Source organism: Cetorhinus maximus, chromosome 20, assembly GCF_964194155.1.
Source record: "Cetorhinus maximus chromosome 20, sCetMax3.hap1.1, whole genome shotgun sequence".
Classification (NCBI taxonomy): domain Eukaryota; kingdom Metazoa; phylum Chordata; class Chondrichthyes; order Lamniformes; family Cetorhinidae; genus Cetorhinus; species Cetorhinus maximus.
The window spans coordinates 55,164,965-55,237,053 of record NC_135898.1 but is presented as its reverse complement, the minus strand read 5'-3'; the positions used below and the strand labels follow the sequence as shown (position 1 = coordinate 55,237,053).

The 72,089-nt window shown below is 45.1% G+C and overlaps 1 long non-coding RNA gene across 1 annotated transcript; it reads right to left on the bottom strand.

The window, feature by feature from the left end:
• Positions 1–24,651: 24,651 nt before the first annotated feature.
• On the bottom strand, positions 24,652–52,244 carry LOC144694673 (uncharacterized). Its single transcript, XR_013579804.1, has 3 exons — positions 52,216–52,244; positions 50,202–50,261; positions 24,652–24,814 (listed from the first exon to the last, which is right to left on the bottom strand). It is a non-coding gene; the product is annotated as an uncharacterized LOC144694673 (long non-coding RNA).
• Between the last annotated feature and the right edge of the window lie 19,845 nt (positions 52,245–72,089).

Sequence of the window (72,089 nt, the reverse complement as noted above, 5' to 3'; positions counted from 1 at the left end):
AAATCATTTCAGAATACAGCAACAGAACTTCTTTGTTTTAAAAATTACATTTTATCCTTGAAAAATCCAATTAAAATTCTGCATAATAACATTGAGACCAATGAGAGAAGACACATAGGAACATACAGGAATCAGAGAAGATCATGTGGTATTTTAGGCCCGTTCCAAAGTTCTTAAAATATTAAGCACCATTCAGCATAATCACTTTCCTTGTTCTTTATAGAATCATAAAATGATTGCAGCACAGGAGAAGGCTACTCAGCCCATCATGTCCATGCCAGCTCTCTGCATGGGCATCTCAGTTAGTCCCACCCCCCAGCCTTTTCCCCATAGCCCTTCAAATCTTTTCTCTTCAGCTAATTGTCCAATTCCATTTTGAAAGTCATGATTGAATCTGCCTCCACCACACTCTTAGGCAGTGCATTGAAGATCCTAACCATGCTTTGCATCCAAAAGTTTTTCCACATGTCACCTCTGGTTCTTTTGCCTATCACTTTAAACCAGTGTCCCCTGGTTCTGGGCCTTTAATTTTAATTTTAATTTAATTTTGTTCACCTCTCACAAGTAATGCAAACTGTATTTCTCTGTCATAGCTCCCATGGACAGAACCAGTGTAAAAACCATGGCAGAGCCCAGCGCTGCTCCAATGGTTTCTTCAGATCCAGGTGATGCCTGAGATATAAGCCCCGATTTTGATGCTGGGCAGCGGTCATGCAGACAGGAGCCAAGCCTGTTGTCAAACTGACCACCTTCAGCTGCGTGAAGCCAGAGAGATTTTAATGCCCAGGCTTAATCAGCATAGGATCAGTCAGTTCCCTGCCTGGAGCCAAAAACTTTATAGCATTAGCACTCATCCAGCAATCATAGCTTTTTAAAAACTAAACTACAACTTTCAGTTTTCACTAAAGTGTAATGCACATCAGAAAATGGATCTCTATATTTTGTCCTCTTGCCCTTGTCTCAAGTTTTCTGTGAAGTCCAAGTACTCTCAATAAGCATAGGTCAACCATTTCATTTCTGACCATGTAGAAAGTACCAGGGCACACTGGAAACCGATCATGTTGAGAAACCGTGGGTGACTTGAAGACAAAAGTACAATTTAAAGGTGAAGAAAAAGTCATGTAACCCGGATTTGCAATTGTTTTGGAAAAATAGACCAGGAGAGCAAACAAACAAACTATAGAAGAAAAAGATAATGGCAGTAAATTTTCCGGCCACATTGGTGTCAGGCATCATGGTGGGCCGTGGAAAGGGGCAATATGGCGAGAAAGTCAAAAATCGGTTTTACGCCAAAATGAAACCAATTTGCGATCATCTGCTCCACCTGTCAATGGTGGGATGCATTTCCCGCTGCTGGGGAACCTCAGGAACCTAATTTCAATGCTTTAACATCTCATTATAAGCCCTGCTTGCTGGAATCGCACCCCCCCCACCCTATGCTGGATCATCCGGTCACAAATCACACTGACGTGTCTCACAACTGGTACATAAGTGACATGCACCTGGAGAGCTGCACTTTGCTCAGGACTTTGAGGTTTGTTTGCCTACCTTGCTTTGTGCAACACTCGGGGTCATCAGCGCCAGGCTCTGCAGACAGCACCACTTCACCACATCACTTTTAGGGGCTCTCCCAGGCGGGTCTTTACCTACGCGACCAGCTGTAAGGCGGGTGTGGCTTTTCAACGGCTGCAGGGCTAGGGCTTGCTTGGGGAAGGGGAAGAGGCAACAGAAGAGATTGCAGAGCTGGGGAAGGGGGGTATCCCAGGGTGTGTGAGGGGGCACATGTTGACCTGTGAAAGTGGCCTCAAGATCAAGGTGAGGGCTGAGGAGGCAGTCTCTAGGGGAGATGAGGCCAGATGGAGATGTGAGGGTGTGTGTGAGAGAGTGAGTGGTGATGTCTGATGTCCCTTGAGCTGGCAGTGAGTGAGATGCCAGTAAATGTGTGATGGCCTTTTTAGTGTGTGAGTTTAGAGTGATAAGATGGTTGCCTTACCCTGGCAGCCCGAATGAGATCATTCATCCGTTTTCTGCACTGGATGGTCGACCTCTTGTGTGCAGCATTGGCACTGACCACCTCTGCCATCGCCTCCCAAGCTGGGGTGGTGAGATTGATGGCCTTCTTGCAGCCAGAGCAAGGCCAGCATTTGTTGCCTATCCCTGATTGTACTTGAACTGAGTGGCTTGCTAGGCCATTTCAGAGGGCAGTTAAGAGCCAACCACATTGTTGTGGGCCTGGAGTCACATATAGGCCAGACTGGGTAAGGATGACAGATTTCCTCCCCTAAAGTACATTAGTGAACCAGATGGGTTTTTACAACAATTGATGGTAGTTTAATGGTCACCATTACTAGCTTTCAATTCCAGCTTTTATTAATGAATTGAATTTAAACTCCAGCAGCTGCCGTGATGGAATATGAACTCCCAAAGCCTCTGGATTACTAGTCCAGGGACATTACCACGACGTCATCATATCGTCATCATACTTTGTGGTGGACCTCCACAGTGTCCAGAAGGTGTCCCAAGGATGCGTCACTGAATCGGTGGGGGTTGCACTCTTCTTGGCTTTTGGGGCCATATCTCCGCCGGAGTAGTTCTGGGCTGCAGGCATTGAGAAGTGTGCGCGCAGCTGCAGTTTAAATATGGTGCTCTGTGTGACGAAGCGGTGAGGTAACGGTGTGGCGGGGAAATTGGAGGCCGCCTGGCAGTGAGACAGCGTGTCTCCTGCGGCTGCATAATGAATGAGGCGGGGATGGAACAATACGGCGTGAAAAGTCGCCATTGCAGCCGGCAGCGGGTAAAATGACTTTTTCCCGTCCGCTACCACACTTTGTGAAAATCTGGGATGCTTCTGCCCAATGTCTCTTTAAAGATGTCTCAGTGTACTCAGCACTCAGCTCTTCACTAACACTCCCATAGGGAGATATAATAATGATGGTGACACATGAGCTTATTTGACAGCTGTCAACATAGTCTGTGTGCATACACAATTGTGGAAGATCTCACTGACATCCTATTGTGTTTTTATATTGTACGTCAGCACCACCTGCTGTTTTATGCTATTACTTCAGTGTGGTCAGAGTGTGGCTTTGACAACACTTAAATATTTTATCTTAAAAAATATTCAGTGGACTCTTAGAATTAATATTACTTAGGGTGGATTTGAATGGAATCGGGCAGGATTTTATTTTACAATGAATGAAATGGGTGGTTAAGTAACATAAAAATAAATGGAACTAAAATTTAAATGGAGTGTTTTGATATTCAATGTGCCATTTAGTGCTAACAAGTTTTCATCCTACTTAAATTACATTTATACATAATCCCCATTTTATAATCTCCATTTTACTAAAAAAAACACCAGCCCTGCATTAACTAGCAAAATAATTTTAAATGTTTCGTATTAAGAGACAAAAAAAAAATATTTCGGGCGAATTGGCAGCGACAGGGTGGGGTGGAGTTTCATCATCACTGTCTGGGTATTAAGCATTACTCAGTAACAAGGAAAGTCTAACAGGCAGGATTGAGCGCTTTTACAGAACCGGTTGAATTTTTAAAAAGATTATTCTTTCATGGAATGTTGGCATTGCTGGCAAGGCCAGCATTTGTTGCCTATCCCTGATTGTACTTGAACTGAGTGGCTTGCTAGGCCATTTCAAAGGGCAGTTAAGAGCCAACCACATTGTTGTGGGCCTGGAGTCACATGTAGGCCAGACTGGATAAGGATGGCAGATTTCCTTCCCTAAAGAACATTAGTGAACCAGATGGGTTTTTACAAAAATTGATGATAGTTTCATGGTCACCATTACTAGCTTCCAATTCCAGCTTTTATTAATTAATTGAATTTGACTCCAGCAGCTGCCGTGATGGAACATGAACTCCCAAAGTATTAGCCTGAGCCTCTGGATTACTAGTCCAGGGACATTACCACAACATCATCATATCTCCCTCCTTCCTTCTGTTAATTCCATGGAATTTAAATTAGGTGGGTTCTGTTGCTGGCAGGCACACTATACTTCTGCCAAACCTTTCAGTGCTCTGTCCCGACGATACTTCATGTCTGTCTGTTAATAACTACCTCAATTGGACCACTGTCTCGTTTGCTGGACTGAGTCCACTGTATGTATAACATGACATGCTCCCTCAGACTGAGCAGCAAATGAAATGCTAGCACTCCCTCCCATTCCTGATGTCTCACAGGATTTTTTTGTACATCGCTGTGTATATTATATAAGGCTATCAGCCAAATTTTTCTCTTAAATTCAAAATGTACTTTATTTATTGGAAAAACATTGGAAAAAAAATACATGACAGTGTGTAAAATCAGAAAGGGCTAAGTAAGGATCTACTAGTATCTTAGAAATTAATGACAAAAAAAAATATTTTGAGAAAATAGTAAAAGTTATGACAGAAATCAGTGAAAATTTAGTTTAGCAAAGTTAGATGAAAGCTTAGGAGAGGGGGCTAATTGAGTTGAAATATTCAAAAAATTGTAAGGTGTTCTTAAATGAAAGAAATTTAAAATTTGTGGAGAAGTTTCAGTGACGTATGGGTGAATGGAAAATTTGAATTCTCACTTTTCAAAGCTGTCAAATCATCTGCCTGCTCTTGACCTGCGCTGTCAGTTTTCCCCAAATCACTGTAATCTTCATCCCATAATATGGACCCCCTAGTAGGTCCCACAAAATAGTAGCACTCACCCAATAGACAAGCAGTGGTTAAAAAGACAAACTGCCTTTCTAGCAAAGATGAGAAGTACTTGGAAGGCTGTCAGAACACAACTGAAAGATTGTTACAAGTGATGATTCCCTGATCAGCATATTTCGAAGCAGCTTTAAAAAATGGAAGCACCGTGGTTTATCCATTAGTACATGTTTTCCCTTTAACTGCTAAAGATTAGTTTTCAGGTATCACGGACACTGCCAGGCAGTAACGGTGCATATTTCCCCGGCCCTTCATGTGGCAAATGTTCAAAGTTTTCCTGATTCTGCATTAGTTGGTGAGTGAGACTGTCAAAAACTCTGAGCTTCTTTAGAAATGTTGACTTCTTAATTTGTTTTAAGTTCTTTCATTGGAGTACAGTTCTTGTTTGAAAACATTAGCACGAATGACCAGAAGGAATTCTTACACTAGCTCACTTTAAACAGCCTGATATATTGCTGGCATTTAGTGTTGTACTTTTCATTTTAAAAGAGCTGATTTGTGATTCACTTCATTTTTCATGTATATTCTTGCAGAACGTTGATTGAAGAACATTCTTGTCTTGTATATGACAAGATACACGTTTGTATTTAAGCTAGATTATTTCAAATATATTTTTTGCTAATCTGGTCATGGACCTCAAAGTATATTTCTTTAATAGAAAGAATAGGGGAACCCAGGTTGAGCATGTTCCGTGTCATTTTGTTGCTGCTACTTGGTCATATGACATGAGGTGGACTGGGAGCAGAGCAAAGTCAGATTAGAAGGTTCTCCACTAGGCTCAAGAACTGCCTCATCAGGTGGTGCATTGAATCTTTTGGATTTTGACGCTCTCACTTTCATTGTGACAGTATTAAGTAACTAAGCACAAATATTTTACTCACTGAATTTGCACTGTAAGGTGTGTGTGGGGGGGCGGTGGTGGGGGGCGAGTATTGCAGAGGCTTTGAAGTACATATGTAACTCAGTATTGTTACAGTTGTAGGGTAATGTTTTTGTGTTTCAGTCCTCCTTCTTGGTAACACAAAGCAAATAATAACATCACATTCCGAATTTTTACTCTCATGTTGTACCGTGCCAATATACCATCACATTACAGTGGCAGGTTATGCTTTGTAAGTAAGCCTGAGATTAAACTCATTATATTAAACCCTCTAATGACAAGCAAATAATCTCAACCATGAATCCAAATTGTAAGTATGCATTTCGTCACTATGTCCTGAAGGTACAATAAATCAAATATAAATTCTGAATCAATAAAACAAATATAAATTCTGACTCTGCTTCCAATTTAACACTGACAGTGGGTTTAAATAATGCAGATAAGTAGAAAACTTCTAAACATTACAGTACACCATTCTTCTCCTTTAAACATTATTCTCACTTCATGTAGTTAGTGTATGTGGAAATAGTTCTTAACTTTCCATAATTCTAAGTCATAATAATTTAGTGATGCCACCTTATGGATTACAACAACGTTTTCACCTCCAGCTTTTAACAAGAAGCAAAAAACAAAACTGTACCTTTGAACCTGGGAAAGGTGATGTGCAGAATACTCGCACTTGCTGGGAAATGTCATTCTTATTTTCACTTGCGAGGCTGGATGTACCTCATAAAATAGTTGCATTTCAGAGTTTACTATGTATCACATGTCATTTCCTAGTCAAGAAGGTGTGTGGATGAAATGTTCACGGGTTTATACCAATCTCAGCCATCTGTTTAGAGACATACAAGTTTGGCAGGAGTTAATTTTTCCTCTGTTTTTTTTTTCCCCCTGCCTCCCTTGACAGCATAGCTGTGATGGGAATCCAATGTGATGGAAATCACACGCAAGATCCCATGTGGTACCATTGCCTGGCACAGCATGTCATAACACTAACCCACTGTGCCACCAGCCTGCCCACCCTAGAAAGTAAAGCACTTGATGACAATTAGAGATATCTGCCTGGAGTTTTTTGTTAAGTTGCCCGTGCATGATGGCAGTTCAAAGAGCTAAATGCTGCCAGAGAGAAATGAACCGAAAGCTCTGTGCTCTTGGGAGGACTATTACTACTTTCTTCACTACAGGATTAGATTTCTTTATTTAGTGCCTATGGTTTCGATCATTATGTTGAAATCATGTAGAGCTACAGTAAAATAGAGAGCTAGGTAAGAAGTGAGTTTAAAAGTATAGAAGCAATACTACTGTGTGTGACAAGAGATTACCAAATCCTGTTTGGAAAATTGACTCTGTTCTGACATCAGCACTTCAGGATTGTTATTAATGTTTCTACACTCAGCCATTGCATGGAAAATGATATCTATCTTGTATATTTTATGGTTGGCCAGATATGCATTTTTCACATTTCTGCAGCTCAGTATTTCTTTGGGTGATTGCTTGAATTAACTTTAAACCCATTTAGGTCACACATAAGTAGGAAGACGAAATGTGCTGTTCATTACTCTCTTTGTAAGTTATCTTTTTTCTAAATTGCCCCTAATTTTTTAGCCTGGCTGGCCAAGATTCTCTCCTTGCAGGTTTTTGTCTCTGCTGCTGGGAGATGCAGCAGTTTGGTACCTCAGATGAGGAACTGAGCAGAACAAGAGTTGAACTGATGTTCCTTCCCTATCCGGCTCTGAATGGTCATGCTGTAACACTTGATGCCACAAAACCACCCCTCAATTAAATTTATTTAATTGTTCCAGCATAATCTGGTTTTGGATTTTGGCTGATGTTGTATCCAAAGGAGGAGACATTCATTGAAATTGCTCTTTTCAAATCATTCTATTGAATCATAAAACAACATCTACATTAACTCCTTAATGTTAAAAAAAAAATCCCCTGCTACCTCACAGAGATGTAAGAGAAAGCAAAATGGACACAAAGATAAAGAAAAAGAGATTAGGGGGAAGACCAAAGATTTGATCAAAGAGGTGGATTCGAAGGATGGTCTTAAAAGTGGAGAGGGAGTGGGCGTTTAGGGAGGGAATTCCCAAGTGTGTGACCTAGATGGATGAAGGCACCGATGCTAATGATTGAGCCAATGGACAGGGCAAACACAATAAGCTGGAATGAAGAGAACAGGGAGCATGGGACACAGAGATTGTGATGCTGGCGGAGGAGGGAGAAGGGTGGCTATGCAAACATCTCAATGCAAGGGAAAAAAATTTAAATTTGAAGTATTTGGAGACTGGGAGCCGATGCAGATGAATGAGGACAGATGTGATGGATTAAAAAGAATTAGTGTGTGATAGCAGCTGGGTTTTGGTGGGATGAAGTTTAAGCTTTGGAGATCATCCCGAAGACCATTGGAGCAATTGAACCTGGAGGTGATGAAGGCATAAATAAAGGATTCAGAAGCAAATTGATTAAGGTAGGGCTGGAAGAGGGCAATATTAAAAAGTGGAAGTAAGCAATCTCTGTACTGGTGGGGATGAGGTCAGTAGCTCAGATCACCAAGGTTACAAAAAGAAATTAGTTCAGCGTGAGGCAGTGGGCAGAAAGGAGGATAGAGTTGATGAAAGAATACAGAGTGTGAGTGAGGACAATGACCATGGTTTTCATCTCACCAATGTAAGAAAGTTATGGCTCATTCAAGACTGGGTGACAAGCAAGCATTCTGATAGCATTCTGGTAAGGGAGGGAGTTGGTTAAAAGGTAGAGCAGGGTGTCATCAGAATACATGCGGAAGCTGATTGCATGGTTTTGGATTATCTTAGCAAGAGTTAGCAGGTAGATGAGGGAGCGGAAGAATGCATTCTTGGTGACAGTGCCAGGTGGAAAGAGAAGCCAACAGCAGAGATGTTCTTGGGTATGATTGGGAAGCTAAGAGTGAATCCAAATGGTGGCAGTCCCATGGAATTAGATAACAGGCACATTGTGCAATCAACTTTGTCAAAGTCTGCAGCAAGGCTGAGAAAGCTAAGGAGGAATAATGCATGATGGTCACAGAGGATGTCATTCATGGCTAGGGTCCAATCAGGGCTGAGGGAGTGTGAAAACCAGGGTTGGAAGGGTTCAAACAGGGAATTACAGGAGAGATTGGAACAGATCAGGGACCCAAAACATATTCAAGAACCTTGGAGAGAAAGAAAAGTTTGGAGAGCAGACGGCAGTTAATGAGGACAGAGTTTGAGAATGTCATGTTTTAAGGAGGTGGTGTTGACAGAAGTTTTAAAAGAGACATGGTTGCATAAGGAAAGAGAGCCACACCTGACTCCAATGTGAATTTGTCAGTGAACAGCGTGGGAACCTCCAATGGGCTGTGAGAGAGAATAATAGCCAGATTTTCACTATTGAGGTGGGTAAGTCAAGTCGGGAAATTTCCTGACTTGGCAGACCCGCTTTGGTTTAAAAGGCCCTGTTAGACCCAATCTTCACTCTGTGAAGGAGGGGGTGGGATTGAGTCAGGCCAGCCGACTCCGGGAACAGATCCTTGGCAGCCGGTGAGTGTGGGGGCGGGTCAATTAGAAGCCTACATTGGTTATCTGGGATTTCTACCCAAATGTTTTAGAAGCTGTTAAGCTCTCTAGCACTCACCCCTCACACCACCCACCCTCCCATGCTCCCTCATACCCCCCATGGCCCCTCATACCCCCCATGCCACCTCCATAGCCACTCACCCAATTTACACCATGGGAAGACCTCAGAAGCCATGTGGAGATGAAAAAAATGAACTTCTAACTATCTAATACAGCTCTCACTCAAACATGCTTGATAGTGAAAAAGAACTCCCATTCATGAAACCCATTCAAAGCTTTTTATCTTCTCAAGTATTCAATCTCTTATAAAGACAAACATTTAAATCAGAGACTTCGGATGGTTCCGACTACCTTAGCAGAATAGTTTCCCAAGAAAAATTAGTTGAATTAAAACCATTTCTAACACTTGGATAACTATGGTACTGACCACCCGAACACCACTGGACCCTTGACTACACCTCCGATCCACCCATGCCCCCACCAACCAATCCCACTCCCAACTACCACCTCCACCTCCTGACTACCCTCCCAACATCCCCCAAATAATCTATCACCCCTCCAACACTCACCCACCAATTACTCCCATCCCAACCTCCCTACACCCAACTACACCCCACCCCTGACCCCCTCCCACACCCAACTACCCCCACATCCTAACACCCACCCTACTACTCTCCTGACCCTCCCACTCTGACTACCCTCCCCGCCCCACCCCCGACTACCCTCTCAACCCTACTACCCCCTGACTAACCCCACTCCCCAACTTCGACCACCAGACCCACCCCTGACCACCCCAACCCCCTGACCACCTGACCTCCCCTCTCGCTAGCCCCTGACCACCTGACATACCTTCCCCTGAACATCTAGCCTCCCCGGCCACCCAACCCCTACCTGACCCCTTCCTGACCACCTGAACTCCCCCCCGGACTACCTGGACATTTCCCCCGACCGACCAACCCCCATCTCCCTGACAACCTGACCCCCCCCTCCACCTCACCGCTCGATGCCCCTTTCCCTGATTAGCTGAACCCCATTCCGCTCATCACCCGACCTCCCCACTCCCTTACCACCCAACACTCCCTTCCCCTGACCACCCGATACCCCTTCCCCTGACCAACTGACCCCCCAACCACCCAACCCCACCCCTGATTATCCAACCACCCCAACCCCTCATCCACTTACCTTACTTTCTTACCTCTCCTTGGTTTCTCAAAGTATCTGGGACCTTTAAACTTAACCTGGTTTACAGCAGCTAGTGCTGTAAAAAAAGGGTGGGGGCATGGCTTCACTCCCCCTGATGCTGCTGCCATGAACACAAAGGACTCCAGAGCTGCTGCACTGCACATTTCTCAAAAGGCCTGAAGTGGAAGTTTGGGCATGGAACATGCAGCTCCAGACTCAGGTTAATTAAAAGGAGAAGAGTGGCAATCTAACTGTGATGGCCACTCAATGGAAGTTCTGGCCCATCTAAGCCTTCAAAATTGATTTTAAACTGTCCATCAACCTGTGAGCTCAGAATCCAATGCAGAGTTAATTGTAGCCTTTGTAACTCTGCCAAGCATTCAAAGTGACACCCACTTATGCACCCACCCAGCACACCCATTTATCTACCTCACCCACCTACCCACCTCATCCACCTACCTAGTCACCCATCCACCCAATCACACACCTCCCCACCTCACCAACACCAACACCTCATCTACCTACCCATCTACCCACCTCATCTACCACCTACCTACTCACCCACCTACCCACTTAGCCATCCACCCACTCACCTATCCACTGACTTACCCATCTAATCACTCACCACCTACCTACCTCCCCTTCCTACCTACCCTCTCACACACCAATTCACCTCACCCACCTACCCTTTCGCCCATCTCACCCACCTAACCATTCACCCACTCACTAACATTCAAGACTGGACCTTTAAGCTTACCATATAGCAGCTAGTGCCATAAAAAAGGAGTTTGTCCTATTTTCCCCAAATCTCTGCTCCAATGGAATTTGCCCGGGAACCCTGCGATGCGCGTTTCTGTGACAGTTCAGATTGGAAGGCCCTGAAAGAAATGCCCTGCAGCGCCAAGTCAGGAGAACTTTTGCACACAGTGGTAATGCACCCAGCATTGCCACTGCTCGGAAGATTCAGTTCTTTATATCTTCAGAGTTTTAATCATTATTGTTTTTGAAAGACCCGGAGAGCATTCCAAGCCTATTGTTTCAGCTGTGAGGGATGGTTTAGCAACTGTGAACACTTACCAGTGTGACTCACAACTGTAATGTTGAAATACCATATGCCACATGACGCCCTGGAATAATTATAGTTATAAAGTTGGTCAGATAAGGTGACCATTTTATGGCTGATTATCTTCTAGTAGACTACTATAACACATTCATTTTAATACAGTAGGTGTAAAGGATACTCAGCATGGAACTAAGGAGTACAGAACTTTCTATGAATTAAGTCAAGAGTAGTTTTAATGACCTTCCTCACAAGTAAAATCTCTATCCCACATTTCTTTATTGTCTACCCTGTTTTTACAACATATATAGGTAAACTAGATTATGCTGAAGTAATAGCAGTATCCAAAGGGGACACAACATTATCAATGTGCAAATCAAGCAACAGCTTGTAGTGAGATCCACCATGAATGTAAATTGCCACAGGTTTCTAGCCCATTTGCCCCACTTGTGAATAGCCTTTAAAAAACAGCATCTTTCACTTTACTTTACTGTGAGTTTCATGAAGTTGCTGCCTTTGCACAATAGTTGTCCATTAAACTCATTTCAGAAAGTTAAATCCAGTAGTTATCAATTACTTGATAACCTTTCAACTCAGTGATAATTGTTTGTGATTGCCAGTTGTGATTGCCTGGAAAGCGAACAATCATAAATGTGGAGTCACAGGGCAGAATCTTCCTCTCTCACCAGCAGCGGGAATCATGGCGGGCAGGGCCGGAGGATTTGGTGAGAGTCAAAAATCAGTTTCCCAATGTTGGGAAATTAGGTTGGAATCTTGTTCTCCTGATGTTAATGACGGGTTCATGACAGGTCAACTTTCCAGCTGATGAACATCAGGAGCCCATTAGCAGCCAACAGATTGGAATCTAGTTCCCCTGTCAAAATGTCTGCCCTACCATTGGGAATTGAGGCCATTATGTTTCACTACTCAACACAAGTGGCGTGTATCTGGCGAGGGGTACTGCTAGGACTTACTGGGCATGCAACGCTGTCTCCGCCAATAAGGACACTTTCATGTACTGGGAGACACCAACGCAGGAGATGAAATGCCCGGGAAGGGGGTGTGGAAGGCAAGGCACAAAGTGGGGGTGGAATTCTGCAAGGGGGTGGTGGAAGGCTGCAAGGGACAGACTAGGCTTGTATCCACTGGAGTTTAGAGAGGATGAGATGATTTGATTGAAACATATAAGATCCCGAGGGATCTTAACAGGATGGATGTGGAGAGGATGTTTCCCCTTGTGGGAGAATCTAGAACTAGGGTTCACTATTAAAATAAGGGGTTGGCCACTTAAGACAGAGGTGAGGAGAATTTTTTTTCTATCGGTGGTGCCCGGACATGACAGTGGGATGGGCAATATCCTGCTCGCCATGCCACACAATGTGATGTGATTCTCGCGGCTGCATAATTAACCAGGTAATTCAGCATGCTCCCCCATCCCGTTCTCCAGCGGAAGTCACTCCGACTTCCCAATCCCATCCCCGGACTTAGTCCCGGAACAGAAAATTCCAGCCTCAGGTTGCAAATCGCTTTAGAAGATCTTAAAAATGTCAGATTCTATTTCTTTTTCTGACTTTTCCTTTTGGTTTATTTTATTCTCTTTCTTAATCCAACCTTTCTTTCCCTTTATTTATTTCTTTACCTGATTTGACGTTGAATTAATTCTTTTTTTTTTTAGTCCTTCCTCTGTTTATTTCTCAATTGTTTAACCTCGTTGGTTAAGGAGAATTGGGTTGAATTTTACGGGAGGGGTAGGGGAGTGGAGGCTCTCACTGCCCCCCACCCAGCCCCCCAGAAGCACAGTTCGCATGGAGCTGACCGACTCCATGTCAGTCTGCCTCACAGCTGCAGCTGCTGGGAGGCTAAACAAAGGCCAAGTGGGACTTCCATCCCTCACAGGGGAGGAATCGGGTTGCCTGGCAGCTCCATCAGCCCAGGCAGGGTCAAGAACGCGTTAGTGGGCACTGCTGGGACTGCAAGAGGAGGAGGAAGAAGAAGGCCCATTTTATGTTATTGGTTATCCAGTTTGCTTTGCCTGGCAAACACTAGCTGCCCCCTTGATATTAACACATTAGTTGCCGCTTGAAACAATATAGGCAGAGAGACCGATTAACTGAACAAACACTGGTGGTTTATTGGGACTAAGCACAGAGCACTAACACTATGTGTGCTTCTTCAATCACCTCCAGCTCTAGACTTACCTTTACCCAAGAAGCCCGCGCTGTTAGCTATTGGTCAATGCAGTTACATGGTCAATTAACTACATTCTCTTAAAGGTACATAGCGCTCCACTTTACCATATCCCTCCCCCTTTACTTGAAAATACAATTGACAGGCTTCACAACATCCCAATTATTTACAAGAATAACTATTTACAAGTCAAGTCTCTCAAGAGGCTTCCTCGGATGTGTCGAGCATCGTAGCTCAACGGCCTCGTCTGGTTTTTCCGAGATTCCCTTCTCAGGAGTCAACTGTCCGCCAGGCTCTTCGGTGCAAGTGGGCAAGTTTGAGTCTTCGATTGTCTCATGTCCAACAGGCCCCACCGGTGCTTCTAAATCGTGTGACATTTCTTTTACGCGCAGTGCAGACTCAAATGCAAATGATGATGGCATTCCTCCTTGTGGGACCGTCTCTCTTCTCCAGAGATGATCTTGGTGTGAAACGTGAAATGTGAAATTTCTTTCATGATTATGGCCGTCATGTCCGGCCTCCTGGGCCTCTTGGCTTGTCTCCACCCTCCCCCCTAAATTCAGCCTGATGAGAGTTAGATGGGTGTGGAGACATCCCTTCATTAGTAATTCAGCGGGGGCAAGACCATCGTCCAGTATGCGAACAGGAACCGTGACAATCTGGTGCTGATGGAATCCCTGTTCAGCTTTTTCATCCCGGACTTAAAAGTTTGGACCATCCACTCAGCCAAACCATTAGAGGTGGGGTGGTAAGGCAAGGTTTTGGTATGAGTTATTCCACTGAAGATTGTAAACCTGTGGAACTCTCCGCTGTTAAATGCAGTCCCGCTGTCTGGCACGAGCACCTCTGGTAACCCATGCACTGCAAAACTCTGTTGCAAACAGTCTATGGTGGCAGCGGATGTGGGTGATTGGGCTTCATAGACATCCATCCACTTGGAATGGGCGTCTATTAATAAAAGGAACATCGAGCCAAAGGAAGGCCCCACGTAGTTGATGTGGAGGCGCACCCATGGCCGCCCCAGTCATTCCCAGGGGTGCAATGGAGCTAAGGGGGGTAACTTTTGTATCTGCTGGCATTGAAGACTACTTTTGACTAGGGATTTGATGTCTGCGTCCATCCCTGGTCACCACAAGTAGCTGCACGTGAGCATCTTCATCCTACTAATGCCAGAGTGAGCGCTATGTAATTTGCCCAGTAATGGCATTTGCCCTCTCGAGGGCACAATAACCCTTGCCCCCCCAGAGCAATATGCTATCCTGGCAGGTGAGCTCATATCTGCAATTGAAATAGGGCTTCATGTCATCAGACTCTGGCTCGCCTGACCATCCATTCAAGACCTGCATCCGGACGCGAGATAAAAGTGGATCTCGGTTTGTCCGCTCACGGATTTGTTTGGCCTGGACAGGGAAGGAATCCAAAAAATTTAGTACTAAGACAAGTTCCTGGGGATATGTTATCACGTTGTTATCAGGCAGAGGAAGGCGGCTCAGTGTGGCAGCACGTGCGATCTGGCTTCCCAATCGGTGAATAAAAGGGTGTTCAGAAAACAGCCAATATCAGTGCCCACCTCTGGATGTGAGCAGATGTGATGTGGGGATCACTTCTTACCCTCTCCAAATAATCCCAGCAGAGGCTTGTGGTCGGATATAATGTGAAAATGGCGACCATGGAGATATTGATGGAATTTCCGATAAGCAAACACAACAGACAAGCCCTCCTTCTGAATTTGAGAATATCGTCGCTCTGCAGCACTGAGCGTGTGAGATGTATAACCAATGGGTTATTCAGAGCCATCCGCCATCCGATGTGAAAGTGCAGCCCCTACTCCATAAGGGGATGCATCGCAAGTTAAAATCAATTCTTTCTTTGGGTCAAAGTGGACCAGTAGGGCCGATGATCTTAACAATCACTTTACCTTTAGAAACACATCCTGGTGTGGAGCTTGCCAAATCCACTTAAGGTTTTTCTTAAGCAATGTGTATAACGGAGCCAGTACAGTTGATAGATTCGGGAGAAATCACCCATAGTAGTTTATCATGCCTAAGAGGGCCTTTCGTTCCATAGGGTTTCTCGGTGCAGGTGCCTCACAAATAGCCTTGACCTTTTCTTCCACGGGATGCAGGCCCTGCGTGTTGACCTTATGGCCCAAGTAAACTACCCCTTTGGCTTGGAAAATACATTTTTCTTGCTTCAATCATACCCCCCCGCTTGTGAGAAGCATTTCAGCACCTCCTCCAAATGATCTAAGTGTTCTTCATCAGTTCATCCAGTGACTAAGACATCATCCAGATAAATAACTACATGGGGAAGTTCCTGAAGCAGATTTTCCATGGTACGCTGGAAAATAGCACACACTCATGAGACCCCAAAGGGTAGTCAAGTATATTGAATCAATCCTTGATGTGTATTAATAGTCATGAATTCCTTAGAGCCTTCTTCCAACTCTACCTGCTGGTAGGCGTGGCTCAACTTTTCCAGCCTGTTTATATTGATCTTGACCTTGTCCCATAGAGCATAAGGGACTGGCCTGGCTCTGATAAATCTGGGGTTGCATTAGAGTCTACGTGGAATTTGACTTGTAGCCCACGAATCCTTCCTAGCTCGTTACAGAAATGGAAGTGTACTTTTGTAACAATTCCTGTAAGTTTCTCATTCTGTTTTGAAAAATCTCAGTCCATTGCAATTTAATCTTTTTGAGCCAGCTGCAACCAATTAAACTGGGGCCTGCCCCAGCTACTACTATAAGGCGTAAGTTTGCAGACTGATCCCCATACTGCACCAGGACTTGACATATCCCTTTCAGCTTATTTCTTCGGCCATATATGTTTTTAATTTAGTGTCCGATTGTTCCAAACTTAAAGGATGGACTCCTTTATTCAAATTTCTGAACGTATGTTCTCCTATAACAGACATTGATGTCCCAGTATCGATTTCCATCTTTATAGGTTGTCCATTGACTCTAATGACTGGATTGGCTCAGTTCTCCCCACTTTCAGGTTGTATAGTGAATAGATGTCAGATTCTGCTTCCTTTGCTTCTTCAACGAGACAGGTTTCGCAATTTCTATCTTTGTTTTTAAAATGCTGTCTCAGCCGATCTTGACAATGCCACATTGTGTAACCATTGCGCTGGCAGAAAAAGCATTCAATATTTCTGAACTGTTGATCGCCTGCAGGCTGCCTGGATGCATTTCTGTCATTAATGTCGTGGGTTTTCACTGTAGCACTGTTGTTCTTCAATGGTCTGTACATAGTGGACGTTCCCCGTCTTTCTACAGAGTCCGATGATTTCGCACATTTTGTTACTGGCCCTTCCTGCCCTACAAGATGTATGGCGCCATTTTGTGTATCTTTTATTGCCTCCGAGTCTCTAACAGCCTCTCCATGGCTGTTGCCAATTCTAATACCTTACTGAAATCTAGATTAGCTTCAGATAGCAATCGCTTTTGAATAACATTGTCCCCAATTCAACATATCAATCAGTATCTCAACATGTCATTAACTGAAGTTCCGAACTCACAATATTCCATTAATTCCTTTAAAGCAGCGACATGGCCAATGATTGTCTCTCCTGGAAATCTATTCCTTGAATTCAATTTAAAACGCTGCATAGTGACTGAGGGCTTTGGCTTCAGGTGGTTTTTTATAATGTTTACTAACTTGTCGAAAGTCTTCGCATCGGGGGTGTTAGGTGACATGAGGCTGCGGATCAGCCCATATGTTTTGCTCCCGCATGTGGACAAAAGAATCACCCTCCTCTTATTCTCCCCCGTGATGTCGTTTGCGGTAAAGGAGAATGCTAGGCGTTTGACGTATTGAGACCAGTCATCAGAAACGGAGTCGAATGGTTCAAGATGCCCAAACCGCAGCAGACTCGATGACTAAGGAGACTGCGCTTTCAAGGTAGTGGTGAAGTAACGTAGCTGGCTCACCGCGGCTTTCTTGATTGCCGTCAATTGATCCGACTTATCCTTGTCACCAGTTTTATGTTTTTGGTTATCCGGTTCACTTTGCCTGGTGAATGCTAGCTGCACCCTTGATATTCACACATTATTTGTTGTTTGAAACAATATAGGCAGAGAGGCCGATTAACTGAACAAACATTAGTGGATTATTGGAACGAAGCACAGAGCACCAACACCATGGGCAGAATTTTGCCCTTGATGGGTGGCAGGCCTGACCGGCTTGGTGGCGGGTGGGCAGCCGCCGAAACGGGCCCCACCGCCATTTTAAGTGGGCGGGCCAATTAAGGCCCACCCAGCGTGTCGCCCAACGGGAAGCGCTATGTGCTTCCTGTGCGGGCGGGGAGGGATTCCCCAACTGCAAGAGTGCGCACATCTCCCTGAGGCAAAGTGCTGCCTCAGAGAGATCACTGAAAGGCTGTCAAATATTAAAAATATAACAATAAAAAATTCATTAACATGTCCCCCTCATGTGAAAATGTCATACGAGATGGGACACGTTAATGAAGAACACAAAACCTTTGTTAAACGTTTTTAAATCCGAAATCAAACCTCATCCCGCCACTGGATGAAGTTTGTAAAAAAATCACTTATCCGCCTGCCCGTTGGGCCCATGCGCCGACCCGAAGTTCCCATGGGCCCCTCAAAATCCTGGTCGATTGGAAAGTTAATGGCCTTAACAAGGCCTCTAATTAATGGCGGGTGCGCGTCCCGCTGCATAGCGCACCCGCTGACCGAAATATCGCGATGCCGCACGCTGATGTCGGGACGCTCGCGCGACGTCAGTGCGCAACATTTTAAGCTGGCGTGCAGACTCCACCACCCGCACGCCAGCCAGAAGATTCAGCCCCATGTGTGCTTCATCAATCACCTCCAGCTCTAGACTTACAGTTACCCAAGTAGCTCGCGCAGTTAGCGATTGCCCAATACAGTCACATGGTCAACTAACTACATTCTCTTAAAGGTACATAGCATTCCACTTTATCACAGCCCATGGATCTTGGGAAACAGGTGATCCTGGGCAGGGAAGTTTGGGCAGGTCATGGGTGGGGGAGGGGGGGCTGTGGGTGAGCGGAGTTTAAGGCTACAGGTGGGCAGGAAGAAAATGGGTTCTCTGTTAGGGGTGCCATCCCCTGATCGGCAAAGGGCAGGTCCCGAAGATAGAACCTCCCCTTCCTTCCTGCCATTTGAAGAGATTATTTTAAAAATCGGGCTGCCCACTCCTTCCCAACAGCCCACGGCAATTGCTTTTATGGCGTGGGCAGCGTATTATCAGGGTCAATTGGCTTGGTAACAAGTCTAATTGACCCTTGATTATCGAGTTAAGTATGGTGGGCAGCTGCCGATTTTGGGGGTGAGCTCCCTGGTGAGTGGGAAGGTGATGGGGCGGGCACCCGCCCTATTTTATTTGCCTCCCTGCCGAAAACATGCCTGGCGGAGGCATGTAACATGCAGCCCACTGTTCGCCCAGTTGTTTGCTAATGCCCCGGGTGCCCTGTTGCCTTCACTTTGCTTTTATCAGCTCACGTTTCCAGCAGCTTTGTCAGCAAAAAGAACTTAAAATTGATTAAAGGCCTATTAAGGCCATTAAAGTATTAATTTACAGCAATTTTTCGCTGCCCGACCAACCTTACGATTGGCCAGGCGGCCTTTGCATTTTTCAGGAAACCTCATCCAAGGGCAGGATGAGGTTTCCGTAATTAAATTTTTAAAAAATTTTAAATGTTTTGACAGAATTTTTATTACCTATATGTTCAGGTGAATTTTTTTCTGCATTTCATAATGCGTGTTTTTGGTTTTTAAAATTCTTCAGCTCCCTGAGGCAGCTCTCTGCCTTCAGGCAGCTTTCACTGTGCACTTCCCCCACTGACGTCAGCACTCGCCCTCCTCCCGCCCCCCCCTCCACTCCAGCAGTGCTGAGCGTTTCAGCGCGCGTCTCTCACTGGCTGGCTGTTAGTTGACCAGCCAGCGTGAAATGGCGGTCGGTGCCCGATCGTGGTCAGCTGCCCGTTTCTCAGCCGTTCCCCCGTGCCCGCCCACTGTGCCCACTTGATGACCCGAAAACCCTGCCCATGAAGTTGTAAGGAATCAGGGGGCACTCCAGAAAAATAGAGCCCATATAGGTCTTGTATTAATAAAAACATAATAAATTCTAAAACTTTAAATTGCATTCTGTATTTGTAATAAATAAGTCATGCAGAGTCTGCACAATTAAAATTGTTTTATAAACCAAGGTAGCCTAGAAATCATAGTAACACACTTAACACACATTTGCCATATTATTGAATAAATCCTTTCGAAGTAAGCAAACTAACACCTGCACTAATGTATCAGGCAGAAAAAGCATCTGAATACATTAATTGCTCGTAGGCTAAAATTATATACACTAATTTAATGCAAGTATGGACTGGCAACCAAGCAGCTTTATTATGGGGAACAGACATTTTGCCCACTGGCAGCTCATAACAGAAGCTTGAATGTGCACAGAATATGCAATAGAGAAATGTGGAGGATAAAATAATAAGTTGGAAAATCATGCACAGCGCATGCTTAGATTTCCAATATGTGCTTCTGGCAGGCAAGGCTCCCAGTTGGAATTGTGAAGTCAGAAAATGCACCTTTATATGTTGTGCTGCAAAGGATTAAGTAACTATTAAAGCAGACAACGTAGATAAAAACCTCTATTAAACATTAAAAAAAGTTACAACTTAAACATCAAAAGTGAACTCGAGTTATGCATTTACTGAGCTAGGAGGACATGAGAAGGAGTAGGCCTTTTTGTGAGTCATCTATCCTTTAACTTGCCTGCCTTTTCTCCATGAGCTGATTCATTGGACCTGTTCACAAGCAAAGCAAGTGTGCAGCCACGGAAAAGGGGCAATGAATTGGAAAGCAAGCCCTGTTCAATTTCTTTCTGAGCTGCGATGCAGCACTCATTTGCATTCAGTGAGCTGATGCACTGTGACTAGTTTGTGTACTAACCTAATTATTGCCTTAGATATGGTGCAAAATTACTGATGTTCTGTTTTAATTTATTTGTAGTCTTTTTTTTAATTGTGTGGTTGTTTGGAATGGGAGGAAGCTAGCTCCATGAGCCCTTAATTTGCCATAAGTTTTTTTTTTGGTTTATGTCCACAATACATTGTTTTCCATATTTCTGACATTGTTAGTAGCATTTATTTTTCCGAAGAATTGAGAGAGCAATTATTTCACTCTGTAAAGCAAGCTGGTTCTAAAGTGGGCAGAGTCTTCCACTCTGAAGTCTAGGTTTGGTGGAGGGTGCGGCAGTGTGAGTGATTCCCTTTGTGGGGGGGTGGGGGGAGGGATAGCTGAACACGCACGATCTGGTGCTGTTCAGCTCATTATTTATGCACCCGCGCAGAGCACAGTGAATCTTGTGGTGGGTGAGCAGGAAGTCTCCCTCCCCGCTGTTACCCCCATGGGCTCGAAGGTCCGGGTGCCATATTTGAAGGGCGTGCAGGCAGCCTCCCTCCCCTCCACGCTCCCCCCCCACCCCACTTAGCTTGCCTCCTAGGCCCAGTTTCTGCTCCACCCTACATCCCCCTTCCAGCCTTCTGCAGCTTGTGCTACCAGCACTCGATATGAGTGAAGTTGTGAGCTGTCCCCAAGAAGGTGAGAAAGGGTAAAATAGCAAGCCGGCAGCTCCCATTTATGAGTTATGTACAGGCACCAGGCAAGTGATTATCTGGACTGATGATTTCTTCACAAGAACCCAATTGATCGTTTTTTGCGGTTGCTTTGAGCTTCACTGCAACATTTTGCTAGTTTTACTACCACCACTGACGAGTCATCCCCTGACTGATCACATTTTTCACCTGGGGGACCATTTTTACTACTTTAAGCATTGGACTATTAAAAGCCTTGGATCATCCCATCTGCCATTCTTAATACTATCTACAAGATGCACTGTAGCAACTCACTGCGGCTCCTTCGACAGCACCTCCCAAACCCGCGACCTATATCACCTAGAAGGACAAGGGCAGCAGATGCATGGGAACACCACAACCTGCAAGTTCCCCTCTAAAGCATGCACCATCCTGACTTAGAACTATATCGCCGTTCCTTCACTGTAGCTGGGTCAAAATCCTGGAACTCCTTTCCTAACAGCACTGTGGGTGTACCTACACCACATGGACTGCAATGGTTGAAGAAGGCAGCTCACCACCACCTTCTCAAGGACAATTAGGGATGGGCAATAAAAGTGCTGGCCCAGCCAGGTTCACTAATGTCCTTTAGAGAAGGAAATCTGCCGTCCTTACCTGGTCCAGCCTACATGTGACTCCAGAACCACAGCAATGTGGCTGACTCTTAAATGCCCTCTGAACTAGGGCAATTTGGGATGGGCAATAAATACTGGCCTAGCCAGTAACGCCCACGTCCCATGAATGAATAAAAACCCACGTCCTGTAAAAGAATTTTTAAAAATGCCAGGGGTTGTATTGTAGACTTTTGTTAAATTGCATTTGCACTGTTCTGCCCATTGGCTTAACCTATTTATGCTCTTTTCTTCAATTCACCTTACTGAATTATTGGGACATTCTCTGCAATCGCAGTGGGCTACAGCAATGTAATGGAATGGCAGGGTTCTCAGGCCACCTGCAGCAATCTCCTACAGTGGACCCTTTGGCAGAGGATGGGAAGTTCACCATGATTATGGTAATTATCCCAAGGTCAAGAAATCAGTTGAGGACATATCTTTATGGTGGGAAAAATTCATGTTATGCCAGATATGTGCCCCAATTCCACAAAAACAGAATATCTGGGCACCAGTGTATCTGGGTAGGCTATTGTGAAAGGCATCAAAGCCAAGCCACACCTTGTCCTCTCCCAACAGTGGCACCGTCTGATAGGCATAAAGAGCAGGAAGTTTGGCTGATTTTCAGCTCCCTAGTCCATAGGAGATGTCATTTCGTAGGAGCATCGCAACGGCCAGCACAATCCATTTTTAATCAAGTTCCTCCTGTTAACCAATTGCTATGATATTTTCAGAAAATAATTAAACAAAAATTTTAAAATATTAATGAAGTCACCATTAACTCACATAAATTTGTTCTGGATGTGTCCCTTCTTTAGGCCCTATGCATGGTGCATTTTGTGGCTCGTAATGTAGATGGGTGTGGTGGTGTTGCCACTGGACTAGTATCCCAGAGACCCAGAGTAACACTGGAGTTTGAATCCTGCCATGGGAGATGGTGAAATTTGAATTCATTAAATATCTAATGATGGCTATGAAACCATTGTTGTAAAAACCCATCTGATTCACTAATGCCCTTTAGGGAAGGAAAAAAAATCTGATGTCCTCACCTGGCCTACATGTGACTCCAGACCTACAGGAATGTGGTTGAGTTCTTAAATGCCCTCTGAACAAGGGCAATAAATACTGGCCCAGCCAGTGATGCCCACATCCCATGAGTGAAAAAAAAAAGATAGGCTTCTGGGATTGTACTTGTATGAGTTTGGTGCCACTCATTCCCCAAGTTTTAACTTCCAACTTCTCTGTGATTCAGTCCCTCAGCTTCTTACCTAAATAGCCCCAGGAGAAATCTGGTAATTATGTGGGTAAATCATCAGCTTTGTACATTGCTGCACAATGCATTGACTCAATTGTGCCTACTCTACAAAAAAGGAAAAAGAATGGCTCTCATCTCTTATGGCACTAGTGAAATGAATAGAAGCTTGCTCCCAGATGGAAAAAAAATTCTGTTTGTGGGATGACATGACGACGGGTATTCTCTGTTCACTGACAAATATTTCAGAAAAGCAGCAGGTTTTAGAAGTAACTTGGGGTACATGTTAATGATTCTGTAATCTGTCTACATTTGTCAGAGCCAGTCTCTAATGTAATATGATTGCTAGATTCTAAATGAGACAGATAGGCAGGTATGGATTTGTTTAAACAAATACAGAAAGGCAGTGTGTCAATTAACATTAAAATGTGGATTATCCATATTGCAATGTTATTTTACGTTGGAGCTGCATCTGCATAACACAAATAATTGTAGACTTTTTAAAACACTGTTAAAGTCTATTAATTGGATGTTCTGATGGAAACGAAATTGTCCTATTTATCAAATCCTTCCTATTAAGCAAAACCTGTTCCTGCTGATTTAAGTACATTGGGAATCAATCGGAACATACTTTATGAGGGAATACTCCTATTAACTATGTTCCCACTAGCCAGTGTAATTGAACAGCATTTTATGGGAAATTTCAAGTGATATTGGAACTAGAAGATTGTGCTGTTTTATCAGGGCTATTGCACATTGGAATTTTAATGGCTTTTGCCACAATAAAGATGCCCAAGCTGAAATACAAAGCTACTAATTTACTAGTGCTAATGTGCTGTACATATAGTTTCAAGACTTTTTAAAATATATTTCTTGATAGTGGTGTATCTTATGCCTGTCACTCAAAGGGACAAAAATTCAAATGTATGGGTTGAAACTGCACTATGATATTAGCATAAAATTGTTTATCCGATATTTCAATGGAAAGAGCACAGAGTGAGTGAATTCATTTCCACTAAAACACGAGACAAAAGAATTTCATTAAAAACATGTACATGGATTTATGCAAAAATCTCAATGGTTGGTTGTGCTATGAGACCTAAATATTCCTCTTCAGGGTGGAGTGCACCCCTCTGACTATGCCCCAAAACCCGACCTTTTTTCTGGTGGCAGTGGGGAAGTCGGGTGTGCGGTGGGGGGTGGGGGGGAGGGTGCGTGATGTGGGTGTGGTGTGGATGGGCAGTGGGGGTCATTGAAAATGCATAATGTCCACACAGCGTTGGAAGAATTTCCCAATGCAATGTCTGTTTTTACCCTAACGCAATCAGTCAAACAGTAAACAATTGCAGTATGGACACCAACACATTAAATAAAATGGGGTGACTTTCAACTGCTGATTGCATGTTTTTTAGATGCAAAGTGGGGAACCAACAACTGAAAGCCTCCCCCATTGATATTAAAGGTGAGTTTCTAAAGTAGTCTTTAAGAATGTAACCCTGATTAAAACAATTTGAAAACATTGATCAGCAGTATGGATAAAATACAGCACAATATTGTATTCAGGTGCAATCATGAATTTAGTTCATATAGAAAATGTACTAAGATTTTATACAGCATCAGCACTTGGTTCATCTCAGTGCAGTGTAGTTCTCAGCAGGAAAGTCCAGGATACTACATTGTCTGACAGTGCACACTTCCCTGAAGGATGGCAGCGTGGAGGGAGGCTCCTTTGTTCTGAAAAAAAAGGGTAAGAAACAAAGAGTCTCAGAAGTTTTTCATATTGTTTTTGTTTCACTATTCCTGTCAAAATACATTGAATTGTCATTTGACAGTTTATCTATAGTGCTGGAAAAATCAATTTGATACAGAATCTACTGAAAAAGGAAGTTTGCTGTGAAGAACTCGGAGAAAATGTACTTTTTTTTAATCCCTTGATTACTGATGCACTGTTGCAGCTCGAATTAAAACAAGGATTTTTTTTAAGAATAGTAAGTAAAGTTAGCTCCAAACCTCCATTCCTGTGACATTCTTCTGTTTGATAATTCAGCAGAGGCATTAGCCCATTCATTTTAAGTGGGCTAATGCCTCAGTTAAAATAGTGGACAGAAGAATGTTGTACAGGTACATTAAGCATTTGTCCACCAAGGTCACCAACATCAATTCCCAGGCTGTTATGATTTTTGGGTTTAAGACTTTCAGCAGCAGAACATTTTAAACACTCCTAAATTGCTAATACTAGGCTCTTTGTTAATTATAGCAGAGCCATATTGCTTTTTGAAACTTCCCTTAAAGCTCACTGACATTTGAGTACCCACAGGCTGAGATGCACGCTCGAGAGTGGAACTAAAATGGCTTGAAATCTAGTTGGAAGAAGCTATATGCTGACTTCCGGTATCATCACTGTAAATGGTCAAAAGTTGCACAGATTATTGCAGAGCTGCAAATTTTACTGTAGATACAATCATTCGTTGACTGCCCGCTGCCTTGTTGGATTATTCTGTTATTGCTGGAAGCAGCTAAAACTTGTTTGAGTTTTACCATAATTTATCCCCTTCCTAGTACGATGGCAATATCCCTTTAGTCTATTGCAATTAATTTTCACACAATACTGCTTGCATCCACTCCAGAATGTATTTGGGAAATTATTAAACCTATTAAAATAAATGAATTATATAAATTATTTTGGCACTGTGCTCTACTGCATAATTGAATCAATTCATATTCCCAGAATACCTCAAATGCAATTTAACAGGGGCATGTGGCATGTAATGTCATGAATCTTATACATGTCATTAATTAACATGCAACTGTAAAGTGTGATGACTCGTGCTTTGGGAGAAGCCTGTATTTTTTTTTGTGTGATGTCCCCTTTAAGACCAAAGCGGACAACCCGAGGTTGCTATGGGGATGAACAACTAAGGAGCAAAGAGTAAATAGAAAGCTAATTGTAGTCACATTGGGTTTCAGCCTGTTTTTCTATTTGGCAGTTCAGAACACATTGAGAATTCATGTGAGGGAAAATAAGGAAGGTTGTCTCTGAATGAAACAGTTTATTGTTTGGCAGTTTTTGAACAGATCCTTGCTTGGAAGCAGGTCTTTGAGAATGGAGCAGAGACTGTGTTACTGTTTTTTCCTTTATTCTTTCATGGGATGTGGGCTACCTGGGCAAGGCCAGCATTTGTTGCTCATCCCTAATTGTCCTTGAACTAAGTGGCTTGCTAGGCCATTGCAGAGGGCAGTTAAGAGTCAACCACATTATTGTGGATCTGGAGTCATATGTAGGCCAGACCTAGTAAGGATGGCAGATTTCCTTTCCTAAATGACATTAGAGAGCCAGATGGGTTTTTATGAAAATCAATGATAGTTTCATGATCACCACTACTGACTCTAGCTTTCAATTGCAGATTTATTAATTGAATTTAAATTCCACCAGCTGCCATGATTTGAACCCATGCCCGCTGGGCATTGGCCTGGATCTCTGGATTAATAGTCTAATGAGATTACCACTACACAATAATCCCCCCTTAAATGTGTGTTATACAATTGGAGAGGAGAGAGAACTGAAGACAGGATGGGCAAGAGATTATGAATTGGATCAGGCACTTTGCTACTATTTCAGTGTTGCCAGAGCCGACCCGATTGTTTAAAGGGATCAGAGAAGGGAGCCTCTGGGACTCTGCGCCATCTGGACTGTCATGACCCGAGTGAGAGAGGGTTCATCGATGTACTCCTTGTCGGTGGTAACTGTATCCGGGGCCTTCGAATGGAATACGGCTGCTGGTGAATGCGACGCAAGGGCTGAAATGATTGTCTGGGAAGTGAGAGATCCTCACTTGTTGGAAATACTGTGAGATTGCACATGGTGCCACATTTGTGCAGGATGTAATGTGAGTGCTTGTAACTATGTGAGGCATATCATTGTGTATTCATTATTTAAAGTGAAATTTACCTACTTTGTTTTTAAATATCCTTCGACTGTTAATTAATGTTTGAATTATTGTTGATTTTAGTTGGTTTGTTACAGTTTTAAAAAGCAAAATCCTGTTCAGCGGTATTCTTTTCATTGGTGGCGTGGAGATTCTTTTCTTTTTAAAAAGTTATTGGTCTCTACAGGGATTGTAAAAAAGTTCAAGCTTAAAGATGTAATACAAATGGGGCACAGGAGTCAGGCATCATATATTGTCCTGAAAGCACTGACCTATTTAAATAGCTACTTAAAATGGTAGAGAAACGTTCTTCTGCTGTTAAGCAAAGAGGTACTTTTTTAAAATCATATTCATATTGGTTTTTGCCATCAATTCTATTTAGATGGTGAGGTTACACCAGTATAAACTCAGAACACTTTTGTAAACCTTGCAGCATTGCAGAACAGGAGGCCATTTGGCCCATCATGTCTGCACCGACTCTCTGAGCATTTTAATTTAGTGCCAATCTTAGTGCTAACAGCATAACAAGGCCACGAACTAAAGGCACGTGGAGCACTGCACATCAGCACCCTGGGCACATCTATTTAGTGGGAGATTAGACGGAACATTGAAAGATCGCACTCTAATTCAGCAATGCCTCATTCATGAATTTAGACCATTATGTTTTATGATTGCTATACAGCCATAAAATAAATAACTGTTGCAGATTCATCTATATTGGCTGAGCAAACAATCTGCATTCGCAATCTATTTGAAGGAAAGGTTTTGTAATGGGAGTTTCTAAGAGGTAAGCTAATAATTGGTGTAAATGTAACATGATGTTTAATATCTTGTGGCAAAATTAATTTAATGTTATATTAATTGTGAATTAAATGAAAAAGTAATTTGTCCCTCTTTCTGTTGCCAATAAATTTAAAAGTCGCTTACTGCATGTTTGATTGTACATCCATCATGATCCACTGAGAGATAGGTATTTGGTCCACACACAATGGATTCTTATATTAGTTGCGTCATCTGAGTTTCTCAAATCCTGTGGGCTTTATGAGCATATAAGCCAGGAAAAACACGGGGAGTGGTGCCAGGAAAAACCTTAAGGCAGTGAGGAAGGGCGAGAATTATTACTTAAGATCATAATAAGTCTATGTAAGTCTGACAATATCCTGATCATTGGCTTGAATCCACCAAGTAGGTGAAAATTGGCAAGCTGCACTGGACAACATATGCTGTCCATGTGACCAAACCTTTTGAGACATTGAGCAGTGAAAATATCATTGATCACATGTCTGAAACTGACTTTCATTTGAATCCGGGCCAGCAGAAAATATTAATCTAAACTTTGATGGATAGTGGAAATGTGTTCTAAGGCTTATTAGAAATGTATAATGAAGTAGATTGAGTATTTCAGCAACAAAGTATTATGTCAATCTACACATTTTCTATCTTGATAGGAACACTCTATCACTATTAGGTTTCTGACTGGAATGTTCTCCAAGGAACATTGATTTTTTGGATGCAGTCATGTCAGGTTTGGAATTTGTTGGGCTTTTCCGATGGAATGAACTGGAAGTTGGCTGTGATCTGCTGGGGTGTGCCCTATGCTGGAACCTCCGCTCAACACTCACAAGGCCTGTGATGCCAAGAGGGCAGAGCCAGGGTTTCTGGGCTGGGAGGTGCTTCAGCTCCTAAGCTGACCAGAGGTCAGTATATATAACCACTATATCTAGTGAGATAAGATATACTGGTCACACCTGGTTGGGTGGAGGCGGTGGGCTGAGCTGGGGCAGGGGTGGGGGAATTCCAGGCCAGGGAAATAGCCTATATCCTGAAAAATAGTGGGTTTTTTCTTTTGGCCCCTTTGCACAGGAGGCTGACAAAGGGGTTCTGCATGGAGTCTTGGAGATTGGCTGTACATTCCCGTCCCACCGATGGCAGACAGCCACTGGGTTTTCTAACCACATGGGACAGGCAGGAACTAGAATAGCACCCTTATGTCCACCAGTTCCCTGTAAATTAGATGTCCAGCAACTAATCCCGCAAAATCAGAAAGGTCAGCAAGGAGGACATCATAGCCATTGGGATCATAGCCCATGGATTTTTAAAACCATTGTTTCCTTCATCTGCGGGTCAAAACAGATATTTATATCAAAGTAGCATTGCTAATCTGTAAATACATTTTATAACTAAATTAAGTTTCTCTAGCATAATCTATTTAATATTGATCAGTTTCTGAGTTCAAATTCAGCTCAATATTTGCAAAGTCAATCCCTGCTTTGCTTTCCTCAAGTATTTTGAACTTCACCGTAAATCATCATCGACAGCAATTCCCGTTATAATAATCTGAGCTGCCATTCTGGTCACTGCTTTCAAGCACTTTGCATTCAGAAAAACATTATTGCCTAAAGTAAGACTCTTTGGGGGGCTAAGTTGCATAGCCCCTGAAAATGAGCACAGGGATCGCAACTCTTAATTGATCCATGCCTGTTGATTGCAATGCAGGCACCACACCAACTTTGTGCAGCCTGCTCACTTGAATGATCTCCAGCTCCAACCAGAATTAACCTCGCTGTTTTTGGGCTGGATAAACCAGCAGGAGGGTAATATAATGATTATCATTTAAAATTAATCCACACTGCCTAAAGCTAGCCTGTACCTCTTAAAGGGGAACTGCATTTTGGAGTAGGTGCTGGGAATTGTGAAGAGATTCTGACGTGAAAAAAGTGGAGAATGTTACAACAGGAGAAAGAGCAAGTTTTAAAACCCTGCACCTGGGGTCTTGGTGCAGGAGATGGAAAGGAGGGGAGATGTCCTACATCTGCAGGGGTGGAAGGAGGCCCACCAGGCACACACTCAAAAAGCAATTGGAACAGATAGCTGTAGTGGTCAATGCCAGGTGTGAAGATCTGAGGACCTGGGTACAAGAAGTTCAATAACGTTAGACAAGTGGTCAAGGTAAGTGAATGATTTTCAAATGTCATATCCAACCAACTGTGCTTCTAGCCTCAGCCATTGCTCAAATCACCATACTTCCGTCACTAACCTACCAGCAACATCTATTAATCAGAACTCCTATCTACCATTCATGTGCTTCACCTCATCCTCAGACCTGTGTGTCAAACAGGTAGATGTGATGTGTCTGGTGTGCGGATGAAGGGAGCATGCTTTCTGCTTTTGTGTGGCAGTTTGCTTTTCACTTTCAGCCTGCACTGCTAGCTAGCAGCAATGTGAGAAAGAAAGCCAAAGGTGTAAGTCTCTTCCTGTCAGTACATAGCACCCCCAAGTCCTCAGCCGTGCCTCCTCATGGCAACACATGGGGCTGTATTTTATGGCCCCCCTGCTGGAAATATTTTCAACAGGGGGCATGTAAAATATGATGGACTAGCCACCGCCTTCCAGCCCACCCCTGGCCCAGTTCCCTTAATATGGTCGGGGGGCAAGCGCTGAAATTGGCAGCCCGCCCGTCATTTTGAAAAAAACCATTAATTGGCAGTTGACCTTGATAACAAGCCAACTGACCCAAATGTTACACAGCCCGTGGCATAATGTGTTTGGCATGGGCAGGCGAACAAAAGCGGGGAGTACTCTTTTTCACCATCTGAGGTGATAAAGCAGGAAGGAAGCAGGTGCAGCTTTTGGGTGGTGGGGGCGGGGTTTGCCCAATGTACATCCAGGTCACCTCTGCCAAGATGATTCCCCCACCTTGTGCCTCCCTGCTGGGCCTCCAAAACTTGTCCCTCCACCTCCTTCCCGCCTTTCTAGGATGTCCGATCTCTTCACACCTTTAAAGCCCGGGCCTTACCTTAGTCCGGGATCCATTGCCATTCTTCCCAGGGCCTGCTTGCAGCCCCAGCAGCTCCCATTACTGAGTTCTGGTGCTGCTGGGTCTGCTGGTCAATCTGATTGGCCGGCTACTCTTGAGGGCTAGAAGTCCCACTCTCTGCTTGTTTAGACCAATGGCAGCAGGTTGTTGCTGCAGGGTGGCCTTTTTTACACTGGTTGGTTTGTGACTGACTTTTGTAATGGGGGTGGGAGGTTGGGTTACCAATATGACACCTGAGCCCCCGCCCCCCCCCACTGCCCTCTCCCCACCCCCCCCCCCCCCCCCCCCCACCCCCCCCCGCCCCCGGCCACCCCATAAAATTCATCCCATGGAGGCTAAAGTTTCAGGCAATTGCAGGGGACGTTTGATCCCCAGGCTGCAGTGTACAGGCCCACCAGCATGTGGACATGCCCTGGCACTGACGAACCAAACTACCAGCTATGGGCGAATAGTTCCATTCCTTATGGATACCTCAGGAGATTGAAGGCTAAAGGAGTAAACCCTGACAAAAGTATGGAGTGGAGCCCAAAGGCAGACGGAAATCTAAATATGTCATCTTTCCAGCAACCAAGCCAATACCAAACATAGTACATTGCATTCCTCTGGACTCAACTGGGGAGATCAAGAGGGGGGGTCCTGACATTTGGGCAGCCCAGGGTCTCCATAAATTTTGCCCAGTATTGCACCCTGGAGTGGGCTTTCCAGTTTTGTTGCAGAGCATTAACACAACACGGGAGACAGCAAGTATGAGCGATAAACCTAACTCGGCTGGTGTAGAAAAAGGTTGTCTCCAATGGTGGGAGGGACCATCGTGTCCCACTGGTCAGGCAGCACCCACCTCAAGTCAGGTAACTCCTGACTAGTAAAGTGCTGACCAACCATGCTCCACCAGCTCCATCAGGTGCTTGGAGCTTAGAGTTTCTGCTCAACAAGTGAACCGAATCCATCGCACCAGGCAAACAAAATAAACAATCGAAACAAAAAATATCAACTCTTTGATTGGCCATCTGGAACGTCAGGACCATTTGCGCAGGATTGACAGACAACTTGCAGCTGGCCAATCACTTGTGCAAGACAGCTATGAATGACTTGGAGCTTGATAGGTTGCACATTGACATAGCATCTCTACAAGAGACCAGCCTCGCCACGATCGAATTACTGAGACATAAACATTACACGTTCCTCTGGCTGGGGAAGAATTGAAGAAACATGTGAGCAAGGTGTAGGCTTTGCTGTAAGAAACTCACTGCTCTTGATGATAGAACCCCCACAAATGGCTCCGAATGTCTTTTCTCCAACTGCCTCTCAACCCAAACAGGGCCAGATAACCTCATGAGTAGCTATGCTTCAACACTGGGCTCCACTACAGAGCTGATAGATCAGTTCTATGAGGAGCTTGACACTGCTATATCTTAACCTACTGAGAGATTGCAATGCACGAGTGGTTGTGAACCATGAAGCATGACCCTCCTGCCTCAGACATTATGGGGAGAATATTCTCCCCATCGGGGGGGCGTTGGGCAGGGCGCGATCAGCTGGGCGCCGCCATTTTGTGTGAGCGAGCCAATTAAGGCCCGCCCAGCGTGACGCGCAGCCGGAAGTGATGAGTGCTCCCTGTGTGGGCGGGGGGAGTAGGCTGAGTCAGGGCCTGCGCTCTTTCGTGCATGTACGCGAAAGAGCGCAAAAATCTCCCTGAGGCACAGAGCTGCCTCAGGGAGATTAGTTTGATTTGTTAAAATTTTAATGAAGAAAAAAACATTTTTTAAGACATGTCCCTTCATGTGACAGTATCATGTGAGCTGGGACATGTCAATGAATTTTTATTTTAAAAAATGATTTAATTTATAAACCCTTCACGAAAACTCATCCCGCCCGTGGATGAGGTTTCATGATAAATGTGAAGGCTGCCTGGGCTCTTCGCCTGCCCGCCAATCTTAAGATTGGACGGGCAGCTCAGTTAATGATCTTAATTGGAATCTAAATGGCCTTAACAGGCCTTTTACAGTTCGGCAGACTCTTAGCCAACTCCGCTGCGTGCCTGCTGAACTGAGGATCTGAATGACTTGCGGTGACGTTGGGACGCACGCCCAATGTCACCGTGCATCATTTTATGCGTTGGTGAGTGGGGCCCGCCCCCACCTGCCGAACAAAAGATTCTGGCCCATGACCAGGAAAGATAAATAACATCGGACAGAGATTACTTGAGCTTTGCTGCTACCATGAGCTTTGTGTAACTAACCTCTCTGTAAGAACAAACCATGCCACAAGATGTCCTGGAGACATCCAAGATCAGGGCAATTGGATCTGATCATCACCTGATGTGACTCTCTGAACAGCACTTTCAAAACACGCAGCTAGCACAGCACAGACTGTGAAACAGATCACTCCTTGGTCTGTACCCGGTATGAAGTTTTTTCATTCAAAGCAGAAATGCTGTCCTTTTATCCATGTCAACCCTATTGCCTACCCAGGTAAAAACTAACAGTTCCTCAACTCGCTTGAACAAGCGCTCTCTGGCATTCCCACACAGAGTGCAGAAGCAAAATCAAACAAACTTCGAGATACCTACCACTCTCACATCTGATTAAATTCCTACCCCGCAAACAACCTCGCCATGGTGGGGGGCATTAAATTCCTCCATTGTTCCTCGCTGAGGTTCAGGTAGGAAAATTGCTTCCTGAACACACTGGGCAGATATGACCTCCTGCTGAGAGCCCTTCACCCCCTCCTCTCTCTTCCAGCAGCTTGTTCTGCTCTCCATGGCCTCCGTTTGTTCTCTCAGTCATACTGCATTTCAAAGGAAATGCTTAGTACTGCACCCATGTCTGGGAGCAACTGGCTTGTGCAGAAGCCTTGACATCAGCAAAACCTCCTTCAGTATCTCCATATCACACTCTGTAGATTTTTATAACCTGCACCAACTATACAAAGCTCTTATAGAATTGTAGCAACAGCCAGAAGAAATCAACCAGCAATTAATTGGTAGGTAGTTGATGATTCCTTTAAATTGTGCTGGCGTGGGGTCTTTCCTGTTTTTATTTATTTATTCTTTCACAGGATGTGGACATTGCTGGCTAGGCCAGCATTTGTTGCCCATCTCTAACATTTAGTTGCTGAATATGCTGTGTGAGGTGAAGAGAAGGTGTTAGCTGGAGTGTTGAGCTCCAAAATGGCAGAGCTGGATCAACTCAGCATTGCACTCTGGACTGGTGCCTTGATCTGCCTGCTCTGCAGTTTCTGGCAGACAGTCATGTACAAGCCAAGACCCTCACCAATATGGTGTTCAGCATAATCCACGCCATATTTTTACATCCAAGCTGTGGATGCCATTTTGGGGCTCTTAAGGGCCCGATTTCTTGCCCTTCATTCCATACTCTGGATTGAATCTATCCCAGATCTTGGATCTGAAGGTTGATATTTGAGAATCATGGCTAGTGTCATTAACTTATCCTGTCTGTAAAGCACTTAAAAATAGATTTTATGACAAGAAAGAAATAGTATATCCTGACTGGTGAAAGAATGGTTTACTGACACTTTATTATCCCTTTCAGTCAGCTGTCCTCTTGAAAATAGTTAATAGATGAAAAACATATTTTTAAATTGAGTGTATGTCAGGATCTCTCATCGGTGATGACAGGTTCTGACCACATAAGATATAAGCATGGTGATAAGATTTCACCTAAGTGATGACTAACTGAACTCTTCATCACTGGTGACACACATAGTTTATTGTGCAGACAGGTGACTGCTTGCAGAACATGAAGTACATCCTTAATAATGTCTGGGATGCCAGACAGCAGTGTCACACACTAAATGTTATTGTACGAGTGCAAATTCTAGATTTTCCACTTGTGAATTATTGACCCTATATGCAGTGAAACAACTGAACAGGTACATGCAAGACACGACATTGCTGATTTTCCGATTGACACTGCTGGGTCAGAATGCACAACTGGATCTTGATCTAAATCGCTGGATCTCTGTCACTTGAATGCCATGTAGATTTTTCTGGATGGCCTTTAGGCCAATACACAATGCACACACACCCAAATGGTGCAAACTTAATTTATTCTGAAGCATTTAAATTAAATAGGGTTTAGGATGAGACTGTGTTGTGCATGTTCTTCTCCCACTTGGACTGGGACCACGGGAAACTCTTGCATGATCGAGTTCTCAAAGGACCAGAGACTTTTTAGCCTTTTTATAGTTTTACAGTATGTTTTTAGTACTGGTTTTTGTGATCATTCTTCTGGCATTTTTGTGACACTTATGATTTTTCATTTTCATCATTGCATGTATGTATTGATAATGTGAAACCTAAAGTGGCTTACTTTTTCTCCAAAAATTTGCTGCAAAGTTAGGTGTAATTGAAGTATTTACACAACTATGGCCAGAATAGGAAGGGCTTGGAATAAACAGGAACATGAAGAATGATGCAAGTTTTCAACCAGGAGTTTCAGGTGCCACAGGGCACCTAAGTGAAGTGGTCTGTGGTATTTAGGAAGCCAAGTTAAAATTAATGATGGAGTTGATTTTGAAGCACCACAAATTCAATATTTTATGATAAAAGCAAAATACTGCGGATGCTGGAAATCTGGAACAAAAACTGAAAATTCTGGAAAAACTCAGGAGGTCTAGCAGCATCTGTGGAGAGAGAAACAGAGTTGACATTTTGAGTCCATATGACCCTTCTTCAGAGCTCTACCACCAGCATCGCAACCTCAACACGCTTCATCCACCATCGAATTGTACACTGACATTCACATGCCCACATTAATGCAACCTTCACAGGCACTACTCACTCCTCAGACACATCTCACAGCTCTTCAACCTTGTGAGGCATCACACACACACTAACACACCTTCCAAAACAATATTCACACAACTCTTTCTCCTACCAGACAAGGTAGCTTGTAACAGGCACCAGCATGACCTGACTTAGGGAGGGGAAGAATGACTGCATGCTATCACTACTCCTGAGGTGGCAGTGCTGGTGGTGATTGGAAGGGGAGCGGCAGATGCCATCACCACAGGCAAAGCAGGGACCATATCACCAAGAGGATGGATTCACAACCAAGGGCCAAAAGCCCCCTTGGGGTCCAAAAGAAGATTTCAGTGAGTTTGTGAGTTGATTTGTCCCATTATTAGTCTCCCCTGTGTATTGAGCTAATTGGAATAGTCTCAGATATAAAGACTGTGTGTGCACAGGTTTCCACCATTGGACACCAACTGCAGTGTGGTTGGACGAGTTCCTCTGTGTAACACTGGCTTCTAAGGATTTATCTGAGTAAGTTGTTTTTTGACTCATTTAACACTTACCTAACTAGTAAATAAAATCAGTGAGTTAGAATTTCTTGAAAGCTGAGTTGATGGTGGGAAAAACAATGGCCCAGATTTCACTAGGATGGAGAGCGCAAATGCTGGAAATAGCCAAAAATTCTATGTCCCGCCCCTGAACCCAGAATTTCCCATCTTCCCGAGGGGGGGTCTGGAGTTGGGCCAGGGTTTGTCCGTATGTGATTCGCAGAGGCATCTGGCCATTAAATTACTAGCTGCCCCCGCTGAAGCCAGGAGTGTGAAATCCAGGGTGTGCAGATTAGACCAGGTAAGAGCAGGTCTGAACTTGGTGGATTCATTTGGATTGCCAGCGTACCCCTTTGGAGAGATAAGATATCCCTTTGGATAGGGTCCTAGGACACTGTTGGGTGCAGTGAAGCACACTTTGGGAGAGGTAAAGCACCCTTTGGGATTGTTAAAAGTGAACATTATTATGCACTTCTTTGCACAAACTCAATGGAACTATCAAGCTGTCAAAGAACTGTCCAGCTGTATAGGAACTGTAAAAGAGCCTTCCAGCTGTCAAGCAACTTTCCTACATCATGGGTTACCCTGCATCTGCAGAACTAAAGAAGCACCCAGAGGCTTGTTGAACAGAAACACATTTAATGCTGTGGTGCCTGGCATACATAATACAAATTAAATTGAAAGGTGTTATCCATCACACCAAATAACATTTAACGTAAAAGTGGGGGAAAAAACTATCACCAGCGACAAGCCCGTGTTGTGCTTAAGGTGCTTTAAGTTTTCGCTTGTGGGTGCTATGTCTAGGCTCCCCCCTCGCTGGCACTGGCATTGGAGACAGCCTGCTCAATCTGCTGTCCTGTTGGCCTTGATGACCTTGGATGGTGTCCTCTGGCCCGTGGAGCCTGTGCTGGCCCTGCCCGGGAGGGAGCAGCCAGTGCCATAGCTGGCATCTCCCCAGTTGCCACAGCCTCATCGGATGCCATGGTCACTGGCAGGATACTGCGTGCCCAATCCATCTCCCATACTACAGTGACCACCTGAGGTCATTGCCGGTGTGAGGGCTTGCAGGTCCGAGCGCATCCCCAGGAACCCCTGATTCTGTCCCTGGAGCTGCCTCTCCATGAGAGTCGCCATTCTCTCCATGGAGCAGGCAGTGCGCTCGGCCATGAGGGTCAACGCATTGCTCATGCTCCACATGGACTCCTCCACTACGGAGACCCTGGCACTCATACCCTCATGTATCTCCACCAGATCCTCCCGCACACCCTGCTGGACTTCCAGCATCTGCTGCCTCATGGACAACTCCAGAGACACATCATCAACCACCGACTGAGCAAGTTCCTGGTCCCTAGCCGTCCTCCAACTGCCAGTGCCCTGGGCACTCTCTGCCTTCACCTTAAGTGAGTGTGAAGTGCCCTCACCACTATACCAAGATGCTATCCGCCAATCCAATGCCCACCGAGGTGCTGGTATCTGCGCTGGTGCCTGTTTGGCTGAGGGGCTGTGACACAGGTGCGTTTCTACAGTCGCTGTCCTCTGGGGTCAGGGGTGGGCCTTCAGGCTCCTGACCCCGATGGGCTGCTGGTGAGTCCGAAAGGAAGAACAAGGACATGTCATTAGTTGAAGTCATGACACTGTTACTGTGCATGCCTGGCACCCAGATCAGGGTGCCCTCGTCTTTCCATTATCAATGGGGATTCCATGTTTGAGGCTCACATTAATATAGAGACAACAGTGGAATGGTTGCTCTTACAGACATTCTCTCCTCCAGTGCACTGCGATCTTACCTCCCGGTGACACCCCAACCTCACCACGGCCGGTTGACCTAGGCGCTCCTAACTGCTGTGCTAAGTAACCTATGTCAACATGGTGCTCACCCTTCACGATCGCAGGAGATCATTGAATCGCTTACAGCACTGCACCCATATGCATCTCACCACATCATGGGAGCTCACCCTGGATGCAACCTCCTCCCAGGCATGTTTGGTGAGGTGGGGGAGCTTCCTCCTCCCATCCTTGGGGACAAGGATCTCTCTGCGCGCTGCCACCTCCTCCAGGAGGGCTGCGAGATACTCATCGGAAAACCGTGGGGTTGACTGTGCTGCTGACCTGCCCTCCCGCCTGCCGTGTTCAGTACTTGGCTCCATGACAAGGTGCGTCTGCTTCACTGGCAGCCTTCGCATGGCTGCAGCGGCTGCGCTTGAATCGGTCACCACTGGAGCCGGTGGACATTGAGCTCCCGCCCCTGCCCACTCCTTCTCCCTGTTGCTGCTGCCGCATCTTATGCTGGGCGGGCCTTAATTGGCCCGCCCGTGTAAAATGGCAGTGCGGGGCCAATCGCAGGCGGCAGTCAGCTTTCCAACTGCCCCCATCCGCTCCTGCCAAGTCCGCCCGACGAGGGCAAAATTCAGGCCCTGGTCCCTACCATCAAATATTCTATCTTACGACACTTAGTGCAATAATGCTACTATCTCCACAGGTTTGTTATATAAATGCACAGTAGTGCAACCTACAATCGTACTAGTAGCCTCAACATTAACTCTGACATTCTTTTAGTGGACAAGCTGAATTCTGAATGATATTCTTCTATCTGCTATTTTCATGCAATTACTAACCTGCCTTCTTTGGTGAGTCAGTGCTTCTGCTAGGATATTAGGCAAAAGGAGTGTCATCTGTAAATGAGGAGTGTTAGGAGGCCTTGTGACTCATTCAGCAATGGCCCTGCCTCTGAGTTCTGAAGAAGGGTCATACGCACTTGAAACGTTAACTCTGTTTCTCTCTCCACAGGTGCTGCCAGACCTGCTGAGTTTTTCCAGGATTTTCTGTTTTTGCTTCTGAGCCAGAAGCTCCGAGTTCAAGTCCCACTCCGGGGCCAGGATTTTACGACCTATTCAGCTGGGCGAGAGGAGCCGTAAAATCCTGGCCCAGGACTTGTTGGCTGTGGAAGTAATGTTCACAACATGGTGCAACAGATTCATAATCAGCCTGCTAATCATCCCAACACTTCCCCACTATTCCCCAAAGGGGGGAAATATGTGTTTAAAGATACCAAACAAACAATAATGAGTGTTTGCCTGGTAATGTTGACAACAATCGTTCCCAAGCTTGTAAAGATAAATAAGGTTTATGTCCTATATCTTTATGCATGGAATGCCTCCACCTATTGGTGTGGAATTCATTATTAAGGAAGCAGATTGGAGCCCTGAGTTTCCAGGTATTATTTCATTTATAGCAAAGTTATACAGTATTTCAATACTCTTATCATCCAAATATATGTTGCAAACATATTTTTACCGAAAATCAAGTTAAATGTATATTTTCTGAGCAGAATACTTTGCATGGAAGAATTTGATAACTGATTTTTTTTTCCATTTGTCAAGCTGACCACATACATCTCCTGAATTATGTGGTCAGCCTCATAAGTGGAATGAAAGCAGTATTAAAACTCTTCTGCATGTCTTGTCTGCTCCGAAATAGGTATTTGTCTCACTAATGGCTCTGGGGCAACTTTCAACTGATTTTCTCCCAGTACGGAGAGGTGGCATGTAGTCATTTTTTACAGTATAACCAGTGATTGGGTGACCCATGATGTGCTGGATTTTCTTTACATGAAAGTGCCTGTTAAAAACACGCAGATACACGCACACGCACACATTTCTGGACAATAGAGGGCCTAGTCCAAAAATGCCAGCTGTGGCAAAAGAAAATAGGTAAAAGATAAAGTAATTCTGGTTTAAAGCAATTGGCACGTACTGTTTGGCAGTGGACCCAACAAATTGCTTAAACTATAACTAGGTACATGTCCAAGCCATTGATCACTGTCAACGAATGGCAAGAAATTCTCAACATGCAATTCATTCCAGCATGTGGGAAACTAGTTGCACAATTTATAACTTTAACATCTGTAACATATTTAGAAAACTGCTGGGTAAAAAAAAAAAAATTACCCTGCAAAAAATAAATCCATTGTGGATGTCCTGTCAGCAAAAAAATAACTGCTAGGCTCTCACTCCGGGGTCACAGCAATTTTCAAGCCTCAAAATGGGGTCACAGTGGGAAAAGGTTTGGGAAGCGCTGCTGTCGACCCTCCACCCCCACAAGTTCAGCTAAACCGTACGTTAGCCTGGCCAGAGGTAAATTTGACATGGGGAAAATTATGGCTGCTTACTTCATTCCTCCAGGCATGTGTCTAACTTTGGTTTTAAAGTGTGCCATGCTTTATTAATTACTCCAATACAGGTTGAGTCACTTCTCAGATTATACACAGCTTCTTGGATCAAATAAACAATTGACTTGTGAAACACTGATAGATCTGCGGTCAAAATAACCAATCATAGGATTTTAAAATATTATTTGGTTTATGCTTTGCTTCTTCAATCGTAAATAAGTAAATAAAAATCTACATTATTACTGTGGAAAATCATTCAGCATCATGCAAGAGGGTGACAATTTCCAGGAAAATTAGCTAATTAGGAAAAGTATACAAAAATAAATAAGTACACTCATAAATATAAATGGCACATCTTGATTTTCTCACTAGTTAATAGAAGGCCTATTGTATTATACCAAAGATATTAAGATCTGACCAATCACATCATCATTGCCGCTGAATGCAATGTGATAATCCTGTGCTTAGTATTACTGCCTGATCACAAAAGAAAACAACCTGCATTTTTATATTATTCCTCATCTGAACAATATTGTCTGAAAAGGTTTAACAAGTAATGGAGAAAAAATGGAAGATGTAGTAGGGGATGGGAGGGAATTGGAAGAAAAGGTTTTTGAAGATAGGGAAGAAGTTTGAAAGGCAAGATTATTTAAGGAGACAATTATCAGGATGGAGGTGTAGCAACTGGAAAATAAACTTCTTATAGAGGAATTGAAGGAACAGTCATCTGCATAAAGGGCTATGCAGCTGGAAGGATGTACAATCAGGAACAAGGCTGTAGTACATTTTTTAAAGGAAGCAAAGGACCTAAATTGATTCACTGGGCAAAGGGTGCTGGTGGAAATTGGATGAGGAGGGGGTGATTGGTGTGACAGGGAATATTGCAGAATTCTAAATTAGCCTAGATTCATTAAAAATGGAGATGAGTGGATTCCAAGGAAACCCTTGGAGAGATATTAGTTCCCCAAGCGATAAAGGCATAGATTAGGTTCCAATTATTCTGGGGGAGAAGCAGATGGCCACGTTTCTGAGGTGAAAGAAAGTCCTCTTGTTCATGGCTTAGATGGAGCTAAGAATCTGAGTCCAGGATACATGTGAGACTGAGGTTGCACACATCTATATTTAAGTTTAGAAAGTAACCATGAAGATGATTTAAATTGAGGCCAAATCCATGGGGATGCTAGTCAGAGGCAAAATTATGTTTTCTGTTTGGCCGATATTATGGTGAAGGAAATATTGGCTCATGTAAAACTTTCTCTGCATAACAATAATAACAGCATAATCCATTGGATGAAGCTTTTCTTAATGTTGAACTAGGATTTAAAAACTAGAGTAATAGCCTTAGAGTTAGTAGTGGAGGCAGCAGCACATATATAGAAAACAGCCTTGTGGAGCCATGGTGCCGTCAGGAATGCTGAAGGTGGCAGAGAGTCTAAAGAAGATAGTGAGCCAATACCACAGTAATTTCACAGTGGTGAAATTGGCTGGGAAAATCTCAATGCATTGGATCTGGGACTTGGACAGGGAGTGGCAGAAGTGAAGAGCATGTAGTTGAGTAAAAATACCACTTTCAGGATTTGGAGAGAAAGGGTGTATTGGAGACAGAGAAGTATAGAGATTTTTTATTCATGCTCAAGTGGTGTGCCTTTGATTTAACAATTTACCTCTTACTGAGTTTCTTTGATCGGAGGTTGGTTAGGCTGCCCACCACACCCTTGTGTCTTCTACAAAAGTCAAAAATACCACAATGCCAGATCATACCATTCAGGCTAAAACTAATAAATACACCACACAAGCACACACATACATGCAAATACATATACATATGGACATTTACACACTCAGACACACACACGCACACAAACACACACACACACACACACACACACACATCTTTGGGTCTATCAATCCTTGATAAATATTATTTATCTAAATTAAAAGATAGAACTGTTTTTCTATGCTATGAGTACATTTAAAGCTGCATTGTCATTTTGACATTGAGAAATTTAGAAACATGCTTGAACAGCAACATAAATATAAGATTACAAACAGTTTTTGCATAAACAGACAAGACTTAGTACCACAAAAAGTTTAGCTATTTCATGCATTCATCTAATTCTATTCTATAATGTTGAGAATTCAAAATTTACAGAATTTCTTTTTCTGAGTAACTCAATGGCCAAGGTTTTCCCCTCGGCGATTTGAGGGCGGGGCCCGCTCGCCGAGGGAAAAATTATGTGGGATGACGTCTGGAGGAATCCCTGACGTCATCCCAGTCCCTTTAAACTTTTAGGAAGTGGGGGGGCGGACAGCAAAATCAGCTGTCCGCCCACCGACCTGTCAATGGCCAATTAAGGCCATTGACAAGCTAATTATGATAATTAAAGACCTGCCCGTCTAAGCTTAAGGCTGGCGGGCAGGCCAGGAGCCCCAGCGGGCTCCAGATTATTCATGAAACTTCATCCACTGGTGGGATGAAGTTTCATGTCCGTTTTTTAAAAATGTAATAAATTTTAAGTGTTTATTATTAACATGTCCCATCTCGTGTGACATTGTCACATGAGGGGGACATGTTAATAATTTTAATATTTTTCTATTTTTAGACTTTACCTACCTGTTACGAATCTCCCTGAGACAGTACTTTGCCTCAGGGAGCAGTGCGCTCTTTCGTGTTCATGCGCGAAAGAGCGCACTTTGACAGTTGAGGATTCCCTCCCCCACCCCCAGAACAGGAAGTGCATAGCGCTTCCTGTCGGGCAGGCTGCTGGGCGGGCCTTAATTGGCCCACCCACTCAAAATGGCGGCGGGTCCCGTTTCGGTGGCGGGGATTGGCTGTCTGCCCGCCGCCGAGCCGGTGGGGCCCGCACGCCATCCGAGGGCAAAATTCTGCCCAATGTTCCAAATTACTGTAGAAACCCATTCAGCTCTGCACAGACAGACCCAAGATCAGGCAACATGACACTTGTAAAGCAATTTAAACAAAACTAAAAATCAGATTTTAATTAGAGATGTATTCATTTTCAACACATCCAGTATTGCAGCCAATCATTGTTCTAGTCAAAAGACTTCTGATTAAAACAGATGCTGTAAGAAATCCTATTTATTCTGAAACTACAAATGCCATTCACCCCTCAGAGGGTTAATAGCCATCAATAAGATATGGCTTTTATTATGTATCACAGGGCCATGTGTGCAACTGTGTTTCCATAAGTCACTGTTAGATATTAATTGATTGGTAGGTTCTAAAATATAGTTGGAATTTTAATACACTTGCCCAGCAGGACTGACTGAGTGTGTGTGTTTGTTGGAGGAGTAATGGGACATACCCATTGTCTTCCTGCCCTGATGTGGCCTAACTGCAAACTTAACCTGATTCTTGAATGGCTTCCCTACAAGGCCAAACCTGTTGGGACTTGTATTCGGAGCCAGAAGAGGCCCAGGTAAATTTTACTATTTTTAAAAAAGGTTTCTTTCTGGGTCAGGAATACCATTGTCATATGAAATTCACATACTATAGTACCATTTAGATTAATGCAGATGATAGAAGCCATCAGCCTTTTCTATCTGGAAAGACCACCTCCCTCATTACTTTTCCTTCCTTATTTTTCCCCTTTATTTTATTTCTGATTAATTTTCCAGTCCATTCTTATGAAAGTTCTGTGTCTAGCATCTGCCTATCACAGTTCACATTGGACACTTCAAAGGGAACGGAAGTCATCCATAACCTGCCAGTGTTCCTGACTTTGACAACTTGGTCTCAGCTCCTAAGGACAGAAGCCAGGGATTTACAAGCGGTTGCCAACCTACAGTAACTTCCCCCAGCAATTAATCTCTAATTGACCTCAACATGCACTAATTTTACCACTTCCCCACGGACATCCAAGTGTCAGGCTAGATTAAATACAGCTCCATTTTAGTAGCTAAAAATCACAATCTTGCTTCAGACAAGTTCCCTTTGAGCAATGGTAATTGTGATAAATAAGCTGATACAATCATGTCTTAAAAGGGCATCTCAGCAGTTTATCTGTTCATCATACAGAGATTTATTGGGGGAGTATGTACAGGGGCAAAAATAAAGAGAATTTTATAATAAATGATCAACTATTATGATCCACGTAATTCAATGTCATCATAAATGACCAAATAAAAATTATTGTAAATGTTATTGATTAAATTAGGATGACATCAAAACCATTATTCAAAAAACAACAATCCCATCCACATTGTTACTGATAACATCATTATGCTGAGGAATGAGCAAAAAATTCTAATGTGACAGATTCCTTGAAAAGTCATTTAATATCTGCATATCTGAGATTGTTCTCATAGATTCTCCTGAGTCCAGGGATACAAGGATGCTATTCTAAGTAAAGGAAATCATTACACATATGGATTTGATAAGATTTGCTTTTTACAAAAACGTAGATCAATGTCATGTGGAAGAAAATGTATAAATCTAATGAAAATGGATTTATTTTCTGGTAATTATGGGTACAAGACTATTAACATAAATGGCTGTAAATTTAATGAATGGCTATTGCATTTATGAAGGCAAGATCAAATGCAAGTTTTTACTAACTATTATATTTTCCCTCTGAAAAGCAATAACATTCTCTCAGCATATATTAACTTGCATATTTCTTTCTTAATTTTTACACATTTCCCTTCTCTCCCATTCTACACAACAATCCAAGGACTAGATTGTAAACTCTTTCAAATCCACTTTGAGGATGATTGTTTTTAAGTCAAGAGTGATTCATCCTAAAATGTTCCTCTGTCTTTCTCCCCACCCCGCTCTTTCTCAATCTCATCCCTCCCTCACATGTTGGATTGCCACATCTTGATATGCTAGCTCTTGTCAGCATAGTTACAATCTCAATAGAGACCAGTAACTTCTCTTTAAAAGAGGAAATCCAAAGTCCCAGCAATTTACTAAAAGAATGATGCCTTAAGGCTCCACAGTTTAAAAACAAAAGATTTTTTTACCATATAAGAGTCAAACAAAGCAAATACTGAATACTATCTTAGATGACCTCCTATACTCTAAAACCCAGAATTAACATAAACATAAGTTAAATATGAATTAACAGGCAAATTGTGGTCAATTATAAACTGTAAATCGCACACTAAATGGCAAATACAACTACGACAGATTTTACAAATTTGTTCGGCAGTCCACAGCATACTGGTAATCAGATTCAGACACAAAGTCCTTCATACTTTGTCTCCTGCAGAAAGAATTTCAGCTCCTATGCTTCTAGGAGCTAGCCTGATCCCCAGCTGACAGCAAAGCACAGCCAACCCGAGTTCCATGGGCACAGTCTTCACCACAAATGGCATACATCTGCAGAACCTTCTCAGCCCAGTCTGCATGGTGCAGATCCACCAATGTTATCTTAAGGTAACAGAAACAGCTGCAGCAACTTCCTCTCAGAATCTGGATCTGGCCTCTGTCTCCTTCAACTTGCCTGTGGACTCATCAACTGCTTCTACAGAGCTTGGATGGCTCTGTGCCGCTTTATGTAGCCGCAACCACTTTCAGTCTGTCTAGAAGTCTTGCTTTCCAAATATCAGCTGCAGTTTTTGTTTCCTTAAAAACTGGAAGGGTCAGTTTCCTTTTCTCATTTCTCTTTATCGGTTTCCCTGCCTCTGTTTCCTTTTCTCTGTTTCCTTTTCTCTATTTTCCTTTTTCAGCTTCCTTTTCTTGATTTCCTTTTCTCAGTTTCTCTTTATCTGTTTCGCTTTCTCTGTTCCCCTTTCCCTGTTTCCTTTTCTAAGTTTCCTTTTCTCTGTTTCCCGTTCTCGTTTCCCTTTCTCTGTTTCCTTTTCTCTGTTTCCCTTTTTCTGCCTCCTTTTCTCAGTTTCCTTTTCTCTGTTTTCCGTTCTCGTTTCCCTTTCTCAGTTTCCTTTTCTCTGTTTCCCTTTCTTAGCTTCCCTTTCTCTGTTTCCTTTTCTCTGTTTCCCTTTTTCTGCCTCCTTTTCTCAGTTTCCTTTTCTCTGTTTCCCTTTCTCAGTTCTCTTTCTCAGTTTCCTTCTCTCAGTTACCTTTCCTCAGTTTCCTTTCCTGATTTCCCTTTTTCAGTTAGGGGAGAATTTTCCTCATATCAGCGGGGAGTGCTGGAGTGGGCGTTGGCAGGCGCAGGTAGGCCAATTAAGGCCCGCCCAGCGTGTGTGGTAACTGCCGGGGATGGCGGGAATGGGCGGACGCAGGCAGAATGGCAATCGCCACTGGGTCGAATGGCGACCCAGTGGCTTGTTTAAAGGTCAAGCTGCAGCCGCACCAAGGCTGCTGTACATGGCCAGAGGTTGGGGGCAAGGCAAATCAGAAAGAACCATGCAGGAGGGTAGGGCAGGTGGCCAATGTGTGCCCAGGTTCTTTGATGAGTGCCTTGCTTCCCTCCTTGAGGAGGTGACAGCACGGCTGGATGTGCTTGTCCCCAAGGACGGGAGGAGGAGGCCACCCCACTTGACGATGCGTGCGTGGGAGGAGGTTGCGGAGGTCGTGAGCTCCTACGACGTGGTGCGGTGCTCAAGGACCCAGTGCCACAAGTGCTTCAACGACCTGCTGCGCACGGGAAGGGTGAGTAGCATGTTGGCATCATTCACTGCACTCATCATGTAACCTTCTCCCCGGCTGGAGGACCACCCATGTCTGAGTGGCCTGAGTGCAATGAGTTAGTGACGACATGTGTCCTTAGCTGGGCAGCCCACCAGAGATTGCCTATGCATTCGTCAGCATGAGAGGGTTGTGATGAGATGGGTTCTGCACCTGCAACATGTGGTGCAGTGACACCCACATGACTGTGGTGGGGGCAACCTGGAGGATCTGCACCCAGGCGCACTGGTCAAATTCCACAACATGTCGAAGTCAGGGTGATAACATGGTGTGAGGGGATCTTCAAGGTGCTGTGGCACAGATGGATGTGCTGCCCTCTGCACTCCAAGTCATTGTGCCTCCTTGCAACAGCTGGTACAACTGTGTGTTCCCAACTGTGATGAAGGCAGCATGTGGGCGGGGGTGGGGGAAAGGACACACCAGGCATATTAGTGTGAGTGCCAGCCACCAGGGGGGGAAGGAAGCACTGCAGACCCACAGTGGCCAACTGGGCTTGGGGTGGGTCGGCCACGAGGAGATTGACGCTACAAGTATCACTTATCAATGCAATTTTTTCATTTACAGGAGAAGAATTCTCATAACAGCGCTGAGCAGCTGAGGACTGGTGGTGGACCAGCCCAGATATTGATGCTCAGCCAGTATGAACAGGAGGCCCTCGACCTGGAGAGGCGGCATGCGCCCAGGTCCACTGGAGCCGAAGAGGTTGGGGTTCCACGGGCAGGTATGTACGGCCAGCACTCACATCACCAGTAGTCTCCCAATGTCCATGCCATTGCTGATTGTTCAGTGAGTGACGTTACCTACATGGCTTGCCCAGTGCGTGTGGGATGATGAGTGCTTGATGAGCCGGGGAACAGGCATGTACATTGACATTGCCTGCAGGCTCACTGATCGAATTCCCTTACTCTACCTTTCAGCATCAGCGGAGCATGGCCGGGAGCAGGAGCAGGGCCCCTCTGAAACCTGAGGGGCATGAAGTTGCAACTTTAGAAGCATCACACCATCTCTGCCAGGCAGGCACCAGCACAGATACTGGCACCTAGGTGGGCATCATATCTTCGGCTAGTATCCCGGGTCACAGCAGTGAGGGCTCTTCACAGTCACTGGAGCAGCTGGCGGAGACAGAGAGTGCCGATGGCACCAGCAGTCGGAGGACTGAAGGGGTCCAGGCACATGCTCAGTCCGTGGTAGATGATGAGCCTCTGGAGTCGTGGGCGAAGCAGCCAACTGCTGACATGCAGCCGGGTGTGGGGGAGCATCTTGTGGAGATACATGAGGCTCTGCTTGGCTTGGTGTCAGCGGTGGAGGAGTCTACGCAGGCCATAGCTGATGCTTGAGCATCATGGCTGAGCGCCAAGCTTCCTCCATGGAGAGATTGGCGACTGTCATGGAGATGCAGCTCCAGGGACAGGATCAGAGGTTCCTGGGGTTGCACTCGGACCTGCACGCCCTCACAGGGACATTGACATCATCTGGTCAGTGCCCGTGTGGGCGGTGGTTTGGCCACCAGGTATCCCAGCCATCTACAGTGAGCAGGGAGGGCCAAAAGGACCTCACCTCAGTGGAGCAGCTGCCTGCCATCTCTGTTGGCGCCTCTCAGGGCGATCCAGATGAGGGCGGCAGCTCCTCCGCCCCTGTGCTAGTGGCTGCGGCACCCAATGAGGCTGCGACGACCGGAGAGATGCCAGCTGCGGAGCTGGCAGCTCCCTCCCAGGCGGGTCCATCTCAGGCTCAACGGGCCAGAGGACGTCCACCAAGGTCATCAAGGCCAACAGGACATCAGAGTCAGCAGGCTGTCTCAGATGCCACTGCCAGCGACAGGGCACCACAAAGACGTAACACCCGCAAACAAAAGATGAAGGCACCTTAGGCACACCCCTGTGTGATCACACACTATCTGCACGTTCATGGAGTGGAAGCCCTTCCTGTTGATGAAGGCACCGGGCTCACCTGCTGGCGCCTTGATGGCCACATGTGTACAGTCTATTGCACCCTGGACACGGGGGAAGCCAGCAATGGCCGTGAAGCCTCTGGCTCGCTGTGTCTTGCTGGCCTCGTCCCAATGGTAATGGATGAAGGTCAATACACGCCTGAACAGAGCGTTTGTCACCTGCTTGACAGAAATGTGGACAGCCGACTGGGAGACACCACAGAGATCACCCACTGAGCCCTGGAAAGAGCCGGAGGCATAGAAGTTGAGGGCAGCTGTGACCTTTAGAGAGACGGGCATGGGGTGTTCACCCACACAGTTAGCTGATAGCCCTGGACCAATCATCTGACAGATAGTGTTGACTGTCTCCCTTGACAGACGGAGCCTCCTTCGGCACTGCACCTCAGACATATTGGGTTAAGTGCTTCGCGCTCTGTATACCCTGGCAGCAGGATAGTGGCTTCTTCTGCGGCCCCTTGAGCCTTGGACTACCTCTTAGCCTTGCACCCCTTGTGCCTGAGCCTGTCCTCCCAAAGGTGGCTCACCTGGAGGCTGGATGTACACTCCTGGCCTCCCCCCACCCCCCCCCTCCCCCCCACTCCACTAGCCCTCCCTTCCTACTCAGATGAGCTGCCTCCAATGGAGCGATCACTTCCCATTCCCAGGCTCAGGGAGGCTTCCTAAAACCTACAGGCCTCAAAACAAATCCTCACTGAAAAGTGCTGACCTGAAGGTAATGAGTGCAGTCCAAGCAGCTGCTATGCGTTTGACACTTCTCCACCTCACACACGCAACTTTCAATAACTTCTAAGCACTAACTGTTAATGTCAGGATTCGCAAAAACAATGATCCCTCTTTCCCGCCCGTGGATGAGGATCATTAAAGTTTCGGATAGCCGCCTGCCCGTCACGCCCATGCGAGCTGAATATCACACGGGTGCCTTAAAATCCACGACAATTGGAGCCATAGCTACTTTAATTGGCCCGGTGATGACTGGCAGCTGCGCAACGGACATCGTCATGCGCCCGCCCAGCAAAATATCGTGATGGCGCGCGGTGACATCGGGACGCGCGCCTGACGTCACCGCCCGTCATTTTACACGTCGGCGTGTGTGTCCTGCCCCCTGCATGCCGACGGAAAAATTCTGCCCTTAGGGTCTCCCTCAAAAAAACACAAGCTTGGCAATCATGGACCCTATGACAAAGCTCAGAACTTGCCTTGCAAGGAACTGTGTGCAGAAACAAAAAATCATATCACTCCGTTCTTCGGTACACTACTATGGCACATTGATGCTTCACATGTAAAGATTTATCGTGCGTGTGTCCTGAGAGCTATGAAAATAGTTTTTGTGTTTCCTTACTTGCCATATTGTAAAAGGATCAAATTTCCTCTGTGCACTGCACGTAGCCACATTGGAAACCTGTTTAGAAAGAACAGGTATGTGATTTCGATGCACAAAGTTCATAGTAGAAATATTTGATAATAATAATTTAAAATATTGACGTCCAATGGTGTTCATCATGAATAAAAATAATCTCCCTTTTTATTCCTGTGAGTAAATACTTCCTTTTTGTTGCCAACTCTAATTCTTTCTTTCTTCACTAATCGTTTGGAACAAGTGCCTGAGAAGGGATTTGACTGATTTTTCTCCACTGAAGTTAACAAAGGAAAGTCAGGCAGGGCGGGACAAGGCAGCGGCTTGACCCACTTGGTTTTCCAATAATCATGTTGGCCAGGTGATCCCGTACACCTGGCTACAGACCCAGGTAACCTCCTCTGAAAACTCATTTATGCTCTTCTCCGTACACACCCTTGGTCAGACAACTAGACCAAGTGGGCCAGGACTTTAGTATTGTCATCATCATCATGTGTGTTCTGCCTGAAAGCAGGTCCTTAGTTCTTTGCCTGCTGATTCTTCATCCTGAGCCATTTTCTTGGCAGTTTTTTGTCAGTGGTGATTTGCCATTGCCTTCCACTCTCAGGGGCAGGGTGTGGAAGCAGGTGCCAAGTCCACCTCAGTCAGAATAGGAATCAAATTTGCATTTTTAGTGTTATTCTGAACCACATGATAGCTGTCTAGCCAACTCAATGAAGCAGCATGTTCTTTAGCATGTACTATTGTTCAAAGCAAAAGAGAGATTCAAGATAAGCTCCGCGCCACCATTTTACGCGGGCGGGCCAATTAAGGCCTGCCCAGTGTAAGACGTGGCTGGTACCTGTGCAGGTGGAGGGAGGAAGGAGTGTCGGGGCCAGTGCTCTTTTGCACATGCGCACGAAAGAGCACAGCAATCTCCCTGAGGCACAGAACTGCCTCAGGGAGATTGAATGAATATGAAAGTAATGAAAGAAATGACTTAAAATTTTATTTAAACATGTCCCCTCATGTGACTGTGTCACATGAGTGGGGACATGTTTTTATATTTGTGGAAATTAATTAATTAATTTTATAAAAGCTTCAGGAAACCTCATCCCGCTCGTGGATGAGGTTTCCTGAAAAACGCGAAGGCCTCTTGGGCTTTCCGCCTGCCCGCTGACCTTAAGGTTGGACGGGCAGCGTTGACAAGTGGCTCAATTGGTTACTTAATGGCTCTAATAGGCCGTTTACATTTCGGCGGGCGCGCAGCCGACTCTGGTTCGCACCCGCCGAATGAAATATCGCGATGGTGCACAATGACGTCGAGACGCACACCCGATGTCATCGTGCGTCATTTTACACGTCAATGTGTCGGGCCCGCCCCCGCACGCCGACCAAAACGTTCTGCCCTATACTATCACGTACATAAAACTTATGACGAGAATTGATTTTAAATTAGTACTGTAGTGTTTTGTGATGTATCTTATATTGAAGGCAGTTTATAAATACAATGTTGCATAAGTAGAACACAACATGACTAGCAGCAAGATAATGTTAAATGTTTCCACCTTGTTATCCAGTCACCTCTACTTGTGAAGATAGACATATTTATAGTCCTTTGGTAGTACAGAACTTGAATATTGCTGAAAAAAGAGACATTTTGTGTCAAAACTTTTTGTCTTGCATTCATCAGGACAATTCGCAAGAACACCAATGTAAGGGATTGCCAACCAATCAGCACAGTGTAAATTTGTTGTTTTCCTTAGATTGGTATTCCTGCAAATTGTCCTGATGAGTGCAAGACAAAAAGCTTCAACAAAAAATGTCTCTTTTTTCAGCAATACTCATAGATATATTTACTATATCTTGTTACTTGCCATGATATAGTCCTCATTATCCGTCACTGATGCTATTGAAAATTATCAATAAAATGTAAAAGCTCGAAGCAAAGAAATACAAACATACATAATGATTAGCGTCATTGTTGATGTCTTATATGAGCCCTTTGAGTAGCCAGTACCTTTCAAAACAAGCTCTCCTCAATCTAACAGCTGTAAAAGTGATTTTCTGTCAGGCTCTAACACTTATTAATAGATAGTTTATTAGACTCCAGCGACCCAGCTGGCTGCCCTGTGGGCATTAATTCCCTTGTAGCGTTCCACATTCTAAGATTCATTTTTAGCCGCAATGCCTGACACATTCTGGGAACCTATTTAAAATGACAACCCATGTAGCACGTATTCTATCATAGCTGCATACTCAGAGCAAAGTGGAAATGTGTGGGATTCTAATTCAGAAACATTCTAAATAGGGATAGGCCACTCAGCTCATCGAGCCTACTCCGCCGTTCATTCAGATCACGCACGATCTACACCACAATTCTATTTACCATTACTTGCTCCGTATCTACATATATTAATACCCCTGTCTACCAAAAATCTAGCTATCTCAGTCTCGAGAGCTCCAATTGTTTGAGCACCCACAGTGGCCAGGAAATTTCGGATGGTGGGGTTTCCCACCCCGCCATCTGAAGAGTTGGAGGGGAACACATCCCCACTGACACTGTGCAGCCATTTCACGCTCGAATGAGCATCAGTTGGTTTCAGGCGGGACTTCCGCCCTTCACTCGGGAGGGAGACCGGCCTTAGAGAGCTGCCGGTCAATCTGATTGGCTGGCAGCTCTCTAGTCCCTGCAGCGCCAGAAGCTGCAGTGGGCGGAAGTGGAACTTCATGTGATCGACAAGAGCCCACTTTCCAGGACTGGACAGAAAGGTTAATTCTTGGGTTCTCAGGGCAGGGAGGGTGGAGAAGGCCTGGGGGCCTTGTGGGGGGTGGGGGGGTGGGGGGTGGGGTGGTGGTGGTGGGGAGGTGGATAGTAGGGGTTGGGGTGTCATAGGGAGGTCTTGTGATCCAGCGGCCACTGGACCTTAATGGTGGCAGCAAGAGGTAGGGCACCCAAAGTTAGAAAAGAGCTTTTGCCAGAGGCTCTCCCCCTTCCCACCTTAGGCCTAAACCTGACCATTTTAGGGCTTCCCCCATGCCCAAGAAATCCTCCCGCCAGCTAAGAATTGGGGCTGGGTGGGAAACTGCCCTTAAGTGGTCAAAAAATGGCCACTTTAGGGTCTCAATTGGGGCAAGGGCAGGCAGCCTGTCCGAGGCTTCATCCACCCCAGCACAAAGTCACTGAGCACTTCGGGGCAGGCAGGAACCCAGTGGGAAGCCCATTCGCCCTATTTCACACACCTCCCTGCCTAAAAACCCACCAGTGGGGCAGTTTGAAATTCAGGCCAGTGTTTTTCGGCAATGAGCGCCAAATTGCTACAACCTCTGTGTGACAAAGTGGAACCACTTTGTGGAACCACTCTGGTCCGACCTGAACGAGCGCATAATGACATGCGATGATGTCAGGCGAGCATCCCGACGTCATCGCGCACTTGCACGATATTTCGGTTGGCGGGCGTGCGCAGGAGTCAGCAGCATGCCCGCCAACAATTAAAAGGCCTATTAAGGCCATGAACAATCTAATTGGATTAAATTTTTCGCTGCCTATCCAACCTTACGTTTGGTGGGCAGGCGAAAAGGCCAAGCAGCCTTTGCATTTTTTGCGAAGCCTCATCCACGGGCGGGATGAAGTTTCGACCAGTGATTAAGAAAAAATGAAAATTTCCATACCAATTTCATCGCAAACAGTAACTTCTAAACTTATGCTATAATTTTAGTATTGTAAAACAGAAGTACAGAAATTAATGGAATAAAGTTTTCTAAATTCACAACATGTGAATAATCTTGTCACTTTCTCGAAGACATTTCAATGATTCAGCACCGATGATGTTTTATTATTATTGTAAATACTCCTGTTCTGTCTGGAGGAGAGAAGCTTCCCCCTTGTACACCTATGCTAGATTTCAATCTGCAGCTCTATAAAAACTCCTATTTACCTTAACTTAGTGACAGATGAAGAATTTTCATTCTCAGTAACAATTCTGATGAACCCAAAGGAAAGGCTGTTATGATCTTAGTCTGTGTATGAAACAAAAATCAGCATTTCGCAGGGAGTGCACTCCAAATCTTGCACTCCAAATAATTTGACTGTTTGCTTTAGCTCAGTCTAGTCTGCTCAGTCTAGTCTCATATTTTTTGATTATTATTTTTGTCTGCTTGCACTTTTCTTTAAACTTACAAATAAATTAGGCACTGCCTTTTAGAATGCTGCACAATTAAGAACAGCTTCTAATTAACACTACCAAGCACAGGAGTTTGGCAGCAGTTTTTACAATCAGTCTTGGTAATCCAGGATTTTAATGCTGATGATATTATGCAGATCAATAATGTTTACAAACATAAAAGAAAAATGCTACTTTGTTTGAACTTAAGAGAAAGCCGTGCTGTTTATCAATAGCAAAAGAAGCCTCCACAGGCAGAGTGTCAATACAGATTCCATCAATAAACCTAGACTAATAGAGTATATATTAAGAAAGTTAAAACGCCAGAATGTGAAATTAGGAATCTCAGAACTAAATGCTAATTGTTGGATTAATGAATGTTATATTTTTGTGGAACAGATGCTGTACGGAATGAGAGGCTCTGATTTACTTTTTTCCCTTGGTTTGCACCACATCAAGTACTAGGCGACATGTGGTAGGTCAGAATTGATGGGATGTGAGAAGAACACAACCCAAGAATACAAAGGAGTATTTTCTCTCCCTTGTTATCTGGCTCACTTTTGTTTTTAGTTTCTTGCACTGGTTGTTTAGAGCTCTCTGCTGCAGTCCATAATTAGTGTGGCTTAAAGCGCGGGCCTCTGGGACCTAATTAACCAAATCAATTAACAAAAATACATACATGTCACCCTGACATTTGTCAGCCATTAGGAGGGGAAAGCAAAGATGTCAGGCTGGTGGTTTCTGTCAGTGCAGCAGTGATTATTAGCTCATTTACAACTCACTTCTACCCCAGGTGTCTACCTTGAGACTAGCACAAAAGCTGAAAAAGGAATATCTGGAGAGGAGACAAAATGCGGCTGCACTCGTGGCCCCTCAAAGGGGGATGACCTTTCATTGATGAGCAATCAATAAGCTTAGCCTCAGCAGACAAGCTCTGTCCCTTCTGCCAACTGCTTAGCTTTCCAGCTGCAGCTGCTAACCTTCAGACTCTTGCCGCAAATCAAGGAACTAATATTTTGCTCCGGGCCTTCACGGACACAGCATTTTAACACTGCCGACATTGATGTCTATTTTAATCTGAAACCCTTGCTTCAGTGACATATTCCATTGTTTCCCTTTAACCCTCTGACACCTGGATTTCCTTTGGCGCCTTCAGAATAAGATGTTGGCCAATCACACTGCTTCAAATGCAATCTTGATCACTCTGACTGAATAGTCTGACTGAATCAAGCATCATTTGGTCACTTCTAAGAGTATTCAAACAAGATGAAAAGTTAATAGTGCTGATTTCTGTTTGGTTTGGCAAAGCAGATATCATAGTTACAAAGGGCAAAATATTGCGGATGCTGGAAAGCCAAAATATAAACATAAAAATGCTGGAAATACTCCACGGGCCATGCAGCAGAGAGAGAAACGGAGTTAAGAGCTGGATTTCCCTGCGGGATTCTGGATCCTGTTGTCAGACTGGAATGTGGGCCAGAGGCCGCATTGTGTGGGGAAAAAAAATCACTCATTGTGATTTTCCCCAGGCGGCCAATTAAGGGCCAGAGGGTGGGCTTGGCATCCAATTAAGAACAGTGGGCTGGCTCTCGAGGGCTGGGGGACCAATCAGAAGCCTTCTAGCCTGAAAGGAGCTCCAGGCTGCAATGGAAGCCAAATAAGGGAAAGGGTGTTTCAAAATAGAGGTGCCCACTTTCAACATTTAAAAATTTAAGCTAAAAAATGTAATTTGCAGCCAGGCCACCATGGGTGGGTTTGGAGTGGTGCGGGGAGAGCCACTCTACAGGGCGGCCTTTAACTACTCTTGAATCCAGGCAGGAAGGGCCTGCCTGGAGCAATTCCCCACACCCACCCCCAACTCTGTTGCCGGGAGACCAGTTCCTGGCAGGTAACTTGGCCCCTGCTGACTGCAGGGAACTGGAGGGTGACTGGAAAGCCCCAGTGGGAGGTTAGCCTTGCCACTCCCCAATCCCACCTCTGGGATGGAGCTGGGGAACTGGCATGCCAGCCTGCGGTGCCAATTTTAGCACCTGCCCACCTCTGCTCCCAACCAAGGGGGACCCTAAAAATCAGACCTATGATCTTTCATCAAAACTGGAAAATGTTACGGATGTAATAGGTTTTAAGCAAGTACCTGGAGCAGGGAAAGGGGAAAGTGGAGGAAGGAACCAAAGGGAAGGTCTGGGTGGAAGGCAGGAGAGATTTAATGAATAGCAGAATTGTTACAGAATCTCCTGTCCGCAAAGAAACGTGAGCAACAGTTATGATCTGAAAGACACCTGAGTCCGGAAAGCTGTAAAGCGCCTAATTGAAAGATGTGGGGCGGGATTTTCCGACCCTGCTTGCCGCTAGGGTCTTCTGATCCCGCCGAAAGTCAATGAAATTTTGGCCGGGCCGCCACATCCATCGCCCACAGCAGGTCCCATCATGGCAAGGCCAGAAAATCCCCGCCGTGGTGTTGTTCCTTGGGCTTCTGTTGAACTTCATTAGAACAGTATAGGAGGCCAAGAACAGAGAGATCAGGCTGGGAGTGTGACGGAGGATTAAAATGGCAAGCAACTGAAAGCTTAGGGTCACAATTGCAGACTGAATGAAGGTGTTCAGCAAAGTGATCACCCAATCTCCGTTTAGCCTCCCAATCATGAGCAAAGAATACAATGTACTAAATTGATGGAAGTACAATGAAATCTCGGTTTCACCTGAAAGGCGGGTCTGGGGCATGGGTGGTGGGAAGGGAGGAGCTGAAAGGACAGGTGTTGCATCTCCTGTGCTTGCACAGAGGATACTGCGAGGCTGGAAGGTGGTGTTGGAGGTGACGTAAGAGTGAGCCAAGGTGTCGTGGAGAGAAAAGTCCCTTCAGAATGCAGAAAGGGGAAGGGAGGGAAAGATGTGTTTGGTAGCTGTATTGTGCTGGAGGTGGCAGAAATGGTGGAGTTGAATGCAGAGGTTGCTGGGATTGAGGGTGAGGACAACAGAATCCTCTTGCTTTTTGTGAGGGAAGGAGTGAGGTCAGTTGTGCGGGAAATGGGATGGATGTTGCTGAGGACCCTATCACCCACAGTGGGGGCATGGAAGGGAGGGGAGGCCCGGACAGGATGTGGGGAGAAGGGATTGGAAGTCTTGAACAGGCCAGTTGTAGGGGAGGAGTGGGGAGAACCCACAGGACACAAATCTTGGGGTGGAGGGGTGCCCAATGTGGAAAGGGGGCCTTGAGGGAGGCACCTGCCCTTCCCCCCGAGGCCCAAGCTGGATGACCTGCCAGGCATACCCCCCCGACCTGAACTCCTCCAGCCAGCCTCAAAATCAAAGCTGGGTGGGAAGCAACCTTTTAGTGGCCAACTATTGTCCATTTAAGGGCCTCATTTGGGGATGTAAAATTGTGGACAGATCCGGGCCGGGAGAAGAGTGGCAGGAAGGTTACCCGCAGAATTTTATGAGCCCCTCCCCCATCACCACCCCCCACCACCCCCCCCACACCACCACCACCCCCCTGCCCCCCGCCCCCCCCGACCTGCAAACACACTGTAGGGTGACCGTAAAATTTTGCCCCTGATATTGGGTTGACATCATTTAGTTCAGCTAGACCTACTATTTAGGTATTTAGGGCTCAATCCGAAATTGGGCAGGACATCTATGTTTTAAGCCATTTCTGTTTTGCCATTTTTGTTTATTTTCACTTTGCAACAGATTCACACCCACCCCCTTCTCTCCACATGCCCCTGACCCATTTCTAGTACATTGTGATTTGTATTTTCACTATTTCAGTGGCATCTCAGCAAGAAGTCAGAATTAGAATCAATTGCTTTAATATTAGCTCTTCTGAGAAAACTACGGATTTAAAAATATTTGCCACCTTGACCCATTTCTCCAATTTGATTTTATAATATTTAATTTTGGAACTTACAGGAAAAAGAATTGGAGTTTAAATGGTGTTTCATTTTAAATGGTTTTCAGAGTGCTGAGCACCTGCATGGACATGCCTTGCACAGGCAAATCCTATCTGTGATATTATGGAAAAATGTTAAGTGGGAGTTAGCACAGATAAATCCATTCTTATAATGACAGATGATGAACTCACAATGGTATCTAGCCTTAAATAAATCTATTAGATCAACTTACTTTCCATGAAGCAGACCTTTGGTATTCTAAACATTCTCCATTGCTCTCTCCCAGACAGTAATTTGGCTTCTATAGTCTTTGCTGCTTGAAAATTTTGAGAGGGTGTTTGTCTGTGAGTGGCTACAGTGTGAGGGGGGATTAGTAGTAGTTTAGTAGTTTGGCAACTTTTCCTATATACCAAATTCCAACTCTTATTTGCCTGTGTTTCAGTGTAAAATACATCAATTGCAGAAAGAATAATAAGTATATGGACAGCAAGTGTGAAACAAAACTGAGGTATTCATTTTGTTGGTGTGTGGAACCAACTTCACAAGGCGTTGTTTAGGGTGAGTTGCTACAGGTCATAATTTCAAAATAAGAATGTAAGAACATGTAAAGTGAGAATAGGCCATTCAGGCAGTGGGTATACTCCATTCAGGGCTCATGTAAAATTATTCTGTCATGCACTTAATTCCATATCCTGTCTTGGTTTTAGGTCCAATATTCTGTTATGGATGTGCCTTCAATAGCCTGTCATGGAATTCCCTCCTGTATTCTGCCATCTCAGTGTTAGGACATCGCTGCATGTTTCCTCAGGGTAGTGTCCTAGGCCCAACCATCTACAGCTCCTTCATCAATGACCATCCCATAAGGTCAGAAGTGGGGATGTTGCTGATGATTGCTCAATGTTCAGCACCATTCGCAAATCCTCAGATACTGAAGCAGCTCTTGTCCAAATGCAACAAAACCTTGACAATATCCAGGTTGGGGCTGATAAATGGCAAGGAACGCTTGTGCCACACAAGTGTTGGCAGTGATCATCTCCAATAAGAGAGAATCTAGCCATCGCCCCATGACATTCAATGGCATTACCATCACTGAATCCCACAATATCAACATCCTGGGGGTTACCATTGATCAGAAACTGAACTGGACCAGCCATATAAATATTGTGGCTACAAGCACAGGTCAAAGGCTGGGAATTCTGTGGTGAGAAACTCACCGCCTGATTCTCCAAAGCCTGTCCACCATCCACAAGGCACATGCGAGGAATGTGACAGAATACTCTCCGCTTGCCTGAATGAGTGCAGCTCCAACAACACTCAATAAGCTCAACAACATCCAGAGCAAAGCAGCCCACTTGATTGGCATCCCATTCACCATGTTTAACATCCACCCCCTCCACCATGGATGCACAGTGTGTACCACTTACGAAATGGACTGCTGCAACTTGTCAAGGTGCCTTCGACAGCACCTTCCAAACCTGTGGCCTCTATTACCCTAGAAGGACAAGAGTAGCAGATGCATGGGAACACTACCACCTGTAAATTCCACTCCAAGTCACACACCATCCTCACTTGGAACTATATCACTATTCCTTCACTGTCACTGGGTCAAAATCCTGGAACTCCCTTCCTAACAGCACTGTGACTGTTTCTACAGTTCAAGAAGGTGACTCACCAGCACCTTCTCAAGGGCAATTAGGGGTGGGCAATAAATGTTGGCTAGCCAGAGACGTCCACATCCCATGAAAGAATAAAAGTAATTGACTTGAGCCTAGAGTTTGCCAGTACTATCTAACTAGGTGAGCTCATACCAAATTTGGGGTTTAAAAGGTTTCAAAATTACATCAATTATAATTAGATCTATAATATGATATAATATGTTGGCAATAAAACACATGTAATTGGATTTGGCCCAGTGTTAAACTCATCAAAGTCTTAAACCCTTTAATATTATGCATTGAATATGGTTGAAAAGTTGCTAAAGATTTCAAAAAATTGGATGGTTACACAGAGAGACGTAATTATGGATTACGATGTCACAGTTCTCCCTTTGAGAAGGAAGGGTAAAATATTGGCTTATTTAGAAGATTATACTTTATTAATGTAGGGCTTTTTGATTTCAGCTATCAGATCTGTAAAGCAGTTGGCTATTAATGTAGCAGAATCTGCTTTCAACAAATTTGGCCAGATGATTAAGCCTCCAACGTGCTGTCATATTATGAAGAGTGAGCTACTGTGTGTTGCAGAGTAGCACAAAATTAGCGACTAACAGCGTAAAGCATACACTTAGGATGAGGTGAGTGGTGCTAAATTAATGAGTAGAAGTGAAAACTATAACGTACAGTTGGCCATATTTAGTAAGCACAAGAAAAATCCCTAAGAGTTAACACACAAGGGAAAAAATAAAGTCCCCATATCTTAACATGGGGCAGAATTTTCCATTCTGGAAACTAAGTCCGATGGCGGACAGGAAGGTCGGAATGATTCCCGTTGGGCAGCGAGCGGGTGAACACAAGCAATCTTCCGGCATTTCAGCTCATTAATTATGCATAAGCAAGACGCTCAGTGAATCTCATTTCAGGGCGAGCAGGAAGTAGTCCACCCTGCTGTTATCTCATGGGGCCAAAGGTCTTGGCGCCATATTTAAAGGGCACCTAGACAGACATTCACTCATTGCAGGCCAGAAGCTCCACATTACTCCTCCAGAGTCCTTGCAGCAGCAGCTTGTACTGGAGAAGCTCACAGATGTAAGCAACCACATCCCTGGACATATAGGGGCCGCATCCAGCATTGCCTTTCATTAATCTCTAGATAAGAGCATCACCGGCAACATACCCATGGTCAAGCCAATACTCGTTGTTGCAGTGTTCCATGTTCAACAGCCTCTTGATCTTATAGAGGCCTCACTGCCTCTTGCTGCTCAGGCCCTTGCTGCTCCTGGCCTTGTGCGAATCGGCAATGGGCTCTCCTTCTCCTCATCTGGATGAGAGCCATTACCAAGGCAGGGTTGCCTGTAGCATTGATGCCTCAGTAGATGTGTTGGCGAATTGAACTGATACATTTAGTGAGCATGTCCTTTACAGGTTTCCCTCCATCTCTAAGCCAGAAGGCAAGTGCTAAGCCCTTCACCTGGCCTCCATCTAGACATGGCATCCCCACCCTACCCCTTCCAGGTAAAGGGCATCCTGGAGGACCAGGGATGGGGTGTTCCTCCCATTCATACATGGCTGAACATGGAAACATTGCTCTTTTACCAGAGTGATGAAAGCCATGTGCAAGAAACCTCACACGGACACTTTTCCACTTGTCTCCACCACCCTTGAAACTTTATAGAGGGACCAGTGTGTTGGCAGCAGAGAAAGACTAACTACATGATCCCTTGTCAGACATGACTATTCACTCAGGAGGATGGTGGTTTGGAGTCACGAGTTTGCTGCCCTCCACCAGCTGTACCCCTTGGAAGCATCTACCACCCTCCCTGCCTTCATCCCTGCCTCTGGCTGCAGGCAATGGCAAATGGCACAGAATGAACAGCAGTCCACATCTTGCTGGGATCTCGATGTTATGAGACCCTTGAGTCAGGGACAAACCTGCTGCAATGCGAGCTTTACCACAGAGAGGAGAACACAAATGAACATCTTTGCTTCATAATTATTAGGGTGTCCCTTTAATCGGCCACTTGTGCTGACCTTGAACTCCACCCACCCGAAAAGACCCTCCTCCCACCTGGAGGAATCTCACTGACTGACTAACTGCATGGTCAAGGTCAGTTTGGAAAAATGGTGCACGTCACCCTTCAAACTCATTCTGCCACCTTCTACCCTCCCCCGTTACCCACCAACATCCCCCATCACCATAGACCTACCCAATATTACCATTCCTCTCCCCTGTGTCACCTTTGAACCACCCTCGTATTACTCTGGACCCTATCATGATCAACTTCCACATGCCTTTCCTCCCCTCAAAGCTGACAGCCATTACTGTCCCCGTGCCCACCCTGACCCTGCTGTTATCTGAGCCACCTGCCTCATCCTCCTCCATGACCCCATGATGAGACCTTCGCTTACCAAACTCTCACCCTCAAGCTGCCAGCCTACCACATTCCACTCCCCCACCTCTGATTGTAACTGCTCCCCCCTATCACTAGTACCCTGAGATCTCCCCCAGGACCCCATTGTCAACACCACCAACTCCACCCTCTAAGGCACTCCCCCCACTTCCCTGGACATTCTCCCACCCACCACTCCCCCGGACACTGAACCCATCCCCAACTTCCCCCATAAGCCTGCTTCCCCTGTCCAGCCTTCATTATACCTTTCCAACCTACAATGCCCCCCATCACCATTCCATCCATCGCCTGCCTCCCCTGTCCAGCCTTGGTGCAGTGTTTGCCAATGGCACTTGAGTGAAGTTATCGAGGTCCCAAGGAGAAAACAACATCTACAGTCCTCAAAGTTGTGGAAGAGGTGAAGCTCACCAGATGCACGCCACTTGTATACTGTCATAAAACTGAACGTTCAAAATTATTGCTAGCAGGGAACTTAATTTGGAGGGTGAATTAATTCCGGTGAGGTGGCCTTTTAATGAGTATGCATGATATGCTAATACATGCAAATGAGGTTTCCGACATTCACAGAATCACAGTGCAGAAGAGGCCCTTCGGCTCATCGAGTCTGCACTGACACGTGAGAAACACCTGACCTACCTACCTAATCCCATTTACCAGCACTTGGCCCATAGCCTTGAATGTTATGACGTGCCAAGTGCTCATCCAGGTACTTTTTAAAGGATGTGAGGCAACCCGCCTCCACCACCCTCCCAGGCAGTACATTCCAGACTGTCACCACCCTCTGGGTAAAAAAGTTTTTCCTCACATCCCCCCTAAACCTCCTGCCCCTCACCTTGAACTTCTGCCCCCTTGTGACTGACCCTTCAACTAAGGAGAACAGCTGCTCCCTATCCACCCTGTCCATGCCCCTCATAATCTTGTACACCGTGATCAGGTTGCCCCTTAGTCTTCTCTGCTCCAACGAAAACAACCCAAGTATATCCAACCTCTCTTCATAACTTAAATGTTTCATCCCAGGCAACATCCTGCAATCTCCTCCCTTGCCTCCCTCAGCAGCCAGGGACACAAATCATCTGGACCTGGAGATTTGTCCACTTTTAAGCCTGCCAACACCTCCAATACCTCGTCACTCCCTATATCAATTTGCTTAAGAACCTCACAGTCTCTCTCCCCAATTTCGATACCTTCATCCTCATTCTCTTGGGTGAAGACAGATGTGAAGTATTCATTCAACACTCTAGTGATGTCCTCTGGCTCCACCCATAGATTGTCCCCTTGGTCCCTTATGGGCCCTACTCTTTCCCTGGTTATCATCTTCCCATTGATATACTTACAGAATATCTTGGGATTTTCCCTACTTTTACCAGCCAGAGCTTTCTCATATCCCCTCTTTGCTCTCCTAATTGCTTTCTTAAGCTCCACCCTGCACTTTCTGTACTCCACTAATGCCTCTGCTGATTTGCTTCCCTTGTACCTGCTAAAAGCCTCTCTTTTCCTTCTCATCGTAACCTGAATATCTCTGGTCGTCCATGGTGCTCTGGGCTTGTTACTCCTTCCTATCACCCTAGAGGGAACATGTTGAGCCTGTACCCTCCCCATTTCCTTTTTGAACACCCCCCACTGTTCCTCTGTAGATTTCCCCACAAGTAACTGTTCCCAGTCTACCTTAGCCAGATCCTGCCTTATTTTACTAAAATCCACTCTCCCCCAATTCAAAACATTTTTTTGCAACTTGTTGGTTTTTTGTCCATAACAAACTTAAACTGTACCATGTTGTGGTTGCTATCGCTAAAATGCTCGCCCACCACCACCACCTCAGCCACCTGTCCGGCTTCATTCCCCAGAATTATGTCTAGCAATGCACCATTCCTTGTTGGACCCTCTACATATTGGCCTAAAAAATTCTCCTGTACACATTTCAAAAAATCCACTCCATCCAAGCCCTTAACACTATGTCTATCCCAATTAATGTTGGGAAGGTTGAAATCACCTAATATAATTACCCTATTGTTTTTGTTTTTACACACCTCCACAAATTGCGCATATATTTGCTCCTCAATTTCCCACTGACTATCTGGGGGTCTATAATAAACACCTAACAATGTGGCTGCCTCTTTTTTATTCCTAAGCTCTACCCACAAAGCTTCATTCGATGCCCCCTCCAAGATATCATCTCTACTTACTGCAGTAACTGACTCCTTAACTAATAATGCAATGCCTCCTCCTCTTTTACCCCCTCCCCTGTCTCGCCTGAAGATTCTATATCCCGCAATGTTGAGCTGCCAATCCTGCCCTTCCCTCAACTACGTCTCAGTGATGGTTACTATATCACAATTCCAAGTCTCAATCCTCACCCTTAACTCATCTGTTTTACCTGTAATACTCCTGGCATTAAAGTAGAGGCCATCCAGCCTTGCCTTACTCCCTTGAAGCTTAGTACTCACTCTGACTTGATTGTTTTACTGTATTACGATGTATCCCTATTCTGCTAACATTCTGTGTCCCCTCCCCCTGCTGAATTAGTTTAAACTCCTCCCAACAGCACTAGCAAACCTGCCCGCAAGGATGTTAGTCCTGCTCTGGTTCAGATGTAGACCGCCCCGCTTGTACAGGTCCCACCTTCCCCAGAAACGGTCCCAGTGATCCAGGAATCTAAAACCCTCCCTCCTGCACCAACTCTTAAGCCACGTATTCATCAGCGCTATTCTCCTATTTCTGAGCTCGCTAGCACGTGGCACTGGGAGTAATCCAGAGATTACACCCTGAGAGGTCTTGCTTTTTAGTCTACTGCCTAACTCCCTGAATTCTTGATGCAAGACCTCATCCCTCTTTCTATCTATGTCATTGGTACCAACATGTACCATGACCTCTGCCTTATCACCCTCCCCCTTCAGAATGCCCTGCAGTGTTCAGTGACATCCCGGACCCTGGTACCAGAGAGACAATGTACCATCCTGGAGTCACGTTAACGGCCACAGTAGCGCCTATCTGTTCCCCTGACTATAGAATCCCCTATTACTATTGCTCTTCCTCCCCTCCTGTACAGACAGGCTGCTTGTGGTTCCAGAAGCTTGGCTCTGTCTGCACTCCCTGGAGGAACCAACGCCCTCATCAGCCTCCAAAATGGAATACCGATTTGCGAGCGGGACCCCAGGGGACTTCTGAACTACCTGCCTGTTTCTCTTGGACTGCCTGGTGGTCACCCATTCCCTTCCTTCCTCAAGTCCCTTCATCTTCGGTGTGAACACCTCCCTAAATGTGCTATCCATGATGCTCTCAGACTTGCGGATGCTCCACAGTGTCCCTAGCCGCCGTTCCAGCTCTGAAACCCAAGCTTCCAGGAGCTGCAGCTGGACACACTTCCTGCACACATACTGGTCCCGGGCACTGGAAATGTCCCCGGATTCCCACATGGAGCACAAGGAGCATGCCAAGGCTTTGAGCGCTCCTGCCATGACTAATCCCTTTAAATTAAACCTTTTAAGTCAATTACTCTTGGGCCCTTCTTTCCTGATCCTCATTACTGTAGAATATACAAACTATAAACCACAAAAAGACCTTAAACTATAAGTGATTAAAGTAGTAAATACCTTACCCATTACTTACCAGTGATTCCTTTCTCTTGTAGCCTCTACTGCTGCAGCAGGGCAAGACCCACGCTCTGAAGACTTAAGAAGTTGGATAGCAAGGAAAAAATGCAAAGAGCACCTCATCCCCTATGCACCGAATTCCTGCTTTGCACCAAATTGCCAATACCCACTTTGGCTGTGTCACACTGTCAGCTGAATCAGCTACCTTACCAACCTTTTAACTAGACTACTGAACTTACCTTTAACCCATCTTGAAAGTTGCAAGAGCAAAACTCCAACAGTTTATGCCACCATCGGAAAACAGATTTTTTGCCTCCACCCAAATTAAACGCCCCCGCCCACCGCAATCCCTGCTGCTGGCAGGAGCAGAAAATTCTGCCCATGGTATTCAAAGTGGAAACATGATTTAAAATCCAAAGTTCAGATTACCTCCTTTAATTGTGGCATCAGAGTGAGTCAACCTGGACTGCAGATTTCTCATGGCCAGGATTTCCGGTCAATGAGCGGGGCGGGGCCCACTCACCGAAATCACCCCTCCTCATTTCAATTTTCAGGGAGGCGGGGGCCCAGCAAAATCAGCTGTGCGCCCGCTGACTTGTTAATAGCCAATTGAGGCCATTGACAGAGTCATTAAGCTAATTAAATGACCTGCCCGCCCAACCTTAAGGTTGGCGGACAGGCCAGGAGCCCTGGTAGGCATTAGAAAAAGCATGAAACCTCATCCACAGGCAGGATGAGGTTTCATATAGGTTTTAAAAAATGTAATTAAAGTATATTTAAAAGTTATGGACATGTCCCAACTCATGTGACAGTGTCACGTGAGGGGACATGTCAGGGAATTTTTTTTTCTATTTTTCAAATTTTTTATTGTACAGCCGATCTCCCTGTGGCAGCACTTAGCCGCAGGGAGATGAGTGCGCTCTTTCGTGCGCATGTGCAAAAGAGCGCACTCTCGATTTTGGGATTCCCCCTGCCCGCACAGGGAACGCATAGCGAACGTCACGCTGGGCGGGCCTTAATTGGCCTGTCCACGTAAAATGGCGACGCGCGTCCAAAGGGGGGCGCTGATCGGAGGCGCGCCTCCATGCGCCCGCTCCTGATCTTCCCCACCAACGGGGGAAAAATTCTGCCCCATGTGTTAACACTGCTCAATTGTCAGCCATCAGAATCCACAATTTGAGGGAGACAAACTTAGCAAAGTCATTTATTAATTTTCCAAAAATTATAATAAATCTTGTATGGTGTGCATAAGGGTATGAACTACTGAAGTGTGGCAAAACCATTAATGTTTGAACATGGCTCTGGCAATTTAGGCTGGAAGAAATGCAGAAAGACATAATCTGTCATAGAGGGATCCTCGATCTTGTCAGATATACCCATTCAAATTTAAAATGACTATTAAGAGCCAATCAGAATCCAGAATCACCCACAAATAATTGGAACTTCCCAGTATGAAATGCATTAAAATATTAATTCCTTGAGAATTTCATGTACTAAATTTTGTTTAAGATCTACCAAAGAATTCAGAAGTTATTACTGTGATAGATGAAATCTTGGATCACAATGTTTTATTCCACCCCCACCCCCCTTCCCCAATTTGAGATGAAGATACATGGCTCTCCATTTACAATTGCATATAGAATCAGTTTGCTGAATTCAGCTTTGGAGCTGAAAGGAGGCGGGATATTAAAGTAATGTGAAATTTGATGAAGTGTTGTAAGATCACAGAGTTAGCCTTTATCTAAAACAGTTGGTGATTTATGCAAAGCAATTCAGAAGTGATGTCTGTAGCCAACAACCGCTTCAGAGTTTAACAAACTTCCTGTTACTTGACTTTAAGCTTTATGATGATAACTTTGTGCCTGTCAAGTTGAGAGATGGGAGGGACATTTTTCCACTCCCTTTGATGTAGTCCCAATGCTTTTCTCTGGCCTCATCCTCAGACAATTATGCCTTGCTCATCAGAGTAAAGTTTCTGAGACCAAAGGGCAGTTTGCAAATCACCTGTACTCCCCCAGATACTGTATTTCTTCTTCTTGAGTTCTCCATCCAAAGGCAGGCCCTTGGCGATAAGCTGCCAAATCTTGCAAAGTGCCATGTTATTTTTTACTATGGGTAGTGGGAGGGGGGTAAGCCCCGAATCTGCCTCAGCCAGAACGGGGATTGAACAATGTGTTGTTGATGTTAACTTGATTCGCACTCTAGCTGTCTAGCCAACTGAGTTAACCAGGCCTGTCACCGTATTTAGTGGCTTTTTAATTTATAGCTCAGGGTTTTAAAGCCATTTTCATTACTGATATAAAAATTTGGGCTGTTTCTCAATTTTTATTTTTTGCATCAAAAATTGCGGGGGTGGGTAGAGGGGGTTGAACCTTGAGCTCCAAAGACCCGGGTAGATTTAGAGAACACCTCTAAAACTGAGGAGAACAAGCAAGAAGTGAACAAACAGGCTCGGGTAAGCTACAGTAAATATGAAGGCAATCCATTCCCAAATGTCCACCCGTGCCTTCTTTGACCACCTGCACCCAATTTTCCAACCCCGGCCCTTGCTATCTGGTCAAATACTTCAGTGTTCAACCAGCCTACTCCATTCCTACTGGCACAGCTCAGCCATGGCGAGGAGCGCACTCCCACTCAATTACCCATCCCCGAGCACCACCGCCCTACTCAAGATACTTTTCCTCCTCACTGGCAGCAGATTTTCTTAGCATTCATATATATCCCAATCCCAAAGTGAATATAGAAGGATAGCTTTCAGAGAACTGGCACGGACATGATTGTCCGAATGGCCCCTTTCTGTGCCATCTTAGAATTCTAAAAGAAATACATAAACACATTGTAAGAAAATAAGTGTGGTTGATGTATTGCCATATTTGCTAAGAAAGTCATTTCTAAATCTTGCACATAAAGAGCCATCGAGGGCTGCATTTAACAGGTACTGTGGTCCCTGCCCCCATTCCAGGTGTCTGCCCTGCAGGCATTAAATGCCCACTGGTCGTGAATTGGCACTTCTGCCCCTCAGCAACAGGAAATCCTGCCTCAGAGAGCTGCTGGCCAATCAGAGGCCAGCAGTTCTCCAGTACCTGCAGCACCACCGGAAGCGAGGGCAACTGCCAATGCTGGAGCTGTGCTGAAGCCAGGAACAGAGGTAAGTCTGGGGTTCTCATCGGTGCCAAAAGAGAGGGGCATGAGGGGGCTAGGGCACTAGGGTAGGCAGGCTGGGGATGGAGGGGAAGCAGGGTGGCTGTTAGACTAGTGGGGGTGGGGGTGGGGGATGGGGGGGGGGGTGCGGGGGGGCGGAGGGGGGGTGCCTCTAGTGGACCCAGGGACCCGTTAAGGAGGGATAGCCCCCCTTGCCCATCACCAACCCATGCAGAGAAAGCTACTGGGCTGGACATTTCGGCTGGGATGTTCTGGCCCCATCGTTGCGGGATCCGCTGCGGGAGATTCAGTAGCCCAGCCAAAAGTCCATTGACTTTCGTTGGGACTGGGTGGAAAATCCTGCCCTTAATGTGGACCTCTCCTACCACTGGTTAAACCCCAGAAGCAGCAGATAAGGCCCTTAAGTGCCCATTAATTGGCCATTTAAGGGCCTTAACTGGCCGATGTCCTCCCACAACTGGTAAAATTATGGCAGGGACAGCATCCATTGTATTTTGTAGGGCCCCCGGCCAGCAAGGTCACGGCCAGAGGAGCCATAAAATCCACCTCTAGGCTTTATTTTGCGCGCTAAGAGACTAAATTTAATTTAGTCAACTGCATTTAAATTTCTATTTAATATTCATCTTCCATACTTATTTAGAAACAATTTCATTTTATCACATTGTAAAACAATTTGATTGTCTACAGGCTCCAGAATCAACCTTACATCAGTGATGGCACTTCAAAAGTATTGGCTGTAAATCACTTTGGGATGTACTGTGGTCAGGCAAGGCGCTATAAAAATGTAAGTCTTCCTTTCTTTTAACAAGAAAAGCATTATCAATTGCTCCTGGTAGTGACCCCATACACTGTGCATCAGGAATAAATTAATACATATTTTCCATAATTGAACAGCAGTACAAGTTAGCAGATTTACTGTTACTCAGAGATTACATCAAGATGTTTGGACACAAGATGGCAAAATGGACCTTTCAAGGTCCACAGTGCAGATTGTGAAATACATGTGAACCACATCACTGAATCATCCAAATGTAATATATTCCACAAGCTGCCTCAATATTCATAACATAATAAAGTCACAAAGCTGAAAAACAAAGGGCAAATGAAACATTCAGCACACATACATATGCCAACATTACAAATTTGTGACTTAAATCACATTTTCCAAAATATCCCAGATTAGCCAATATTTCATTGATGCTTTAAATGGCTGAGAGTAGATGGGGCTTGTTTGTTCCATAATAGTTTCTAATAGTTTCCTGATAATTCATTGGGTTTGCGAAAAACATCACCATAAAATACTTTCTTGTTAAAGTGCAAATTTCCAATGTCAGGGCTGAGTTTTCTCAGGATTGAAGGAGTCCCACTGGGACTGAAAGCAGGTGCCGACCCTGCACTGACAGGTGGTGGTTCCACCGTTGAGACTGCAAGGTAAGGGAGAGGGTGCCTCTATGGTGAGATGCCCTCAAAGTCCAAATTGGCAGGCCCCATCGATTGGGGCATGTGAGGTCATAGAGACAGCTCCTTTCGCGAGAGCGCTCATGGCTGCCCACGTGGCCGTGTGCCCACTTTCAGAGATTCTTTTGATCACAGTACCTCATCCCGCTTGTGGATGAAGTTTCGCAAAAAATCCAAAGGCTGCTTGGCCTTTTCACCTGCCTACCAACCGTAAGGTTGGACCGGCGGTGAAAAATTTAATTCAGTTTGTACTTTAATGACCTTGATAGGCCTGTTAATTGCCGGCGGGCACGCTGCCCACCAAAATATCGTGCAAGTACGCGATGGCATCGGGACGCTCGCCCAACATCATCCCGCATCATTTTACACTCGTTCGGGTCCGTCACGCGCCCGCTTGACGAGCGGAAGATTCTGCCCATTCACTATATAGCATATGGTGATATCACTAACATGAGAAGGGCAATTTCCAACTTTGACCCAAAATGGATATGAAGTCAGAAGAGGTGATGTGCTGCCCACCCCGTACCAATGTTCAGAAGCTCAAACTGTTCTCAGGTTTAGGCCTCATCCGAGAATTGAGTGCTAGCAGGTAGCTCGCCACAGCATAGGGCAGGAAATACCGCTGCTCGTACTAAAACGTAAAATGCTGGAAATACTCAGCATCTTAGGCAGCAGCTGTGGACAGAGAAACAGTTAACGTTTCAGGTCAATGACCTTTCATCAGAATCCTGCAGGTGCTTCATGGACAAGCCAAGCCAGGATTGATTCTTGAACGAATTGCAGGGTTGGTGGAAGCAGGCAGCTGATTATTGTGAGGGCCCAATCAACAGCCAATGGTTGGCTGTATTTCTGATTCTCCTGGCCCCAGAAAACTCCTCCCCAAAGATTTCTAGGCCTTTTCTGGAACAGCCCTTTGCAGTCCCTTCAAGGGCCCTTGGTTCGGCCACGCACCAGCTTCCACAGAGCGAGGATTGTGGCAGTGCATGCTTGGCCCGTTGCAATGGGCCACCTACATCTAGCATAGGACGCCCATTTGCATCGGTAAGCTGCCTCCTAGTTGTTCCAGTGGCTATGCACTGCGCCTAATTTAGTTGTATCAAGGGGCCTTGGACACCGAAGGAGCGTACTTGTCTGAAGTGATAGGGGAAGTTGTTAAACCATATTTTTTTGGAGTGGGGTTTGGTAAACAAAGGGCAGGATTTCTAGGTCAGCGTGCGGGCACGATCTGTAGGCCCAGGAACGGCTGGGTAATGGACTGCTGACCACGATCGGCCCCCGGCCGCAACCTCACGCTGGATGGCCAATTAACGGCCAGCCAGCATGAATCGCGCACTGAAAGGCTCAGCGCTGCCGGGGTGGGGGCGGGAAGTGGGCGGGTGTTGAAGTCAGCGCAACGCGAGCAAGCGCTCACAAAAAGTTCCCTGAAGGTAGAGAGCTGCCCTAGGGAGCTGAAGTCTTGAGCAACCCACAATAGAGGTCACAGAAACCAGAAAAAAGTGTCCGAGCTTCATAATCAGTCACCTGAAAATGTACATAATGAAAATGCTGTCCACAGAAAATTATTTTTA